Source organism: Mya arenaria, chromosome 15, assembly GCF_026914265.1.
Source record: "Mya arenaria isolate MELC-2E11 chromosome 15, ASM2691426v1".
In the NCBI taxonomy this organism is placed as follows: domain Eukaryota; kingdom Metazoa; phylum Mollusca; class Bivalvia; order Myida; family Myidae; genus Mya; species Mya arenaria.
In genome coordinates, this window is record NC_069136.1 from 17,341,844 (window position 1) to 17,402,791 (window position 60,948).

General features: G+C 36.8%; 1 pseudogene; it reads left to right on the forward strand.

The window, feature by feature from the left end:
- The first annotated feature begins 16,391 nt into the window (after nt 1-16,391).
- Nucleotides 16,392-60,251, forward strand: LOC128219157 (neuroglian-like; annotated as a pseudogene).
- Nucleotides 60,252-60,948: the final 697 nt, after the last annotated feature.

The following is a 60,948-nucleotide window of genomic DNA, read 5'->3' on the forward strand; positions in this document are numbered from 1 at the left end:
TATTTTTTAGAGCTATAGCATTTTAGACAGTTTTGAAAACAATATTTAATGTTGTCTTTTGATGACCTAGATTATGGCCTTTTGACACACATTAAAATTTGAAGCTTCAGCCATGAAATTAAGACCATTGATTCGAAATCAAAAATCAAAATTGTGCTTTGATAACGTTGTCCTTTCGACATACTTTCCTATTTTTAGGCTACTTCAATGAAAGTTTTTAGTACAGTTTTCAAAACAAAAAGCAATGTTGTGCTTTGATGACATAGAATATGATTTTTGACATACATTCTATTTTTGAAGCAACAGCAAAGAAATTTAGACCATGTGTATAACTTTTAAAACAAATATCAATATTGTACTTAGATAACCTTGATAATTACCGTTTGACCATCTTTTCTATTCTAAGGTACTGCAACGAAAGTTCAGTAAGTTTTGCAAAACAATTATCAATGTTGTCCTCAGATCTTCTTTACTGTGACCTTTTGACCCTCTTTCATAAAATGTACTGCTTTAAGAATAATTATAAATGTTGTGTTTGGCTAACCATGATTGTGACATTTTCACTTACTTTTTTATTTTTGTGGCCTCTGCAATAAAATGTTGCTATGTTTGGAAAACAGTTCATCATTGTTGTTCTCGTGTTACTTTAAAGGGACTGTACACCAGATTGGCACCAAATTTTTTTTTCCTGTAACGCAACTCAGGACAATTATTTAATAGAATGTGTTATGCTTTGAATCATAATTATAGAGAAAGGACCAAAATGTAAAAAATAGCAGTCCAGTGTTGTATCCACTGTGCTACAAAGGCTTACTCCAAACCGGTGGTATATTTAAGCTATATACCTTCGTAGATATACTCAGTAATATTTTTAATGGAAAAATACAAAATCACTGCTTAGCTAAAATAAATTGTAAACTATGTGGTACTTCAGTTAGTAAGATTCAATGCATTCTACACATTAATACCAAGTTTATGTCAGTTTTCGACAATTGTTTTTCTTGCAAATTGATCATCTTGTGCACAGTTGCTTCAGCTAAGGCCTTCGTTTTAAATTTTGAGTACAACATTGCACTTTGGACCATGTATACTGTTTTAAAAAACATCTGTTAATGTTATGCTTCAGTTATCTTGATTGTGTCCTTTTGGCGTATTTGTTATGCAAATGGAATGAAATTTTGACTATGAAGTAGTTCTGCAAACAAACATTAACGATGATATTGCCAGGTGACATTTTCATCAACTTTTCAAAGCTACAGCATTAAGATGAATAATTATGTTTGGAAAATAAATATCAAGCTCAGATATTTGGTTTGAAGCATTGTCTAATTGTCCTCACCTAAAAGTGTTCAAATTATGCTTCTTTATTCAAGATTAGGTTCCGATGATTTTCTGTGTTTATAAGAGGAAGGACTTAGTTCTGCAGACCGAACAATGTCACCGTCCATCAGCACTTTCAGTGCATTGATTATACAACTATCCCGAGCCGTGTACCAGCCAACTCCTGCTTGTGTCGAGACATAATAACAGGAAGTTTCGTACGCGTGCCAACCTTCGCCACACGCAGTAACGTCCTGTAACAATGTTGTATTTATGTATTCTTTTGATGATAAAAAGCGAGGGATTTAAAGCCTTCATGCTATTCTAGGGCAACATAAAACAAAATTTAATATACATGTACTATGACGCATAAATCAGTTCTTGAGCTGCAAATTGGAGCCCCAACTCCCAAATCTGCTATAACTGTAAAAAGTGTATTACAGATCGGGCCTCAATCAAATTGCATGTTTTTTCAATGTTTAAAGATTTCCCGTTCTGATATATGTGTCAAGGTATATGAAATACGATTATTTAAAGAGTAAGATTGTGGCTCCAAATCGCTCACCTACCCTCAAACTACTGTGCATTTATCTGAACACATTTCCACATAATATAGTAATATTGCCCTCGGATGCATAATATATTAACGTAAATTAACCCCTGCATTTTTGACAAGTTTATATGGGAATTGAGAAAACAAAAAAGCGATATTTTGGCGCTATTTAAGACAAGGCGAGGCAACGTTGATATAAAATCTCTTTTCATATACTTTACCAGGCAAAATTTGGTACCATAATCGGAACTCATTCTAAATCCGCCATTTTGTTTGCAATGAAACATTTTTCTCACTTTATGTTTGCATGAAACGAAATGATGTCCCCCCCCCCCCCTTGGCTAATTAAAGATTGAAAAAAAAATGAATTCGGTGCCTTTATTATTCACAAAGAGTTACTTTGGTGTATTCACTACATGTATCTTATGTGAGTTTTTCCTCCAAAATATATTGTACTAGTGTCAGAGAAACTTTAAACTGTACGTGTTCATGGTTGTTTAATCCAACAACAGCAAACTAAGAGTCAAGTATGCATTTTATGCGTATAGGTTTTAAAGTTTACACAAGAACTATTGCGTAAAGTTTTAGTTAAATGCAAATTGGTGGTTTAGTGCTACATTTCTCAAGGTACTAGTAAACGAAAATAGCCAAATTTAAACATTATTTAATTGTTAATATTTTGCTTAAAGCACATTTAAAGATTGAAATCAGAAAGTTCGCAACGACTTTGAATACATTCGATTAAAATTCAAACATTATCAAAAAGGACATACCTGGCTAACATAAATTTTCCACTGTCCGTCCATGAGCCATTTCTCCGCCCCCGCTCCACTACGTGACATCAGTTCACAGGCACGTGTTTCACCATTGTAGCGAGTCGCATGGCAACTTTCCCCCTTCTCCCTTTCGTGACTTGAGCACAACGTGCTGCAGAGGACTGCCGAAGGCGCGGACGTCTTTCCTAAGCTGTTCCCGGTAAAAGCAGAACTCCCCGTGTATTTTTTGTAGTCCTGGACTGAGATATCACCTCTGACGCTAGCCAGTAGCTCGAGCAGCAAGAGGCAGACCAGAATCAGCATCAGATTCATTGCGCCGTGTCGCCGCAAACTGTGCAACTAAACGTGGAGTGTCATCTCGAACTTCGCAGCCGAGAGTGTTCATGTGTCAATAACCATAGAAAGGAGCTTGATGTGATTTAAAATCGAACAAATATCATATTTACGTACTTCATTGTACACTTATTGACTCATCTCCCAATTCGAAAGCTTTATTACTTTTATTTCCGGAATTCCTAAAATGTAATCATCAATGCAAACAGAATACCACCGCCGATTTGAAACAATAAATTTAACACAAAGCAAAATAAATTACTGTTTGGTTATTTATGGTGGAACTGTTTGGTTAATGGAGCCGACCTACTATGGAATAAGATTCCTAATATGTAAAATAAGGCGACTATTATTTAGTTGCTATATTTCACCCCCACCCGCTATTGTCCAGAATGGGCGCTTATACAAACCTACGGTGTCGATGTGAAACATTCACACGTAAAAAAGGAGAATTGTTCCGATCGTGTCCGTGATTCGTCGAGAAACGAGTGTATTATGTCCCTTGTGCATTAAAAAGAGGATGGACATGTATTCAACGATAAATCGATGTAAAATGTTAACTAACAGTGACCGCACCCACAACCCGAGTTATTGAGATTATACAGAACGTTTTAGCGCGAGTGTATAATTTCAATTACGACGGTTGATGGCTATGTAACTGTTTTGTAACATGTTGTCAAGGACAATGTTCTATAAATTAGCTCGCGGTGTAAATGAATAACGTTGTAATTTACCCGCTAGGAAGGTATGGTTCGGTCACGTACTTTATACTTGTCACCGTTGTGTAAATTTAATCCAAAGCGTTTCATGTATGACAATTTCAAACGCTTTTTCGTAGTCTATAAAAGCACAATACAACTTAGATTTATTATTAATAACATTCTGAAAAATATTATGTAATATAAAAATTACAATCAGTTGTGCTACGGCTATCTCTAAACCCAAATTGAGATGAGTTTAATATATGTTCTCGTTCACACCACTTATTTATTCTATTCCGTATAAAGGAGTAATTGAAAATATTTGAGCAGTAGTATTTGTTATTGTTATCCCTCTATAGTTAGCAGCACAACGATCACCTTTCTTAAAGATAGGAACTATGACGCCTTTACACCAAAACTCATGATAAATTCCTTTGTCAAAAATAAAAATCTTACAAGATGGGGGGGGGGGAATAAAATGCTTAGAATCAATGAAAAATCAGCAACATTGTGTTGCAAATAAGGACTTTTATGTCTTTTTAAATTTAATATAGTTTTATAAATCCCTGTGATCGTATATATTGAAAGCTGAACTCTCACAGATTGAAAGTTTTGACAGCGTTTTTAAACTATCTGCGCATGCGCGCAGGTAGTCTTAAGACCGCAAACTCTAAAGAACTACTTCTATTCATGTCGTTTTAACCCATTTTTTGTCTCAATGCGCTCCATGTTTAGCAGAATGACGTCGGAACCATATAAAAATAGATTGGTTGTATTGCAGTCCGAGTATGACTTTTGGCTTGTTCGGCTATTTCCGCGCTGTAATTCTGTATCCCGGCGTTTTATATTTAGCAGAATATAACTATTTTTAGATCGCTATATTTATCAGATTAATGTGGGTCAATATAATGGAGGCTCTGGTAGGAAGGTAACATACTGATATTCACTCTGAGTTTAGCCCATGATGTTCCAGAAATTATTACCGACCGCAAGTGTCCCATCGCCTGCAGGATTCGTTATTATAACCTGACGTGACCCTGAAGCACGCTTATTTTTATGGTGCATTATTTATTTTACTTTTATGAGATAAGAAACAAAAATGATTGTCTGAGTGTCAAAATAATTGTATCTCAGGTTCCGCGTTGCTAATGCTTCAAATACTATAATTTACCTGCTACACAATAACAAGATACTATTCAGTCTATGATTTTAGGCGTTTATATTTCTAATGAGAAGTTTTCATTTTTTGCATAAAAGCTTCGTTCCGGTGTATACTTAGTTTTAGACATTAGGCTTTCAATGATTTATATCAGCACACATGCCCTGATACGAAAGTGAGCCATGCATACGTTTGGTGAAGCAAAGTAGTTCGGATTAAACCTGTAAAACATCCAAAGAGTACGAAGCATTCATAACATCACCAGTACTATTTCTACACATGTACTTACATATAACATAAATAACATTAAATTTATCAATAAACCTTAAAAAGCACAATCATATTCTCATTCTTAGAACAGACATGTTCCGATAATATAAAAATAGTTTCAACTACATTAACTGACCGATATTTTCTACATACATTAACTGACCACATGTTTGTCCTCACCACGGGGAAAAAACCATCTGATAAGCTCTGCATTTTAAAGCAATTATTGCTAAAGTTGTTCGTAAAATAAAATAATTTTCCTTAAACAATTAAAACGTGTATGTTCATAAAACTTGCCTAACGTATGATATCTAATCAAAGCATCGAAAAACCTTTAGAAACGATTGAAAGGGGCATGCATTATAACTTCAAATACATGGGGATGGGGGTTACGTCGACTGAAGTGATAAGCTGAAGTGTATGTTCATAAAAGGAAATGGTATATATGATGTATTATACTTTCCTATCGTATAATATCTAATCAAAGCAACGAAAAACCTTAAGAAACGATTGAAAGGAGCATGCATTGTAACATGAAATACATGGGGATGGGGGCTACGACGTTTAACAAGTGAACAAGCGACGTTTACATAATATACAAAATGACACCGGACGCCATAAAATAGATGTATAGATATGTATATGTTTCCTAGCCCAATCCGGGCACAAGCTCTCTTGAACCTCGGCACAGTTTTCACTTTTATCTATGTGCCCTTCACCCACTCCAATTGTTCAAATAAAATTTGCAACTCTCACATATTTGCCTGCAGATAGACTTTCAGCGCATTCGCGCTTTGATTACTTTTTGTCTTGGAACGAGCCGATTTATGCGAAAATGCATGGAAACAAATGGTATAAGACTGCTGACAAAAATCAGATCGCAGAGTTTCATATTTAAGTTCAAAAATTGTCAAAACGCTAAATCTGTGAGAGTGCAGGTTTTAATATATATCAATCATAATTTTAAAAAGTGAAAATAGCCACACGTCCCTTTAACTACTCAGCGATACAATGTTAAGGGAGATCAATACGTATGAGATTATAAAGCATGAGATTTGTTATAAACTAACCATGTACTACAATAGTTACTTCCCTTAGTTCCGGAAATTCATTGATCTTTCACGCTTTTTTATGGGAAGCTGCCATGATACGATCTATCTTGCAATGCCATCAATTTTCCAAGGAATTTGACCGCAGTGTGGTAAGTTTTCACGATTAAATACTGCTTGCAGTTTGTTCCAGCGGCGGGCCCTAGATTTAACCTAAGAAATGGACTGTGCTGATTCTCGATCGGTAGATGCTTGAATCGTGACGTCATCATGAGGACTCTGGGTATTTAGCAAATTGGACGACGGCAGACATGTAAGCCATGACTTGACTGGTGAATATCTACCACCATCCATTATCATTTTTGCCATACACTTGATAAATGCAATGCTGTCCCAGTGTTACCAACACTAATGGTCGTTTAGGGATACCCTTTTGAGAATTTGGACACTTACGTTTCTCTGTATTACAACTACTCAAGTTCCAGGGCTTTTTCTGCCAATGTTGGGAAAAATACCATGGACATTTGGGGAAAATTTGAGTCGGGGGAAAATGCCGAAGCACTGGCCGAAGTTGGGAAATTGTACAGTTAAAATATCAAGCTGACTACAGTGTACGAAATTCGAATTTTATTCCACTAGCCCATTCGGGCTACCAGATAAGAAATTTTACTAGCCCAAAACCAATTTCACTTAGCCCAAACTTAAATACTATGAAGTATCACTTGTTCATAATAGTTTTTGGAAGTTTAATACGATTCCACAACGATTCTGATCATCTAATCAAGCACGCTCATTCAGTTTCAATAAATGTTCCCCAATCTGAACAATGCGTCAATAATAAATTATAGTCATACATATATTAGTGTTGTCATCAAAAGTTCAGTAACTAATAAAGGATTTAAAAAGGTGATAATGAGAGAAAAATATTTTCTGAACATATCATTTATTAAATGGAAAGAATTATGCATGTACTTTAAGTTCCGTTATCCAATGCATCCTTGTCAAATCCGATATCCACAAGCGATTGTGAAATGACATTTTTCTCTTTTCAACTTTCATTTATTTCTGTTTCACTTTCAAGTTTCGGAAGAAACAACAAAAATATATCGATGTTTATATTGCCAATATTCCTATAATTGTTCTTTAAAATAAATGGCAAAGCAATTCAAAGGTATAAAATAGAACCTTACTGTAAGTACTGTACACTGACAACGAGTACTATATCCGACAGTTTTCCTTTCACTTTGATTAAATTTGTCAGGAAATAAACGGGCACCTGTTTTCTGCACATTTAAGACGATGTTTGTAGAATGGTTATTTTCTGTTCGCATTAAAAACTTAAATATCTTTCATTTTATTTTAGCAAATAAATAAAATATATTTAAACGAAATAAATAAAATATCAATGTTGATATTGCTATTTTAGCATTGTTGATTTGCATAGTCATCTAAGTTGTCGAAACTGCCGATGTTATCCGTTAATTTACATAATGGGCGGAGTTATTGACGTCATAGAGTTTGACTGCTGCTATAAATAGACACACTTACTGGTTAGAAACTGATCGATGATAACTTGTCACTTCAGGCATTAATTAATTTTGACATGTGTTGTATTCATTGATTAAATAAACAAATATTCAGCACATGGCTTGAGCCCTGAATCGCAGAGCAATTAGCTTTTTGGTCATCGTAAATTTCGGCGAATCCGACTTCGCTGTTGTCAAGGCAAATTAGTCGCTCCAGTCGCCTTGAAGGACGCATTCTTAAATAATAAGGTTTTGCTTATAAAAAATACTATGTGTTACGCCTTTAATTGGGGCTAGTTTCTGTGGAAATTCGGTAGCCCCAGCTGAAATTTGGTAGCCTCGGGCTATCGGGCTACCGCGAATTTCGAACACTGTGACTAGTTTCCTGCGAATGAGGAAATTATTTAATATTTGTGTCTTTTCCCTTTTAAAAGACCCAAAAATGGCTGAAATATCAATCCTTGGGGTGTACATATCTTGCACCTGTCATTATTTTGCCTGCCCGGGGGGGCAGCGGGCTGACCCAGTGGAATTTGACATCTTGAAATGTTTGAAGTCTAAATCCCCACCCTAGAGACAACCATTTTTGTCTAGATCCCCACCCTTGAGCCTGCTTGGTGCATCAAATGCCCCGGGGGTAGGTAGCTGAAATCACTAAAATCTTGTTGACATTTGAGTATTTTTTTTGCCACATTTCAAAATCTTTCCTATTTGGCGAAATTGCGAATGCCAGGGGAGGCCCTGTGGGGTAGTCCCAAAGAATATCCATAGTTACAAAGTTTCAGTCAAATATTTTTGATAGCATGAAAGTTATTAGACTTTGAAAACAAACTTTAACCATTTGGCAACGCCAATGCAAAAGTGACCATCTAAGCTCTTATTTTCTTTGAAACGTCCAGATAAAAAGATATGGGGTGCTACAAGGGGGGTATTTATTTGAGTATGAAAACCGAAGACAAATTCATCATCTAAAGGGATATAATTGAGGTAAAAATTAAGTCTTTGTCACTTAATGAAATGCATGGATAAACAGCTATTTTATGGAAATGTGCAAAGAAACAACATGAATATCGAAAGCACTTTTAGAAATTTCCTAAAGCCTTTGCTCTAAAAATGGGGAAGGGGCATTTATTACGGGAGGGGTGTTTATTAGGAAATATACGGTATATATGTAGTTAAATGTGATTCAAGAATAAAGCTGATTTATCATGCAACATCCTGGGATCAAATTGGGCTAGCATACTAGCGAAAATGCCCGTAACGTTTTTAAAATCTTAGCTAAAATTCTGCCTTAAAGCTAAATTTTGCTCACGGATTTGAACTCTAATTGAGAAAAGAAAAAAGACTGCAATTAGATGGTAAATAGTAAGACGGCCGATTTTTACTACATTTTGCTAGTCAATTTGTCTGACATTTTGCTAGTTGAAACTATTTTAACTAGCACAATTTTGACAGTGAAAGATTTTGCCAAATTCGAACCCTCACAGTCAGGCTGACAAAAGAGCAGCAGGCCTCAAAGAAACCTAGGTATAATATCTTGTCATTGCTAAAATATGTTCTGGAAAAAAGATACACCTGATTAGTTTTAAGTTTCTGGGGCCATATTCAATAAACATCTAACATTGATCTTAAAGATAAGAGTGAAATCTACCTGTTTTGACAGTGTCAGAAATCTATGAATCAGTTCTGTACCCGTTTAAAATTCAAATTAGGTGAGACAGTACCTTTAATATCGAGGTCATTCTGACAATGTCAGTAAACCATGTAATCGCTAAGAATATATCATACATGTTGGATTGGTTCTCCTATGTGTTTGCGAAATATTTGATTTACGTTTTAACAAAGCTGGAATCAATGAAATAGGATAACTAATTCTACTTTCATTTTTTGATGAATGCTTATTTTTAGAAGTTTTCTGCTGTAATCGTTTATATTCTACAGGTATAGTGAACATTCTTTTGTGGATTTAGTATTATTAATACGACATATCGTGACTTTCATGTGACGCCTCTCAGACTCGCAAAATAAATGGGTCTAATTCGCGAAAACAGATGACAAACATGAAAACCGCTCTGCCCCATTCATGCTATGTCTGGGTATAGGTGAAAATAAATGGAGAATACAATCCCTGTATACCTTTGAGTATTGTTTCTATTTCTGGGGCAATCTTCTCGCCCCATCTCACAATTTTCTTGACAGAAAAATTCGATAGGTCATCCATCATGCATGCACTGTCTGCTACTAGAAAAACACGAATAAAAATATCGCCGTCGTCTTTCGACTTTTCGCGGTTACTCCCCTTTTTTATTTTGTGGCGTCGAAATTCCCGATTCCCGGGATGTAAAAACCGGCCAAAGTCTATTTCCCGGGACCCCGATTCATTAAGTTTGTCAAATTCCTGCCTTTCAGGAATGGTGTTCTGTCCTTAGTTTAAAGTTTCAGTCATTGGAAATGATATTTGTTTTCCTACAGTCGCTTTTATAAATTTATTTTTTTGGCGACTTTTACATACAGGTCAGTGTAAGGTTACAGACACTACAACAGGCATATAACAACAAAGATTTTAATGGAAACAAGTCTGTATTATTCAGGTTAACACAGAAAACTAACAATTAGAATGTTAACAAACAAATGCATAAAATCTCTGCTTGAGATAAGCATAAAAAAAACATATTTCATCCCAGTTGCGATGAACTCTAAAAATTGACAAAAATGATCACACAACTTTAACTGTAACTTTTAAAGTTTGTAGAACCAAGTGCCCCAAGCACATTGTTTTTCTAAAATAAACACTTTTCCTATCAAGTATAGTCAGTTTCTGCTGGTTATATCAATAGAACATATTTTTTGTATGAGATAGAAATAGACTGCACTACGGTTACGGACTCTACACATTGTAAGAACCAACACATGCTCAACATTTTCTATTTGAAATACACATGTTTGTGTATTTTCAACAGATTAACTTTAACTTTGCTGAGTTCCTGTGTATTGAATTTAAAATGACCTCTTTCATTGACAAGTTCAGGAGCTTCTAGCTTTGAAATGATATGTTCTGTTGGCTCCTGAGAAACGTCTGACTTCTCAGGCCACACATATGCGTTTCCAGCTTTCTTCATATATTTAAGCCCATATTCTGTTTCAGATTTACTTGTAATTTCAGCAACGTAAACACTTATGGGTCCTTTTCTCGGTTTGAGCCCAATGGTAACAATATCACCAGGTTGAAAGGCTGTATCTTGTTGGGATGTTGTTGCTGCTGTCTCTTCTATTTTTCTCCTCTTGGCTTTTGGTTGCTTGGTCTCCGATTTTCTTTTCAAAGTTATTTGTTTCTGTCCTTTTGTTTGTTCTTTGCAGGTTGCTTTAGGCTGCTCCTTGTTAGATGGTTGTTTCTTCTTTACATTTAGTTTTTCTTGGACTTTACTTATAACATCAAGGTTTCTTTTCTCCCACTTATTAACTATGTCTACATTCTCACATTTTGATGTTACACCATTCACACAAGCATCACAGTAACAACTAAGTTTCCTTGAGTTCAGCTCATAGTCTTTACCAACAGACTTAACAGAGTGCAGCTTCCGTGTTCCAGTTAATGTTTGTACATTTGTTTCTGGTCGGTTTCTATTCACATTTTCAACAAATACAAATTCTCTTCTCGACAGAGTGCTTTTTACAGTGTCCACTACTTCCATATTCAGAGTTTCTTGACAAAATTGGTAAACGTCTTCAGCATTACCAAGAACTTTCCTGTTACTTATTACAGCACGATAACAAGCATTCTTTACAGTTGCACCCAACCGATCACAGACATTCTTTCCATGAGACGTTTCAAAGTAGTTTCGAGTCATTTTGGGCTGCTTTCTGAGACTGATATCAGCAAACGCCTTTTTCCCCTTGTACTGGGCTGCACACCCATCAGTCCACTCGTGGAGTTCACCAATCTTCACCCCTCTGCTTTCTAGTAATTTAATGGCTTGATTCTCGAAGACAATTGCTAAATCCGCATCATGTTTGGTTTCTTCACTTATTCCAATGATGGCATGTTTTACTGTAACATCTTTGTCATCAAGACTTTCTTTATAGTAGCACATCATTGGATGTACAGTTACCTGGTTTCTATCAAAGAACCCTGACTGCACTTCACTTTGGAAGACACATGCATAGTTCTCACTGAAATCCATTACCATGGCTACAGATCCCTTTGTTAATTTCTCTACACATACACCCATTTGTTTCTGTTGCCAGGATGCTCTAAATGCATGCTCTGGGTTGGGTTCAATGTATACCTTAGAATATTAATATATATGGTATATAAATCTTCATATAAAGACAGGTTTTGTGAAAAGAAAAACCTCAAAAGGTATAAATGTCCCTATATGGTTCAATTGTATTGTTTCTGTTCATAAAAATGTTTTTGAACATACTTACAGTAGACTTAGAAACAAGTGGCCGTATTTTGTAGAGTCTGTAACCTGAGTACAAGTACAAATCAAATATTACTTAAGCTTCAATTCTGTACATTTAACAAGTATCCACTGTGTCTGTGATCTGTATATTATAACACTGATTGTATTCATTGGCATACACGCCAATCTTTATGTAAAAATATTTCATCTCGGCTCCGTAATAGGCTACACAAAATGAAATTGTGTGTCATACTGTCATAGGATTTCCATTAAACAACCTGTTCAGACCATTTTAGTTTGTTATATGTTGGGCATGGCAATTTCAACAAATAAGCATCACAACATGTGCATTTCATGTGGACAATTGCATTCATTCAGGGCATCATGTACAGACATATGGTTTTGGTTACGGACCCTACGTAACATAGCATGGAATGTTTAGATAAGGATAATACATACCTAGAGCATCACTGGAACCAACACCTTTAGTGTTTTCCATTTGAAAGGACTTCTTGCTGGAATCTGACCGACTATTACCCAAAATAAGCCATTTTCTTAGCTGATTCCATCATTACAGCTGGACTGTTGTATTTCTTAGAAAGGCGGTTGTTTTGGATGATGCAATAATTCATCACAAATATTATTGCATCAGCCGTTTTATTGGTATTTTCTAATAGTTAAAAGATGATGCAATATTGCACAATAAAAAAATTGCTTTTACCATGAAAAAATATAAGGAAATATGCTATTGAAAACAATGGAAATTTCAAATCAAAATTTGAAGGCAGATTTTGTAGTGTCCGTAACATTAAATATGTAAAAAAATGCAACTTAAAATCAAAATATTCCAAAAATATTTCAGCCATTAAACATACTCATACAGAGGTTTTTATTTGTGGAATGCCACATTTCTGTCATTAATACATATGTAGATACAAACCCATGGTTACGGACTCTACAGATTTTTTAACCCTGAAAATCTTACAGGTGAACCTCCTTCTTTTTAAGAATGTGAATCATGAATGCCCAAAGCAACAAAAAAATGGAAGTTTGATTAATAATCAGTCTTACAAAACAGTTATCACTTGTAAATGGGTGAATTTTCAATGTTTTTCATGCATATAACAAGGGATACTTATTGTGATTTTGAAAAATTGGCAAAAGCACCACTTTATGTTAATAAGTCATATTTTCTGTAATAATTTGTCTATTTTCTTGATTTATCCACCAAAATTTAGCACTTGAAATTTTCTATAAGCTGAGGTAATGCATTTTTTCCAAATCATCATGCAAAATAGATATATAACAGTTTGAATATATAAAAAAATCAAATGAGACAGCATAACGCTTGAAAATGGCCATTTTTGGGATATGTTTTTTGCTGTTACTCGAATACAAATTGATATTTTCACTTGAAATTTGGAGGCCAGCAGGAGTGGACTAGGTTACATGCTTTGGCTGCAAAGAATTAAGTTTGAAATCACACACTTTCCTTCAATCTATGTATAACAACCCAAAAATATAAAATGGACAAATACCGTGTTTTAGCCGATAGAAAAAGCCCTGAGTTCTGAACTGCAAATAGCATGTCAAAAAATATGAAGTTTTATTTTATTTTAAATTCTATTATAGATTCATTAAAAGTAATGATATTTAAAAATTACATAAACATACTAGTATATATTTAGTGAACAAAGCTGATAATTTTCTATAAAACATGGGTTACAGGCGCGGAGCTTACTAAGGGCCAAGTTGGGGTTACGCAGATAGATGCTTAACCCCTTCAACTGGCGTACCACCCTTTGGTTTTTATGCCCCCACAAAGTGGCGACATATAGGGTTGCCCTTGTCCGTACGTACATATGTCTGTCTGTACGTACGTACGTCCCGAAGATTGTTTCCGATCTAATTCTTGAAAACCGTTTGTCCAATCCTCACCAAACTTTAAACACATGTTTGTGACCATAATATCTTGATCAAGTTCCTTAGCCATGGAAATCGCTTTTGTCATTTAGGAGTTACGGCCCTTTATTTGCAAAAAAAGACTTGAAAAATATGTCCCGAAGATTGTTTCCGATCTAATTCTTGAAAACTGTTTGTCCAATCCTCACCAAACTTTAAACACATGTTTGTGACCATAATATCTTGATCAAGTTCGATAGTCATGGAAATCGCTTTAGTCATTTAGGAGTTACGGCCCTTTTTTGCCAAAAATACTTCAAAAATATATGTTTCCAATCTAATTCTTGAAAAGTATGTGTCCAATCCTCACCAAACTTTACATACATGATTGTGACCATAATATCTTGATCAAGTTCGATAGCCATGGAAATAGCTTTAATCATTTAGGAGTTAGGGCCCTTTATTTCCCAACAATACTTAAAAAATATCATCTCGATGTAAATGAGATGTGGATCCAACAAGTTTTTTCCTGCCTGAATGGCGCCATATAACCTATACAGTCTTGCGATGCCGTAAAACCCAACTCAACTCAACTTATCCTATATGTGCAGATTATCCTGAATAATCATTATGGCTTATTTTCTGTGACAAAAAATCGAAGTGGGGGCATCCGTGTCCTATGGACACATTTCTAGTTATTTCAAATTTAGGTTTTTTGGTATGCCAAAAACTTTGACCTGTCAAAATTTCATTATGCATTTTTTGTACAGTCAGCTTCATGCCTGGGTTCATTGTTTACGCCATTTGTCCATGTAGGTGAAGTTCAGTCTCTAGTCCACCTAAATGGTCGGCAAGCAGGGCATAACACTAATTTTATTATAAGTTGACCCACAGGATCACCTACTCCCAAAAATTGGTGACCGGTAAAAAAAAACAGGGTGTCCTGCAGCAGTTTGCAGGGTTGTCAATAAGAACCAGCCGCCGGCCGAAATGGACGGTTCAAATGGAGTTTGGGCCGGTTCAAATTCGGAAGAAAAAAAAAATTGATCGCGAGTCTTTTTGGTAATAAATGTTCCTTACCGCTTAAAACGGCCCTTTTCGCCTATAACATCTCTTTTCGATATTTAGAGCATCGCCTTGACTGGTTTAAAAATTTTCCGATAATCTGAATCATTATCTTACGATTCAACATATTTGTTGACGCAGTAGACGATTTTTTGTTTATCAACATTGCCGACATTTTGACCCGATTCTGAACCATGACCTGTAATGTCAGGCCTGTGATCAATAAAATAAAGTTGTATTATTGGACTTTTGGTAGTTAATTATAACTTGCAGCATTGTGTAAATTCGAGGAAAACGAGACAGGAATCCCCACAAACCTGCGCAGTCAACGTTTTACGCATCTTTGATACCAATGACCTTATTTCGTGATTTTCCAAAATTCTTAAAATAGTAGCATAGTATTGTTTTTTTAGTGCATTGTATTTATCGATGTTTATACTTCATGGAAATGAATTTATAGCAAATAAACAAGCAACAAACTACATGAAAAAGTATCCATGAACTCTCATTATTGTAGTGTAACATACTGCTGAAGACAGAAGTACGTCCATAGTACTTTGATGTATTTGGTTGATTACATGTATATACAAATTAGCATAGTCTGGTCTCCATGTGGATGCATGGAGAATGTACTATATAATATATAACAGTCTTCCCGAAATTGTAAAAATTCTGCCTGTACGCCGGACAGGCACTTTGCAAGTTCTTGCCTGTCCGAAAAAAAATTTGCCTGTCTGAACAAATATGTTATAGTATACATAAAGAGTAAAAAAAATGAATGTCAACTGTTTTTAATGCTTTCCTGATTTAGTTCACAAAAAAACAACATATAAACACAACACTGACATGTCGTTTAGTAAACATAAACACACTTGGACTCGCAAAAAAATATTTAAACACCGCCGCCATTAAGGTGCTTTCTGGTTTTTCAGTCCTCCGGTCATTCCACCAACCGCCGCCATTTTGACTGCAGACATTTTAGTAAATTGAGTGCCGATGATTTTGATTGTACTTTGTTGCAAACGAAGAACCTATCAAAACTGATGTAATAAAATGCCTTTACTGATGAATCGTATTTACTCGCTTATCCCCGGGAATCAACATCATGATAGCATATCGGAAATCCGAAATGGCCGACTTTTGGCGATGTTATGTGAAGTCAATATCAGTATGGGATCGACTAACTACCGCAAAGGCAAATAATCAGCGGAAGTTTTTATAGACATTTCGCTTTCAAATACCTTTTCGTTATTTAGTCGTCTCAAAATATGTCGGTTATCCGGACCGTCATTTTCGGAAGACCTGCTGGACCCATACAAAATTTGCCGAACATGTCTGGCGGACTGGCACATTTGGGGAAGACTGATATAAGACCAGTCGATCCCTTCAGGGTTGAGCATGCTTTTCCCTGAAGGGATCTGTTGGCCTTGTTGGGCAAACATGTTTCAGTAGCTTAAAAGAAATTATTTTAAATTTCAATGGTATTTCATGAAAAAAACATTAGCAAAAGGGTATAAGAAACAAAACTTGAATAGCTTTAAATTTATTAAAAACCTGTACAAGTTCCCAAGGGCGACACCAAAAATTGACATTAGGAGGAGCCTAACATAGGGGCATTTCAGGCATTGCGAATGTTCAGAAAAAGTGTCGGTCATTCCTACCGACCAATTTGCCGGTCCAACAATTTTGTTTCAAAACTTGCTTTTTCAAATTAAGCCTTGTTGCTAATTTTACATTGACAAGGATTAAAAAGGGACAGTCGAAACTTGTTGGCAAGAGAAAAGTATTAATTGGACAAAGTCATGGTACATGAGCTTAGTGATCGGTCTTATATATAATGTCCGGCTTCTGTCTTCCATCGTCCAGCGTCAACAATTGCTTATAAATGTCATCTTCTCCTAAACAACTGGACAATCTTATTGAAACTTTACCGGTGTGATCCTTGGTTGGTGCTCTTTCAAAATTGTTCAAAGAAATGAATTCCATATAGAACTCTGGTTGCCATGGCAACATTAAGGAAAAACTACAATTTTTTTTTGACAAAAACCATGAGGCCTAGAGCCTTCTTATTATAATTGATAATATATAATTTTCTTATGATAAGAAAATTTTATATTATTAATTATTATTATGTAATATTAGATTTTCAAATGTCATACTCAAACACTAATATTCTATGGTTAAGCACTGTCAACTGGCCAAATTTCAACCAGATATCTGCATAAATTTTATATATTTTTGACATATTAAAAAAAAAACTACTTTCACTTTCAAATTAATGTTTGGAAATAGTTCCAAAGGCTGGTACCTAATGAAAGAAAGCCTCATTTTGAATTCCAAAGTATAAATGGAGGGATTTTTAAAATATCAAAAACATAAATTAGCTCAATGAAAAAGCACGGCCAAACGCTTAAAGGCAAATGGCCGCTGCATATGGTTAGGTACTCTTACGCGCTGTCCCTGTCTATGGGGTTGTCAATTCCAGGTTTTCTGATGGCAAGTGACATAACTAACATGTTCACAGGTTGCAATGCTGGGTTCATCTCCAAGTGTTGGCTTTATCATACCTGTCTTGAGCCTCTTTGTGTTGCGGTGGCCACTTAAATGTTGAACCCATCAATTTAAACTGATATGCCAGAGATGTGTTAATTGAGCCTGTTATATAGGCTAAAAGGGCTTCAATGATTGTATGTTTGGGTAGGTGTTGTGCATTTATTTATTTTTCTTTCTTATTATTTTAACAGGCCCAGGAGGAAATGATAAAGAACCAGCCAGCTGCCACCAGTCGAGCTGTACGTGGTGTACGCCAACATGAGGTAATTTGTTCGTTACATACTTCAAGATCATAATTATATTGGAAAATTGTATCCAAATGGATGCATAATATGAGTAAGTTTGGTCATACACGCTCATTGATACTGTCTGTTTCATTCCTAAATGAATTTCTTTCATGCTGTTTGTCAATCATTTCTGGACGCGGCTTTGAGATAATATCATTTTCTAATGAATCTGCTGACTTGTACTGTTCTTTGGTCTGTATTGTGCATATATTCGCACATTTTCGGCTCATTTAAGCAAACATTACATTAATTGCAAATTCTATAAGCATTAAAACAAAACTTACTACACATATATGAAGAATCAGTGCTGGTCAAAACGTGGCCTTGTATGGAATTTCATACCAGCTTTATTGCAAGGAATTCCAAGGCAGGAAGACCATCTCCAAGTTCGCAGAAATTCTAAGTATGTCTGGTTTCAACGCTTTCAAAATACATCTGGGTATTCAGTTGAGATTAACCTAAAAGTTGACTTTATATTTCAGGAATTTTGTCCTAAAAATCTTTGAATTCATGAACTACTGGTTAGGCCTAAAAAAAATAATTGTTTGGTTAGGGTTACATCCTTTTCAAAAATAGGTAGGGTAGGTAGGCTTTTTATTTTTCATATCTTTTTTTTTATTAGGCTTTATATTTAGAATATCATTTTCAAAATTGGAGAATGGTGTTAAAGTTATCTTCTGTATAAGCATTTAAGGTTTAAACTACATATTGAAAAGCAATTAAAAAAAAACTATTTTTTTATTTGTTTTATTTTTTTTTCATTTTTTTTTTCAAACTGACTATAAAAACGTTAGGGTCGGCACCTATTCCGTAGGTAGGGTTGGGTAACCTGAACCAAATGTATTTTTTTTTTTGGCCTTAGTGTCTATAAAATACAGAGTAAAAATAACTGTGGTCGCTAATTGATAAAGCCCGAAATCTACTAGTTTAGGTCTTGCTTGCTTGTGCTAATTTTGAGAAATGCATCATTAGAAGGATAAGATTTGTATTATTTCTTTAAACAGGTTGGGCTGGAGGTATGTCTTTGTGTGTGTCTTGTGAGTGAGTCTAGCAACCAGTCAGTGACGTTGTAGGACTCAGAAATATCATGCTGTATTGAGGACTTGGACGCTCCATGCACTTTGATGAGTATCATTTTGCCTTAATATTTCCATGTTGTTTTTTTTGTAAAATCTGGTAGCCTGATATTATGGTCATGCCTTCATCTGTCTGTCCATCTGTCTTGTCCTATATTTTATGGGCTATTTGACAGGTTCAGTACAACAGAACAATACATTTTTGCAAGATCATGCTTGATTAGCAAGCGATACACTCTTGCCAGTGACAACCATACAGGTCTTACATAGTTACATATTGTCAGCATGATCAGGTCAGGCTTATTATTATTTTTAATAGAGTTGTGGTTCCTGAGTTTTCTTATATTATAAGAATACATGTACTTTAAAGCAACTTTCTTAGCTGTAGGCTACAATCTTAGCAACTTCTGCCTTGCATAAACCATGTTGGTGGAATCTCCTTGAGTGAAGGTCAAGGTCGCAATACCAGGTCATGGTGATGAGCCTCAATATCTGATCCCCTCCATGTTCCTTTCCACCATAGAAGGATTTTTATGAAGCTTTGAATTTTATTCTTCTAATTTAGGTGACATGTATGCATAAATTATGTTGGTACCTTGCCTTCTCAAGGTCACAATACTAGATCATGGTTTTGAGCTTTGATTTGTTGTCTGCTGTTTCTCATACACTTGTTGGATAGATTTTCATGACTATGGAACTTGGGTTAAAGTTTTAGGGAAAGTTGGAATATTTATTAATAACTTCCATATCCTTTGTTCAATTGACTTAATACTTCACACAGTTGTTCAGGACCATCCAACAATGAGATTACATAACTCCATATCCTTAATACAAGTTATGGCCCCTGATTGACTAAGGTTAAAGTTTTAGGCAAGTAAAAGTTAAGGGCAAGTTTGGATTTTAATAAAAAAAACTTCTATACTGTTCATTAAATGCACTTAATAAAATTCAAAATTATTTACGACCATCTTACAACAAGAAACATAACTCTGTTTTAAGCCTAAATACAAGTTATGGCCCTTGATTTTTTTTGTTTTTGTATATTCTTAAACACATTTTCATAATGGGAAATCCAAGTTATTTGAATGACTTGTGTCATTGTTTGGGCGGGCTGGTGGGAGGGCAGCATCAAAGTCACCTTAATATGTATCAAATAATTTTAGTTAGGTTTGACATTATAAAAGAGACCAAACTTGGTATTATTACATCGTTATTGTATTCTAAGTCAAAGCGGCGTAGTCGAGCGCGCTGTCTTACGACGGCTCTTGTTTGCTGTTGCCCTAAGGGCAAAACCCTGTTTTTTCCCCATAATAGCCTATGAAATTCCACAATTTCATTTTTTTTTCTTTATAGAATGAGAATCTCAGGATTCTTTATATGATGTTTCTAATATATATTTTAAAAATTACTGCTTTATTGTTGTTTAACTCCATTTATCAAACTAAACTGTACTAATTGCTTGAAAAGATGCTTTGAGAATTTCCCCCCAAACTGAAAAAAAAACATGCTTTATTTCCCCAAAAAGAGCAAGGGTGTCTCCAATATCTAATAAAAAGGCCCTGTCCAAGGATCATAAGTTTAACCTTTCAAGATGATGCTTAAATTTTATTTTATTTTCATGTCTTCTAATGTATGTGGCTGTAAAATGAAGCAGTTAATTGTGTTGACTGCCTTGTTGAATTACATATAGGCTGTTTTAAGCCAGTCTTATAATAATTTGCTTGTAGTGTCAAAAAAGAAAACTTCATTCCTTAAAATATAAGTCAGGGCTTCCATTAAGTTTTTGAACTTTCAAAAGTTGAAATTTGGAAGTATGTCATACTTCGGGCGAAGTTGAACATAGCTCTCTGGTTTGTTTCATGCCCATTGTATTGAGAAGATTACACTTTACAGAACACCTTTATTTAGGCTTTACTCTGTATTCGTGATAAATAGGGCTTTCAACAACCCATATCAGTGGTTCTTAAATCAGATAACTTTGCAACAACCACTTTAACTACCCAGTATTTTATTTAAAGCTATACAGAATTTGGTTTACCGTGAGATATAATTGTTACACTGTTATTTGCTGGGGGGTTATGGGAAACCTCAGTGGTTTCATACCATGCCAGATTGAAGCTACATGTAGATACTTGATTTTCAAAGCTACATGTAGATACCTGTTTTTGGCACATAATTGTTAACTGCACTGCTTGTAAAACTACTTGAATCAAAAATGATTCTCCTGTTGTAACTGTTTGGGAACTGTATTTAATGGAGAAATTAATAAGTTGGAACTAAAAGGGTTACTTTTAAAAGTGCCCATAACTGCAAAACATTCTTATTCTTTTCAGAAATTAAAAATTCAACGAAAACTTTCTCAGCCCCTTTATAATTTTTATAATTCTAAGTATCTTTCGTCATTATACTGTCCTCATCCCCCTGTAAATACTATTTGGACTTAATTGACAAATTTGCATGAGTTAAAATGCATGATTTGAAATCAAAGTGTTTGTCTTTTTATTTTCATCACTTATGCTTTGACATTGTGTCTGATCTATCTTAGACCCCTCTGTTGTTTTGATATTGATAGATTTATTTTATGGAAACCGAAATAAGGTAAAAAAAATATCTGTCAATTTTTTCTCAAACTGAAATCCTGACTATTGACTCCACCATCAGACAGATCCTGAGTGATCTGGACAACGCGATGAGCACTCTGGATGCTCCAACTTCTTTTTATCCTATTTCCAACAGACTGCCTGATAATGGTCTTGTGCAGTTCTCGATTTCCCCTTGAAAACTAAGGTCAATGAGTACTTTTATGTAACGAGACAATCCTCATGCAAGTCCTTTTCTTCCTCTTGAAGAGTAAGTACAGGGGACATCACTCTCATGAACTTTTTCTGGCTGGAGGCTTGCCCTTTTCATCTGAAATGCTCGCCATAGTTGTTCCGTCAGAGTTCAGTATTCTATTTCATAGTTTTCCAGAATCCTCTTCCTCAAAGGCATTATTCACAGAATAATGGATTTAAACAACAAAACAACACTCACAAGTTTATAACAGCAAAACCACAGAAACATCAAAAGTGCTGGAAGAACCACTTTCATCAGAGTGGAAACACTGGTTATACTGTTCTATTTATCACCCTGTTTTGTCAACTTCAGTTGTTGCAAAATATATGTTGAATACGAGCGGGTGAATAGTGCCCAAATGTCGAACAGAAACTTTCAAACGCAAAATTTTCCAAAAATGTTTGAAGAAAACTGCATAAGAGTTACCCCCCCCCCCCATCCCCCACCCCAAGGGAACAGCCAATCAGATAAAAGTTAAAAGGCAATGATCCTTAACATTACTATCAAGCAGCACATTTTAAGAGAAAGTGAAGGAAATAATTTATTTTTTTAGGCACTAGTGACCTTTCAGTATCTAAGAGCCAAGCTGACTCTTGAGAAATGTGGTCACAGCATTTTCTATGGCCAGACAGCGAATGTTGATTACATCCTTCAGCTTGAGTTTCATGTCTTCATCTTTATGCATGCTCTTTTGGATGCCTGAAATGTTCAAGTGGTGTTGCCTTGTTGGAAGAATAGATCACTTGGTGTAGAGTCCATGATTGCATCTTGCCCATGAATGGTCCTGCATAATTAGGATGAAGTGGACTGGGCCATTCACATGGATGATATGAAGTATGATATAGATCACTGTTAATCTGACAGGTTAGCCACCTTTTAACACATTGTTCAATCTCTTGATCCATCTTTGGCCACCATGTGTATGATCTAGCAACTTTTATCTTGATCAGGTCATAGCGTCACCTTAGTGCAAGAACTCAATATCTGCTTCTATTTCTATATGCAGTTATTGAGTTATTGCACTAGGGTGACAAATTAGTGTCTTTCATGAGTCTCTCTCAATAGCATTTCTCTTCACTTGGTTGGCATTACCCCTCTAGATCCCCACAGTAAATACATAACCACTACTGACAATTGTTCCATCTGGTTTGTGTATATTAACTATCCCTGGCTTTAAGTTTATCAATTTTGTTTTTCAGTCTCTTGCACTCTGTCTTGATGAGACTTCTCTGATTGCAATTTATTGATTGCAGTGTCCTGTGTAAGATGTGGAGGAGGATAATCAAATCCTTGAATAAAGTGTCAGAGGCGGTGTTCCTGGTCTTAAGGCTGCCTCTTGAGTAGACAGTGGCATCTGTGATCCATTGCAGGCATGTCTGCAGGTCTTGGGAATAAGATTCATGAAGTATAAGTGTCATGATATGAAAGTGATCAATTTTGGCTTTATAATAAACTTTTAAGTCATAAATTGTAACAATATGTTTTGCAGGTAGTCAAGGCAATATTTTGATTGTTTGTCTTTTTTATTGGCTTTTTTATTCTAATAGGAGTCGGTGATTGGTTGACTATTGTAGGTGTTGGTCCTGGTCCTTGATCACCAGTCTTAAAACTTTTTTATGCTAAATTTTGATGCTCTATCAAGAGCTTGCTCTGAAAAGAGCATACTCATTTAAGAGCATCAAAATTTAGCAGCTTAAGTTAACCATGTTAATTTTATTGAAAAATTTAGTCACTGGCAATGTGAAAAGGAGCAGGATTGATATTTTAAGTGGTTGTCCAATCTATGGCTCTCTTTTGATTTCTACCTTGGCCCATAACTGAACACAACAAGGAGATACTGCCATGGCAGTGCCTGCAATTCATAATGATACAATTCAAGATTTATTTTTTTAAGCCCGAAATTGATTACATAGTGTTTTGGGTTATTCTTGTGCTTGCAACCTGCAGACTTGTTTGTGATGAATGATGGAAAGGATTGTGTTCATAAGAGGTGGCTTCAAAAACTGGAATGGTGTCCCTGTTCTTGTCTTCCAGGGTTAATTGTGCATCTACTCCATGTCTTCAGATCTCAATCATGCATATCCAGATGTAGACATCATGGTGGGCTCTAATGGCACTAGAGAGTGCTTCAGGATCATAAGAAATTTTCCCATGAGGAGCTGGAGGGGTTCTGGGGTGAGAGAGGTTGTACACTTAACTTTGATGTTGTTCTGTAGACTGAAGCCTTTCTCACACACCACACTGCTCACAGGAGCTGCTGGAGGAAATCTGGATTGAGGGAGGCTGCACTCTTCACTTTGATGTTGTTCGGTAGTCTGAAGCCTTTCTCACAGGCCACACTTCTCATAGAAGTGCACAAGGAGATGTTCAACAGTTTACATTTCTCAGGCTAGTCCTTACTGAAACCTGGCAGCAGCATTTTGCATAAAGACCTTTATGACAGACTTTGTAAGTTGTTTAACAGAACTGCTTTCCTTCCTCACTCACTGGAAATCATCAGCAGCATTTTACACATAGCCCCATATGATAGACTTTGAACAATCCTGACAACAGTTTTTCAACCCCCGAGTTCTCCTTTCTCACTCAATGAAAATAGGCAGCAGTACAAGTCATTATACACATAGCCCCATATGATAGACTTTGTATGATCCTGAGTTGTTAAACATTAGCTTTCTCCTTTCACACTCACTAAAAGTGGGCAGAAGCATTAAATACATATCCCCATGTGTCCCCAGTGCACTTTCAAACAGAGGACCTAGCTGTCACAAACAGTTTGCTTCAAATTTGAAGCTAGGAGATTTCTCATAAGACCTTCTAAAAAGCCAGTTTTGCTTCTGGACAAAAAGCCTAAGGCTGCCCCCATACCATCAATGATATGTTTTCAGCCCTTGAGCTTTTTGGTCAATCAATTCCCTGACCATGTGTATGATGGAGCCAAACTTTTTTATCCTTATCATACCAGAGTGTCCTTCAAGAAGTATTAATTAAATTATATTTATGTACACTGAACAGCCTATGGGACACTTTCTTCCCTCATCTTATTAAATGTATGCCTGGTCACAGTCGCTTAAGCAAGAGTTACTAGTTTGTCCTTCATCTATAGACTGTTTTAGGTATTTTTGCTTTTGTTCTTTCTTATACCACCGCTGTGTTTTCTAACTTTCCCTGGTCTTAAGTTTCTCAATTGTGTTCGCGCAGTCTCTTGCACTCTATCTTGATATGACTTCTCTGATTGCAATTATTACATTCAGTGTCCTTATGTAAGGCGTGGAGGAAGTTAATCATATCCAGTAAGATAAGAATCAGTGGCTGTGTTCCTGGTCTTACGGCTGCCTCTTGAGTAGACAGTTTTATCTGTGATCCATCGCTGGCACTTCTGCAGGTCTTGGGGTAAAAGATCCTTTGAGAATAAGTATCATGATATGAAAGTGATCAATTTTGGGTTTATTATAAACTTTTAAGTCATAAATTGTTACAATATGTTTTGGAGGTAGTCAAGGCAATATTTTGATTGTTTGTCTTCTTTTATTGGCTTTTTTAATCTTATCGGAGTCAGTGATTGGTTGACTATTGTAGGTGTTGGTCCTGGTCCTTGATCACCAGTCTTAAAACTTTTTTATGCCCCCTTTTGAAAAAAGTGGGGTATATTGTTTTGCACATGTCGGTCGGTCGGTCGGTCGGTCTGTCTGTCTGTCGGTCGGTCGGTCGGAATACCAAATGGTTTCCGATCAATAACTTGAGAACGCTTTGACCGAGGGACCTCATACTTGGTATGTGTATTGGTCATCACCAGCAGATGAACCCTATTGATTTTGAGGTCAGTGGGTCAAAGGTCAAGGTCAGTGTGACCTTTACATGAAAAACGGTTTCCGATCAATAACTTGAGAACGCTTTGACCCAGGAACCTCATACTTGGTAGGTGTATTGGTCATGACCAGCAGATGAACCCTATTGATTTTGAGGTCAGTGGGTCAAAGGTCAAGGTCAGTGTGACCTTAACATGAAAAACGGTTTCCGATCAATAACTTGAGAACGCTTTGACCCAGGGACCTCATACTAGGTAGGCTTATTGGTCATGACCAGCAGATGAACCCTATTGATTTTGAGGTCAGTGGGTCAAAGGTCAAGGTCAGTGTGACCTTTACATGAAAAACGGTTTCCGATCAATAACTTGAGAACGCTTTGACCCAGGAACCTCATACTTGGTAGGTGTATTGGTCATGACCAGCAGATGAACCCTATTGATTTTGAGGTCAAAGGTCAAGGTCAGTGTGACCTTAACATGAAAAACGGTTTCCGATCAATAACTTGAGAACGCTTTGACCCAGGGACCTCATACTAGGTAGGCTTATTGGTCATGACCAGCAGATGAACCCTATTGATTTTGAGGTCAGTGGGTCAAAGGTCAAGGTCAGTGTGACTGTAAGCTGAAAAAAGGTTTTCTGATTGTCCATATTTTATTTTCTTATATAGTAGACAGTAGAAATTTATATGTCACTAAATGCATGAGTTGAAGTATCAGTTTTCAGTGAACATCTAGTTTAATTATGCCCCCCTTCGAAGCAGAGGGGTTATATAATTGCTTTGCACATGTCGGTCGGTCTGTTGGAAGACCAAAGCTTGTCCGAGTGATAACTCAACAATTCCCGGACCTATGGTCATCAAACTTGACATGAAGATTAGGTATGACCAGTAGATGACCTGCCTCATATGCATCCAATGACAAATCAGCTGTCATTTCAGTCCATGCATATTTCATTCAATTGTCCAAATATTTCTGGCAACTTGGCGCTCAGGGGGCATAATGTTTGACAAACATCTCTTGTTTTTATGTATTTTTAGAATTTACCAACAAGGTTGTCACCAATGACAGGCCAAGGTGTACCATTGGGGGGGGGGGGCGGCCTTTACAATGGACACCTTGTCCACGTTATGGTGTTACCAAAGGCAGGTCAGGTGTTAGATATCGCGCCGACCTAGACAGGGACACCTAACTGGATTGAGGGCAAAAAAATACCATGCCCTGTTTTTTCTTGCTCTTTTCAGAGCATGCTCTTTTAAGAGCATCAAAATTTAGCAGCTTATGTTTACCATGTAAATCTTATTGAACGTTTTAGTCACTGGCAATGTGGCAAGGAGCAGGATTGATATTTTAAGTGGTTCTCCAATCTATGACTCTCTCTTGATTTCTACCTTGGCCAATAACTGAAAACAACAAGGAGATACTGCCATGGCAGTGCCTGCAATTCATAATGTTACAATTCAAGATTTATTTTTTTTAAGCCCGAAATTGATTACATAGTATTTTGGGTTATTCTTGTGCTTGCAACCTGCAGACTTGTTTGTGATGAATGATGGAAAGGACTGTGTTCATAAGAGGTGGCTTCAAGAACAGGAATGGTGTCCCTGTTCTTGTCTTCCAGGGTTTATGGTGGATCTACTCCATGTTTTCAGTCTCTATCGGGCATATCCAGATGTAGACATAATAGTGGGCTCTAATGGCACTAGAGAGTGCTTCAGGGTCATTGGAAATGGTCATAAAAAAATGACAAGAATAAGAATTGCAACATCATTGTCTGGCATATTGGTAGCGGACACCAATGTCTTAATTTGAACAGAGGTCTAAATACATGTTGTATTAAGAAGTGGACACAACTACAATGGTGTTTCAAACTGTATTACATACTGATGACAATAGCATAACTCCAGTTATTGGTGGATGTAATAACAATACTCATCAACAAATTATAAAAAAAAATGTTTAGTCAATATTCTGTATTAATGTAAACAGTCAGTCAAGAGCATTGAGAAGTACTTTCTAATACTTGAAACTCCAAATGCATGTGCCAGATGTCAAAAACACACAATAAAAACAATAGATTTTATACACTTATATTAATGTATTTTAAAAATAAATGCAACATAACAGTCTTAGTATTAAACACAGCAATCTAATAATGGTATACAAAGAAGAATAAAACAAAGCATTTCATATTACACTTAAAATATCGCATGTGATATAAGAGAACACAAAACACAAAGACAGGTATACACTGAACTGAAAAAATTGATGAACATATCCTACCTCACTGCTCATTGAACTTGATTTGCCTTAGCAGCAACTGATAGACTGGGAAGTTAACACTTCTTGACTGCTTTCCAGTGTGCCACAGCTTTGTTGAAGGGAAATGCCTCAATACTTTGTCATTTGGTTTTTCACATGAGGAGCTGGAGAGGTTCAGGGGTGAGAGAGGTTGTACTCTTCACTTAGATGTTGTTCTGTAGACTGAAGCCTTTCTCTCACTGGAAATCGTCAGCAGCATTTCACACCTAGCCCCATATGAAATACTTTGTACAATCCTGACAACAGTTTTTCAACTCCAGAGTTCTCCTTTCTCACTCACTGAAAAAGGCAGCAGTACAAGTCATAATACACATAGCCCCATATGATAGACTTTGTATGATCCTGAGTTGTTAAACATTAGCTTTCTCCTTTCACACTCACTGAAAGTGGGCAGCAGCATTAAATACATATCCCCATGTGACTCTAGTGCACTTTCAACCTGAGGACCTAGCTGACACAAACAGTTTGCTTCAAATTTGAAACCAGGAGATTCCTCAGAAGACCTAAAAAGCCAGTTTTGCTTCTGGGCAAAAAGCCTAAGGCTGCCCCTATACCATCAATGATATGTTTTCAGCCCTTGAGCTTTTTGGTCGATCACATCCCTGACCATGTGTATGATGGAGCCAAACTTTTTTATCCTTATCATACCAGAGTGTCCTTCCAGAAGAAATAATTAAAATATATTTATGTAAACTGAACAGCCTATGGGACACTTTCTTCCCCCATCTTATTAAATGTATGCCTGGTCACAGTCACTATTGCAAGAGTTACTAGTTTGTCCTTCATCTACAGACTGTTCGAGGTATATCTGCTTCTGCTCTTTCTTATTCCACCGCTTTGTTGTCTAGCTTCCTCTGGCCTTAAGTTTCTCAATTGTGTTTGCAGTCTCTTGCACTCTGTCTTGATGAGACATCCCTGTTTGCAATTATTACATTCAGTGTCCTTATGTAAGGCGTGGAGGAAGTTAATCATATCTAGTAAGATAAGAGTCAGTGGCTGTGTTCCTGGTCTTACGGCTGCCTCTTGAGTAGACAGTTTTATCTGTGATCCATCGCTGGCACTTCTGCAGGTCTTGGGGAAAAAGATTCTCTGAGAATAAGTATCATGATATGAAAGTGATCAATTTTGGGTTTATTATAAACTTCTAAGTCATAAATTGTTACAATATGTTTTGCAGGTAGTCAAGGCATTCTTTTGATTGTTTGTCTTCTTCTATTGGCTTTTTTAATCTAATAGGAGTCAGTGATTGGTTGACTATTGTAGGTGTTGGTCCTGGTCCTTGATCACCAGCCTTAAAACTTTTTTTTATGTATTTTTAGAATTTACCCACAAGGTTGTCACCAATGACAGGCCAAGGCGTACCATTGGGGGGCCGGCCTTTACAAGGGACACCTTGTCCACGTTATGATGTTACCAAAGGCAGGTCAGGTGTTAGATATCACGCCGACCTAGACAGGGACACCTAACTTGATTGAGGGCAAAAAAAGACCATGCTCTGTTTTTTCTTGCTCTTTTCAGAGCATGCTCTTTTAAGAGCATCAAAATTTAGCAGCTTATGTTAACCATGTAAATCTTATTGAACGTTTTAGTCACTGGCAATGTGGCAAGGAGCAGGATTGATATTTAAAGTGGGCCTCCAATCAATGACTCGCTCTTGATTTCTACCTTGGCCCATAACTGAAAACAACAAGGAGATACTGCCATGGCAGTGCCTGCAATTCATAATGCAGGGCTGTAGAAATTAATTCAAGTAGCAGGGAATATCCTAAAAGTAGGTGGGGGTCTGGGTGTCCTCCCCCTGTTAGGGTCAAGAGGGCAACGCCCCTTGTGGGATGAATTTAAACCTTTTTAACCAAACATTCTAGTTGCTTATCTCATGCTTATTTTGTAACAGGGAACCTTAACATAAATGTACTATAATATGATACTGAAACTGAGTACTATCCCCCAACCCACCAGTGAGGGCTAACTAATGAACCAAATTACTGTCAAATTCAGATTCAGGATAATATTATAACATTCCAGACCACATGCCTTGTCATTTGCTAGCTATTCCCTCCTAATAATATATGTAATTTCTTCTCTACCAATTATATACTTTCAGCCACTGAATCACCATTTACCTCTGAAAATTAAACATCTAACTTCATTTTCTGTGGTTCTAGATATTTCACCTGCAGCTAACTTATTCCATTTTAATAACCAAAAGAAATGTCTGGACACTTTGTGACATTTAAAGCGTACTAAATTTCACCCAACGTACATGTAAAATTCATCAAAATAATGGATTAGTTTTAGCAGTGACATCACTGCAAGCTTGTTTATTTTGTTTACACCTGGTTAACACGCGTTTATAAAATTTACTGTTGCGTAAATGGTAATAGGACAAACAGAAGGCCAGACACGCTCATGTTGCATACTTACTACGCTTTTTGTGTATGGAAAAAAATATTTATTTCACCCTTCATTGCTTCGCAAATCATTAATTTCAAAACATCCGCAGAGGGGATGCGACTAATAAGGTCATGTATCGAGCTAATGTTATTGTAGTCGGAACACTGGGAAACCCAAACTTAATACTTGAAAAACATCCCAGAGGGGGATGTGACTAATGACGTCACGTATCGAGCTAATGCTGTATTGTAGTCGAAACGCGCGGAAAGCAAAATAAACAATACCAACAGTCAAGGTTTTAAACGGATGTAAACAGAACAGACATGACAAGAAATAACAGATTTTATTTTTGTTGATGCGGGGAAATTAGCTGGGTGGAGATGCTAAAGTAGCCGGGTTATTTTACCAGCTCCCGGCCCATTTCTACACCCCTGATAATGTTACAATTCAAGATTTATTTTTTTTAAGCCCGAAATTGATTACATAGTATTTTGGGTTATTCTTGTGCTTGCAACCTGCAGACTTGTTTGTGATGAATGATGGAAAGGATTGTGTTCATAAGAGTTGGCATCAAGAACAGGAATGGTGTCCCTGTTCTTGTCTTCCAGGGTTTTTGATGGATCTACTCCATGTTTTCCAGTCTCTATCGGGCATATCCAGATGTAGACATAATAGTGGACTCTAATGGCACTAGAGAGTGCTTCAGGGTCATTGGAAATGGTCATAAAAAAATGACAAGAATAAGAATTGCAACATCATTGTCTGGCATATTGGTAGCGGGCACCAATGTCTTGATTTGAACAGAGGTCTAAATACATGTTGTATTAAGAAGTGGACACAACTGCAATGGTCTTTCAAACTATATTACATACTGATGACAACAGCGTAACTCCAGTTTTTGGTGGATGTAATAAAAATACTCATCAACAAATTATAAAAAAAATGTTTAGTCAATATTTTGTATTTATGTAAACAGTCAGACAAGAGCATGGAGAAGTACTTTCTAATACTTAAAACACTAATTGCATGTGCCAAATGTCAAAAACACAAAATAAAAACAATATATTTTAAACACTTATATTAAAGGGGCTGTACTCTGTATGATGAAATAGCAAAAAAAACTAAATGAAAATTGTTAAAACTGACATAAACTGGGTATCGATGTGTACAATGAATTGAAACTTACTTACTGAAGGACCTAGTTTACAATTAATTTATTTTTCACAGTTTTTTCATATTTTTCCATTAAAAAAGATTACTAGGTATGTCTACCTAGTAGAATTCATTCCTTATGCGTGATTGGCAAATCCATGTTATCACGTGATATTGCCAAGTTAGGTATATAGCTTAAATATTCCAACTGTTTAGGGTTAGCCTTCATGGCACAGTGTATACAACACTGGACTGCAATTTTGGCGACACCGGTTCGAACCCGGTCTACAGCTCAATTTTTTTTTTACATTTTTTTTTTTTTTTACAATTATGATATCAAAGATTTAAACATTTGATTAAATAATTGTCCTGAGATTCATTACAAAAAAAAACTTTTTTTTGGTGCCAATCTGGTGTACCTACCCTTTAATGTATTTTAAAAATGAAGCCAACATAACAGTCTTAGTATTAAACACAGCAATCTAATTATACTTAAGAGAATAAAACAAAGCATTTCATATTACACTTAAAATATCGCATGTGATATGAGAGAACACAAATCATAAAGTCAGGTATACACTGAACTGAAACAATTAATGAACATATCCTACCTCACTGCTCATTGAACTTGATTTGCCTTAGCAGCAACTGATAGACTGGGAAGTTAACACTTCTTGACTGCTTTCCAGTGTGTCACAGCTTTGTTGAAGGGAAATGCTTCAACACTTTGTCATTTGGTTTTTCCCATGAGCTGGAGGGGTTCTGGGGTGAGAGAGGTTGTACTCTTCACTTTGATGTTGTTCTGAAGACTGAAGCCTTTCTCACATGCCACACTTCTCATAGAAGTGTGCAATGAGATGTTCAACAGTTTACATTTCTCAGGCTAGTCCTCACTGAAACCTGGCAGCAGCATTTTGCAAATAGCCCTGAATGACAGACTTGGTAAGTTGTTTAACACAAGTGCTTTCCTTCCCCACTCACTGGAAATCGTCAGCAGCATTTTACATGTAACCCCATATGAATTATTTAGAACAGTTTTACAACCCCAGAGTTCTCCTTTTACACTTACTGAAAAGGGGCAGCAGTTACAAGTCATTATACACATAGCCCCATATGATAGACTTTGTATGATCCTGAGTTGTTAAACATTAGCAAGCCTAAGGCTGCCCCACATACCATCAATGATATGTGTTCAGCCCTTGAGCTTTTTGGTCAATCAAATCCCTGACCATGTGTATGATGGAGCCAAACTTTTTTATCCTTATCATACCAGAGTGTCCTTCCAGAAGTAATAATTAAAATATATTTATGTACACTGAACAGCCTATGGGACACTTTCTTCCCCCATCTTATTAAATGTATGCCTGGTCACAGTCACTTAAGCAAGAGTTACTAGTTTGTCCTTCATCTATAGACTGTTCAAGGTATATCTGCTTTTGTTCTTTCTTATTCCACCGCTTTGTGTTCTAGCTTTCCCTGGCCTTAAGTTTCTCAATTGTGTTTGCAGTCTCTTGCACTCTGTCTTGATGTGACTCTGGTTGCAATTAATACATTCAGTGTCCTTATGTAAGGCATGGAGGAGGTTAATCAAATCCAGTAAAATAGGGTCTGTTGCTGTGTTCCTGGTCTTATGGCTGCCTCTTGAGTAGACAAATGAATAATGATAGTAACCAATTTTGGGTTTATTATAAATTTTTAAGACATAAATTTTTACAATGTTTTGCAGGTAGTCAAGGCAATATTTTGATTGTTTGTCTTCTTTTATTGGCTTATATTAATCTAACAGGAGTCAGTGATTGGTTGACTACTGTAGGTGTTGGTCCTGGTCCTTGATCACCAGCTCTTTTTAGATCATCAAAATTTAGCAGCTTAAGTTTACCATGTAAATCTTATTGAAAAATCTAGTCACTGGCAATGTGGCAAGGAGAAGGATTGATATTTTAAGTTGTTCTCCAATCTATGACTCTCTTGATTTCTACCTTGGCTCATGACTGAAAACGACAAGGAGATATTGTCGTGGCTGTTCCTGCAATTCATAATTTTACAACTGAAGAATATTTTTTTGAAGCCTGCCATTGATTACAGATTGTAATTTGTATCATGGTAGTCTTTTTGGGTTATTCTTGTGCTTGCAACCTGTAGACTTGTTTGTGATGATTGATGGCTGTGACTGTGTTCACAAATCGGGGTTTTTAGAACAGGAACGTTGCCCCTGGAATTGTCTTCCAAGGTATGGTGGATTTTCTCCGTGTTTACCAATCTCCATCAGGCATATCAAGATTATACACTTCTCTACATCATTGTGTGATCCGATGACACTAGAGAGTGCTTCAGGCCAGCTTGCAATGGTCTTGTAAAAGCCTTCAGGAAGTTGTTCTGGTTTTGGAACTGTTTTACAGGAGATAATCAGGGCATGGCTGCGTAGGGTCCTAAACTCCTAGTAAAACCTTTTGTGTGAGGCAATCACATTACCTTTTAGAAAGTGTGGCACAAAAGGTTTTTAAACAGCCTGTTCAACAAACTTTCTATGCCTGTCGTACAAGTGTCCCAGGAAGAAAGTCACTAATACCTGTGCTCTGAGAACATCCATTGTGACAAGAATACCCTTTGTCCTGCACTGTATCCTGTGGAAGTGTACTGCTCTACTCGACAGTATCTTCCAGTAATTCCTATATTGTATGTAATAATGTTTCAAAAAAGATCAAAACTGACCTTTCCATACTCATTCACGCACTACCAGGGTTTATTTTTGCATTTGGAAGCTACTTTAGCTCTTTTAATGGTTTTTTTTTAATTCTCCAGTTTTGGGGGGAAAACTTGATTGAAAACTGGCTGTTACGTACAGCCATTGAAATTTGCTTTCATATATGAACAAATTGAATTTCCATGCATCTGTTGGAAGAACTGGTGAGCTTTATTTTTTTTGCAATATACAAATCACTTTCATTGTCAGATGTTTGAGAAGTGTCTGATACAGTATAGTAATTACACTGTGAAAAAGGCAACTTGCCCCTTGAGGACAGTGAGTCATAGAACTTACCTATTTATGTTTAAAATAGTATATGGTTTCCTGCAATTTTGGCAAGAACTGATTTTGAAAAATGCAATAAAAACTAATAGCTACTCAAACACTTTGAACAACTCAAAAGTTTGTTTTATTTTAACCAAAGCATGTTTGGTGTTAAAAATATTTAAACTACGTGCATGGTGTGTTGCTTAATTTTATTTGTAATCATTGCAAATACAATTATGCATGTGTAATTTGCATATAAAAGTCCCCAAACTTACATAGAATTATTGGGCCTACAAGTTTTTTAGGCCCTAGCTACGCCCCTGCTAACAATTATGAAAACAACACTGGCAAGAACATGCAATTCAGTACTTATTTGATAAAAATAACATTTTTATCTCAATTTTATCTCACTGAAATAAATAATAATCTTCTTTATGATTTATAAACATTCCATCCTTGCATTCCAGACAGTGCCCAGGGTGTTGAAGGTACAAGGGATCCGCATATCCATAACCACCCTCTCTTCTTCAAGCCCACCCAGTACAACATCAAATTGATTGACCTCACACTTGAAGACCATATGAACATCCAGTGTAACGCCGGTAACAAGCAGGGATACGTCTACTCCAATGTCTACCTTAATGTTCTAGGTAGGTTAAACTGTTGCCAGAGTTTTTATCTTTTCTGCCTTTTATTCAGTACTGTGATTTAACATCATCAATTAATCATTAATGTTCCTTGTTCCTTGTTCCATTAAACACTAAAGATGACTTTGAAATTGACATAAAAATACAAAATCCATTTATCAAAAAAGAAGTTGTGTTTAAGTATTAAATTATATCAATGCATTATCATATAGATGTTACAGAGGAAGCCCCCACTATCCTTGTCCCACCCCCTCCGAGCATTTCTGTTTAAAGTCTTGCATGTAAGTTCACATAAGTTAATATCTCAGCAACTCCTTGATGTATTCCATTACAACTTTATACAATGGTTCTGACAACCACCCAACCTACTTAATTTATTAAGTTAGGTAACTCTATTTTACATATAATGCAAGCTGTATGTAAACTTCGACTTTGTAAACTTTGACTTTGTAATTCTGGTTTAAGTAGTGCAATAGACTGGTGCGCTGGCTCTATGACAGCTCTTGTTTATTCTATATCTCTATCATGGAAAGAGAATGTCAATTCTAGGGACAGTATCAAATGCAATGGAAATCGAGAACAATAATTTTCAGGTATAAATATAAAGTTTTGTATTTCAGGTAAGACTCGAATAGAGCAGTTCCCAGAGGACCTGGAGGTGATAGCCGGTGCTCTGGATCCACCGACTTTGACGAGGCTCACAACATGATGGTCACATGGGAGAAAGATGGGAAAGCAATCTCCACCAATGCAAACAGGATGACCCAGAACTTTTAGGACAACTCGCTGACAATATCAGTCACCATTATGAGGGATTCCGTGGTCTACACTTGTGTTATCAGCAATTATAGTTAAGACAAAGACAAGTCATATGTATTCCTCACAGTAAAAGGTGAGCTTATCACAGGCTCTAATGTTTGGAACATTTCCAATTCACACCCTGGATAGTATGGAATTTAATAGTGGATGTTTATTCTGAAAATACATGTATACTCATTGTCATGGTTCAGTAGTTAATATAATTTACCTTTCTTACTTCTATCTTATAGCAAATACCAAGATATTTTATGATAACCATCACAATGATATAATGTGGAAAACAAGATGTGCCGTATGTGTATGTACATGTATAATATTTTGACCTCATGCATTCTGTGTGAAACAGATTGCCCAGACCCACCAAACAGTGTAGAGATTGAGCGATGTCGGAAAGACAGCACGGAGCTAAAATGGATCAAAGGCATTGAGAACAACACCCTGGTAAACTACTTCATAGTCCGGTACAACACATCCTTCAATGCTGATCAGTGGTTCGGCACAGACTCTGGACTACACACCAAACACTGCCATCATCAACTTGAACCCCTGGGTGAACTTCACTTTCAGTGTTGTTGCTACAATGAAGATCGGCATCAGTCTGCCGAGTTTCCACACAAAAACGGTGTGCAGAACAAACCCTGCCCTACCTGACAAGAACACAGAGAATGTAAAGTCCATCGGTGACAGAAGAGACAAACTGAAGATTGAATGGATTGTAAGTCTCTTTTGATATTTGTTATTCAAATGTATCATAATCAGACATTTGTTATTATTCATTTAACTAGTAAATTCATTAACTATCATGTTAAATAAGCATAAAGAACACTGTAAGGGGAGAAAGTGTAACATGTTAGCTATATATGAGGAATTAGACTATTGTCTATGAGTATGATTCAAATATTAAGGTGTAATATTTTATATCATTTGGGCTGAATTTCTATTTTGATAAGAGTTCAAATGACATGTATTGAAATAATTTAAGTTTTACATTGTTTACATAATTTGTCAATGTTATGCCATAGTAATAGAATAATCTCAGGAAATGTTTGTTTCTTGCGATTTTTTTAAGTCACAACCGGCTCTAATATTATAGCTTTGCTCGATTTCCTTGTTGGCTCTACCTAGTTTTAACGGACTGATTTTGTTTTACTCTGTGTAAGTATTTCCTCTTGGCTTGATATTTGAGAGGCTCAAATTATTTAACAGGTTTCGACTGTATATCCTTGCTAAATATACATAAATATTATTACTTATATATTCTTGAACTAACCTTATTTTGTCTGGTTCCCAGCCCATTGAGTAACTGGAACACAACGGGCCCGGCTTCAAGTACCAGGTAAACTACCAGGAGGGGTTTGAGATGGAGACCATGCTTATAGACAATTGGCGGAATAACATGCTACAAATTGATGTCAACAAGCCATATTTCCCATACCAGGTCAAGATCCGTGACTCAAAGGCTAATGTGTAGAACTACACGCTTTATTCGTATGAAGACAGTAAGTGTACAGTTTCTCTGTATAATTAATAGTGATGATTGAGTAATCAATAGTATACAATTTTACATGATTGTTCAATAGGAATTTTGCTAAATTTGTTGAGTCATGCCAGATTTTATGTGTACCAGCAGGGCTCTCGCGAGGGGGCGACTTGGGCGAAGTGGTCGCCTAAATTCCCAGACTTTGCCTATTTGTATCATCAAAGCGACATTGATTATAATGTGATCTGTCAATCAGCGAGTATTTGACCACTGTCACATTAGTCAAAACACCGCAATTAGCCATTCATAAAATTAGGTAATCTCCTAATCCGATAATTGGGCTATGCGGAGCTATTGCTGGTCAACCAATCAGAATGTACATTGAGAAGTCCCTGATCAAATGATATAAGTTCGTCTTAATCAGATTGAAAAGGCGACATAATTATGAAAAATCTTGTCAAGCATTAAAGAAGTTAAAAAGTAATTGATATATGTATTGAACAAACAATGCAAGACATTTTAAACATTGTTGTTTTTGAAGCAGACGTTTATAGCCATTGCCATCTCGGGCCATCGGCAAGGTGGCGCTAAGAAAATCAATAACATGACATATCAACAAATATTTGATTGGTTTTAGTGAAATGTTCATGATAAAATGAAATGATAAAAAATTATTTGTAAACACAAAAATATCTTCTTTTTTTGCTTTATGTAGTGTTTACTTGTATAACAGCATAGCTGAATGTGACATTCGTACCCATCCCGAACGTACCAAAACAAGATTCGTCCCCCTACTATATTGACAGTTCATTTATAAGGTCATTTTGATTGTTTCAAATCCTTAGCTGTCTTGGTTTTTGATTCATTTTAGATGCTATTTGCAGATAAACTATGTAACATTGACAAATACACTTTTGCTGAGCAAAAAATGATACATTATTTGTGAACATTTTATATAGTTATAGCAATTAATTTGAATGTGAATATAAACTTAGGTGTGTTGTATGGCCTAGTTTTTGTATCAGGTGTTGTGAAAAGTATCACTTCTCCCTAAAGTCTCCCAACTTCTCCCTAAATTGACTGAAGGGAGAAGTCACTTCTCCCAAAAATTTCAGCCTTAAGTGAGTGCTATGATTTATTATGCGACAACACGTTCAAATATAGATATTTGAAAAAGAATATTTATCAGTCCCATGTGTTATACATTTATTTAACAGTAAACTCTTACCGTAACTCTTACATGTTACAAAGGTGAAAGATTATTCATTGATCATTCCTAGCATCAAATTTACGTCTAATTTCAAGATTTTACCATGGTTGTGGGGTTATTTTGAGACGAGATTTTATTTTACATATATTTTATCATGTAATTATTAAATTGACTCTTCAAATATTTCTGGGAAAATCGAATTTGTTTGGCAGTTATGAAAAAATATATTTGAAAGTAGTATTTATAACTGTTTGAGATACTTGAAATTTAGAAGATATTTTTATGATACATTTAATAAACTATGTGACAAATATTAGCAATTTATGTTAGTGAATTATTTGTTTATTTGAAAAAATGTACAAGCAGTCTGTAGTAGCAGACAGTGCTTTGAGGTCAAGTAAAATGGCCATTTTTCTGACTGTCTGCCTTTTATACTATTACCCCAGCCTTTAATATGTTAATAACGCTTAAAATGTGGATATCACAATAAATGCATGTACAAATTCATATTAGTACTAAGTTTTAAGTGAAGAATTTTTTTAACGATGCATAATGGAAAACATTCCATAAATCATTGTGTAAAGGACGCTATATGAAGACTTTACTCGTTTCTTACAGTACCAAGTGGCGTGGCGAGTAACCTTGAAGTGTCTGTGATATTAGTGCTACAGCAGCCAAGCTGACCTTCACCTTTGATGACCTCTGGCTCAAGAAGAAAGGAGAGATATCCTCCATACATGGAGAGTTCCAGGGATTCAAGGTCTCAATAATGAAAATAGGCCTCTCTAGATTAAAATTTAAGAAACATGTTTTCAAATGAAAAATAGTTTTGAGTTGAACAAGGTTTTAGAAGCGTAATTTTTTAAAAATGTACCTTAGGATTGTCATGCTTGCCACACTACAAATACATTTTGTTTAAAGACAATATGTACATTGTACAGGATAAAGCGTCACTGAACAAATATTGAACAACTGTATCACTGAACAAACATTGAACAACTGTATCAAAGTAGATGAAAGTATTTTGGTGTATGACGGTGAATATTAATGGTGAATTCATGCTCTTCTGCATCTGAATTCCCCAGGTTCAGTTCTGGTGAAGCAACGAGAAATTGAGCACATTCCGTGAATAGGTGATGCCACGTTCGTCTCTTGTTCCCATGGATTTTGTGGCAGACAGCCAGTCACAGCAGGTGCGCGCTACATACCAGCTCCAGTACCTCCCTCCATACTCCATCAACAACTACTATGTTGGGCGGCCCAGTGATGCAGTCAGCTTCACCACTGCTGAAGGAGGTCAGTAGGATATAAAACAAGAGACGGTTTTCAAACATTATTCCTCCTGAGCACGGTTTCGTCAGAATCTTATGGGAGATTGAATAAAGATGTTAAAGAAGAAATGCATTGATTGTTAATAGTTGCTTTAAGATTTCAGAAAATGAAGACAAACATTTCATCCTGCGGACTATAAGTATCTTCCATGGCCGAGAGTGTTAGATAGGTTAATCTGATCCGAGCGTAGGGTGTTTTGGGGAAACAAGGTTTACCGAGTTTTCACAAAACACCCTGCGCGAGGGTCGGGATGAACCTATCTTACACGAGCGGCTATGGTAGATGCTTTTTCTCCCACCTCAGTTAAACAAAATTAAGTGAAATGTATTTTTTTACTGGAACTCTTTTGTACTTAGTGAAAATAATTGTGTATGGATATGCAATAATTCGTGGTTGTCATGGATATGCGCGCAGTGATTCAGATAATGTTAATAGTCAAACCGGTCTTTAAATAGTTCTAAGGAGAGTGAAGCATTATTTCTTGAAAGGTGCGTGAAAACTGTTTTATGGTGACATTTGAAGCGAGAAATAATTTATTAGCGTTCTGAATATTGCCACAAGACGATGTTACCATGATGCTACAGACGACACTTCAACAAGGGAGGTAATTACAATGTGGTGACAATAAAAAAGGAGTTCCATACGGGCATTTTATCTTTGTCGGTGGGCAAGATAAGAATTTCTAGCAAGGTTAAATTATTGGATCTACTTATCTGAGGATGGAGAAAAAGTTTTCATAAGACTGTTGATTGTGACCTTGACCATTGACTTTCTGACCTGAAAACCAGGGTCAAGGGCAACCTACATCTTAAATTTCATCTTTATAGGTCAACTTGCTCTTGTATTATTGTTTAAACTAATACAAATGTACATTGTTGTTGTTCTATGTTTTAATAGAACCTGGTCCGATCCCGTACTTGGAGGCAAGTGTTCGTAGCAGTTACTCATTTTCTCTGATCTGGAAGGCCCCAGAGCAGGAGGATCGCAACATGATCATTGTTGGATACGATCTCGCATACCAGACAGGTAGGGGGAGTCCTTCATAGTCGGATCATTTGGACATGCCTAAAGTACATGTACTGTCATTAACTTGTGGAATACAGAGATTGTCTATGCTGCAATGAGGGTACACACTTTTATATTGAAAGGCAAATAAGATCTTAAAATTAATCCTTTCCGAAAAAAATGCATAAAGTAGACTTCTTCATGCTTTTCATTGAAAACTTGATGATAATACTCCAGAAGTAGTTGAATATATAACTATATAGAAGTTGTGTCCGTCATGACACAATAATGTGTCGTAAACACTTCCCAAAGTATTGCACCTACACACTAGAAACTTCTTTATTTTGTCAGCATGGGCTGTTGTGCATCTGCCGTTTTGGTTACATTTCACTCCATGTTACAATAGTGATGGTTCTTAATTTGGATAAAAATGGTCTGAAAAAGCTTATGTCGCATTGAGCAGTTAAAGTATTGCAGCCACAGTCATCAGTGTGTGTATACCAAGTGATAAATTACGTCATAAATGCTATGTCGGAAGGCAATATTAACTAGTTTAATTTAAACAAAGATAGCTTTCTTTTTCTTCACCATTTTAAATGAAACATAGCGCAGTCTACACCAGTAACGGAGCCTCAACTTCAATCTTTTATTAGAATTTGATTTAGAGTTTAGTTTCTTAAAACACTTCGACAAACCTTTCCTAAATACGTCCGTCTGATGGAGCACTGTCAAAACATTATGTTGGAAACAGGTATGTTGAAGTGTTTGATGAAACTAATCACCTTATCAAACTTCGGTAAGAACATGAAGGCGGGGCTCTTTAAGCAGCAAGGACTGCCCTTTGTTTCATTTAAAATGGTGTAGTAAAAGAAAAGTTATTATTGATTTAAGATTCATTTCGTGGTATACACACACATGAAAATTCGTAGGAACGTTGGTCAGCATGGGCTGTTGTGCACATGCCAATTTTTCATGCAACATTTCAAACATCTTATGAAGAATGTAGCACTAAAAGTATTGCAATGACCTCATGAAACTTCATGGAAATATGTATCAAAATAGGCTTTGATGCACTTGCCATTTCACTCCTTAAACCAATTTTGTGTTCACGGTGGCATCTAGGGGTATTCATTACAACTAAATTAATGGTCTCTGGTAATAACTTTTCCCTCTACCTTTCCCTGTCGTCACACAGTTGATGGGCTAGAGCTGAGATCCCTGCATGACCGTGATGAACAGATCATCAACCCATATGCCCTACAGGCCATTCTCAGTGGACTGCTTCCGAATGTGAAATACCGCGTACACATATTCGCTAGAACATGGTTTGGTCGTGGAGAAAGAACATACATTGAGGCTTTGACTACTGAAAAATCAGGTACAGGCTTGAAATCAGGTACAGGCTTGAAATGTACTTCATTGATTGCCTTTCTTTCTTTTCTCTTTTTTTCTTGACAATTTGAATTTATTATACAATATATATGCATTTTACAAAGCATAGTATGACATAACACAATACAAATTTACAAGCATGCTAATTTTATAAGAATAAAGTTATTTTATGTACCAGTAATAACTGAAATACTATGCATGTAATAAGCAATCTAAACCAAAATGAATGAAAAAAAGGGGGAAAAATAATAAACATGCATGTTAACGATATAATTGTGTATTTGATGCATTGTTTTATTTTTTTGTACAAAAACTGAAAAGTGATTGCCTTCCTTAATCATGATTCTTTGCTTTACAATTTTATATGACACAATGACCATGAAATAATAACAATATGTATACAAAGTTGATAAAAAAATATAAACATAAAGCTAATTAATTTTAAAAGTTAAATTTGGACCTGATGTTTATTTGGCATTAGTAACATGAAATATCTTGTAATCTGAAAGCCGCATACATCCATGTAACATTGTATTGTCATAGCAATTATTTATGTTTCAGCATTTGGTACCCCAGAATTTGACATTGTCAACATACAGGAGAACTCATTCAACATCACTTGGCAGGCTAGTTACTTTGCTGGTGTCCAAGTTGTGCATTATGTTGAATTCAAGAAAGAAGGTAAGGAAAACTAGTAAGACAAACAGTTAGAGGCCATAACGAGTAGTTGCTTAATTGATTATCTCATTGGACTAGACCTAAATTGAATGTATGAAAATGAATCAGTTATATATCTAGTTTCTGTCTTTAAAATATTGTTTGACTTCTACAAGGCGATTTTGAATACTTTGACATACATGACTGTATATGTTAATATAGAGTGATTGTGATCCATTTGAAAAAAGAGTTACCTCTGAACCGTTTCACTGTAAGTTTTCTTGGATGTGTTAGTCTTGATTTTGCATATCTTTGTTGAATAAAAACGAGGAATTAAAGTACTTCAATTGAATTTAAGTGAATAGCTCACAGCAATCTCTTTTTCTTCCTTAGGTGCTGCTACATGGCAGCTTGCCACAGATCTGGTTCTCAATAACTACAAGGAAATAACAAGCCTGGAGAAAGGTACGTACTATGAAGTGAGGGTAGTTGCCGTAGATGGAATCACCAGGGCCTACAGCAAAAGTGAGGTCTGAATTGTTGGATTTGGTGAGTTGTTTTGTTTTAAAGGATTTCATAAAGGAATTGTAATATAAATGTTTTTTTGACATAGAAGTATTCGCTTCATGTCTGGATATAAAGTTTTTAGTTATGTATAAAAAAAATCTCATATTTTCATATGTTCATGAATAAGTATTTTCTTACATACATATTTTTATGATTTTGTTTCCTCATTATGGGATTAAAGGTGGCTTATAGCCTGTCAGTTGAACTATTCTACCAACATGCTCTGACAAGTGTTTAACGACCATGTCTATAATATTTTTTCCAGCTGCTGCGCGTGCCATAGCGGCGAACTATGGCTGGTTTATCGGGATGTTGTTGTCAGGGCTGTTCTTCATCTTCATCTTGTGTTCATTTACTGGGTGCACAGGAAGAGAAAGGACGTGGAACAGAAGCCCAAGTCCAGACCAGGTAGGCATTTGTTGTGTGATGGGTGATGTTTTGAAGGTTTTGGGATTTGCGGCAAAAGAAATGGTGTTATGGCCAAAATTAGTGTGGGAAATCCTGTTATTGTGCAAAATTAGTGCTAGAAATGTTGTTATTGAAGCAAATAGTCTGAGAATACTGTTATGTGGTAAAAGTGATGCGAAGAATCCTGTTATGTAGCAAAACTTGCAAGAAATCCTGTTTTGGGGCAAAACTAGTCAGGGAAGGAATACTGTTATGGGGCAAAACAAGGCGAGCAATCTTGTTATGGGGCCAAACTAGGGCGAGGAATCCGGTTATGGGGCAGAACAAGGGTTAGGAATCCTGTTATGGGGCCAAACTAGGGCGAGGAATCCGGTTATGGGGCAGAACAAGGGTGAGGAATCCTGTTATGGGGCCAAACTAGGGCGAGGAATCCGGTTATGGGGCAGAACAAGGACGAGGAATCCTGTTATGGGGCCAAATTAGGGCAAGGAATCCTGTTATGGGGCAAAACAAGGGCGAGGAATCCTGTTATGGGACAAAACTAGGGCGAGGAATCCTGTTATGGGTCAAAACTAGGGCGGGAAATCCTGTTATGGGGCAAAACTAGGGCGAGGAGTCCTGTAATGGGGCAAAGCTAAGGTGAGGAATCCTTTTATGAGGCAAAACTAGGGCAAGGAATCCTGTGTTGGGGCAAAACAAGGGCGAGGAATCCTGTTATGGGGCAAAACTAGGACAGGGATCCTGGAATGGGGCAAAACTAGGGCGAGGAATCCTGTTACTGGGCAAAACTAGTTTGGGGAAGGAATCCTGTTATAGGGCAAAACTAGGGCGAGGAATCCTGGAATTGGGCCAAACTAGGGTGAGGAATCCTATTATGGGGCAAAACTAGGGCAAGGAATCCTGTTATGGGGCAAAAGTAGGGCGAGGAATCCTGTTATGGGACAAATCCTTTTGTAGGGCAATACTAGGGAGAATAATCCTGTTATGGGCTTCACAGTTAATAAACAAGTTGAGGATTGAGGTTTAAATCTCATGTTGACACCTACACCCTTTTACTGCTACAGGCACAGTCAGAACATACACTTCCTGACGTACAACTCCATTCACTTATTTCATTGACCTCATGACCTTGACACACACACCTTAAGACTTATGACTGACCACTATATTTGTGGTGAATACTAGTTTTTTCTAACAAAAAACGAACAACATTTTGAGAAATACAAATACTGTATTTGAATAAGCATCTGGGCAGTCAACTGAATTAAAAGAACGGGCACTGAAAAAATAATAATCTGATGGACCTTATAAACTCTATACGTATGGTTAAAACAAACATTCATAACAAGTTTACATCAAACAGCAATCGTTACAGTCCCAAACTCAAAGACACTGATAACCGATCATGTATATCATCTTTGATATAACCAACCTTTGCACTTTCACTAACCCACCGACCATGTCTTTTAAAGAGTCTGTCTTTAATACCATTGTTTGCAGCAACAGTAGCACCACCCGATCTTAAAGAATGAAGGCAATATTTACTCACGTCGTTTACATGCGGCTTTAAAGCCTCTAGAAAAACTTCTCTAAGATTGGTGTAAGACATTTTCTTATTTGCACTTCTAGTTTTGTAACCGTCTTTCGTTAAACATATATTGCAAAACAAATAATCGTTATCTGACAATTTGCTCCAAAATATTAACTTTCTAACATTCTCGACTGGACACAACTTTGTATTTGTTTTGGCAATCATTACCCAAGCACCATCACGATATCTATCAGTCTTGCTCCCCTCCATAAATATAGCCATATATGAACATTGAAATACAATATCACACACATGAATGCTTAATAACTCAGAACTTCTCAAAAAACCTGCGAAAGCTACCAAAAAACCGCAAATAATACGCTGGCTTTTAATGTTTTCTTGTGTATACAATCTGTCGTATATACCATTTAAAATATTAATATATATCGGTTCTTTCTTCTTTTTAGGCTTAGATAATATGCGTTTTGCAGACTCAAAATGTTTACTACTAATTTAGAATTTGTAGGAGATTCTAAACCCATTATGTCATGAAACCATTTTATTGCGTAAAAAGCAGCAATCACAGGACTAGGTGTGTTTGCGGTTTGAATTAAAGATGCTAAATAAATAGCAACTGCAAGACTCCTAGCAGGTAAAATGTCCCTACTCCCCAACCCGTTACACAACGCCCATTTATGAAAACTCATGAAAGCACCATGGTATTTTGTGTCCGTACTGTGTGCGCGTGACTGGCGTAGCAGGTCCGGGAGCAGGTTCACTCTATCCGCCAGGACGTCAGGTAGGCTATTAATATCTTCCTCATGAACCTGGAAAAATAAATGTATAAAACAAAAATCAAAATAAGCATTTGTCTTGTTTCTTTAAATGGAACTTGCCTAGTTACAACGTAACATGAACAAAGACAATCGTCCTCTTCTTATAAGCATTGTAATAATCTCACAAACAATCATCGGCATGCGCCTTATTTTTATGCATTGTGGCAATTTCTTAATCATACAATCGACCAAGCAATAAAAAGCAATTCTGCTAAGTCATCTATACGATACCGCAATGACAAATGTTATTGTTTCGGCGATACCGCCTCTCAGCAAAGCTGCAATATTACAAAACTTGTTTATTTACCCAACCAGGGTAGGTTATTCACTGTTATACTACATATTTACAAAATCACAGTTAATTCCCCTTCCTGAAATCAAACTGTAGTGCCAACATTCTAAATTTCAAATCAGTATTTCCGAACATCCCCTTTCCATTTTTACATTTTACATAATAATGCTTCTCGATCGGTAAATCAAACCAATCGACAACTTCATCGATAAATACACCGTTTTTACACAAAAATGTCCAAAACAAAGACGATTTCCAACACGGACACACTAAAATACCTCTCGCGTTATCGTTAGCCATTTTCATGATGACTCTGTGAATGACAACAATTGGAGGCACAAACAATCCTATATGACCATTCCAGTTTTCTGCGAATGCATCTATACCTGAACAATTTGGATTCCAAAATCGGGAAGAAACTTTCGGTAACTTTGCATTATAATATGATGCAAACCAATCTACCTGTAATTGACCAAATCTCTCAAAAATCATTTGCAAAACGACATCAGATATTCCCCAATCATCAAACTCTGATAACCTCGACAGATAATCAGCTTTTTCATTTTCCGACCTTGGAACCCACTCCATTTCAAGTGAAATAGAGTTAACCATACAACACTGGAAAATACTATACGCAACATCTTGCAATTCCCTTTTCATAGAACCCTCGACAGCAATTGATCTGACACCTTGATTATCTGTATACCATTTAACCTTTTGGTGTCTTACGAAATGTACCAAAGACAACAATACTCTGTACACTGCGACTAACTCTCTCCACGTAGACGATTTTATGCTCTCTTCCTGTGACCAAACACCTTGAGAAACACCATTTACAGTATTTACTTCATACCCTCCATAACCAATGTCACTAGCATCTGATTATACCACCTTTGTACATGTTTTTGACTGCTCAAACATTTTGTTATTTACTAACACTAAATTTTGTTGCCAAAACAACAACTGTTGTTGGCTTTCATCACTCAGAAAAATGTACGAATTTCAATGACTAGCATTCAAAATATCTGCACTCAAATACCTAGTCATAATTTGTCCTACTGTACTGGCAACTTTCCTCACAGAAACATGAACCTTTTTGTTTGCAGAAACAATTAGCTCTTTGATAGCTGAATTTGCTTTGCTCAGTCTACGTTTTGGTACAGAAATGGTACCTTCTAAAGTATCAAGATCACAGCCCAAAAATTCCATATTTTGAACTGGGGTCCAAATACATTTTTTCGCGTTAGGAATAAAACCAGATCTCAATAAATCAGACTTAATATGACTACTCAATCTCAACGCACTTTCATATGTGCTCGAACAACCTAGGCCATCAGCTAGAAACATGGTAACAAGCAAACCTTCACCACGCCATTTCTTAATCAATGGGCGGCATAACTTGGTCCATAAATAACAAGCTGATGATAATCCAAATGTCATTACTACGAATCTATAATATACAGGATTACCTCTCTTGTCATTCCATGAAAACCCTAAAAACTTTGTATGAGGCTCGTAAATCTGTACAAAATGATAAGCACTAGTAAGATCAAATTTTATCATGAAACATCCTTTCTGAATTAAAGCCAATGCAGTATAATATCTTTATATTTAACAGATTGCTTCCATAAATGTTTGTTAACCTCTCTTAGATCTAATATCAAACGTTTTTTACCAGAACTCTGAACTGAAACAGTTAAAGGATTAACTACATTTCTCTATTAAGCATCTATCTAATAAATCTTCTATGGCCTCAGTTACAAATTCTGGCTCTAAAATAGCAGACTTATTGTTTTTACAGAAAATTTGTTCTGGCTCCAAATACAAAGGTATCATGTAACCGTTTTTAATAATGTCTAATATATAATCATTAGTACCTATGCTTTGCCAAAATTCTAAGTGATCTTTTAATCTGCCCTTAACAATCATATGTTTCTGACCCTGTTCATACTCGTAAAAATCATGAGTAAAGCGTCTATAATCATACTCATCTTTTAATGTCACATCAGAATTCTCGTTTTCTGGAACCGGAAGGCTGGTCGCCTTGGGCACCTGCCCGAACGTGGGGGCAGTTCCGCCGGAAGTGGGTGGTCTCTCCACAAGCGAAGCATGGGCCGGGCGCGGGTGGTCTGCCGAAGCCTGGGACTGCGTTGTAGCCGAAAACGGAAGTGGATCCTGGACCGTAACCGGAAGCGTTGCTGAAGGACCCGTATGGACGAAAACGACCTCGCCCACCTCCCGTAAGAAAGGGCGACGGCACAGGCTGACGAGTGTTAGCAAAATCACGCCCCTTACCCCTTGAAGAGCGTTTCTTCTTGAGAGCTCTGCTCTCAGCTTGGTGAATCTTGGTCTCATCTTCGCTATCACTCGCTACCGGATTCGACTCGTACTGTCGTACCGTCTCCCATCCGCCCTCGGAACTATCAGCAATCCTAATTAACTTATTCCTCTTTTGCAATTTGTCCGAAAACTCGCTTAATTGTTCAATACAATATTCCCTCTTTCCATGTTCTAACATCCAAGTTGCTTGTTTTACAGCATCCAACAATTCATTGTTAAAGTTAAACTGAACTTTGTTTCCTTCAAAACGCCACTTTATGTCTTGCTCAGTTTTTAACTTTTTCACTTCTGATGACACTGAATAACTGTTACCATGTACTTCTTGTTTCAAGCTGCTTAACTCCGCTAAAATAGTACTTAATTGCAACTGGATAGGGTTTGAATCTCAACAACTCGTATCCTCAGTACTTAGAATGGACTCCGAAGTCATAATCTACAATGTGGTCGCCCACAGTGTAATCAAAACCGGTTTTCAAAAATTAACAAAGAAAGTTAAGTCTTGTCCGTTTGACTGTCCGAAACTGAATGACCAATTCACTGACCATACCTCGTTTTCTTACTTACAACGCCACCTAGCGTTCATTTCATTTAACTAAGGAAATTAATTTACTTCTAATTCGTAAACTCAAACTAAGTAAATTACATTTATAAACAGATTATCGAGCATAGTATGCATTACTTAATTTAGATAATTATAATACACCTAGCATACATTTAAAATATATGATATATTTATAGTACTATTTTCTGTCATTTGTAGAGCCCGCATTCAAGGAAACCAGCAGCGATGGGCGTGATTCCTATGGAGAATATAACGATGGACCCTACAGGCCGGATGGGTCAGGGCAATATTCAGACCACTTTTGTGCATATTCTGAGCATTTTAGACCTTTTGTGTCAAGAAATAGTTTTAAGCTTTGTGTGAAGACTCATAACTCTGGCTTCAATTATGCCCCCATTTGAAGAAGAGGGGGTATATTGCTTTGCACATGTCGGTCGGTTGGTTGGTCCATCCGTCCGTTGGTAGACCAAAGCTTGTCCGAGTGATAACTCAACAATTTCTGGACCTATTGTCATCAAACTTGACATGAAGGTTGGGCCTGACAAGTAGATGACCCCTATTGATTTAAGGAGTCATCGGGTCAAAGGTCAAGGTCAACAGTGACCTTGAATGCTAAAAGGTTGTCCGAGTGATAACTCAACAATGCCTAACCCATGACCCTCAAACTTCACTTGGAGGTTAGGCCTGACCAGTAGATGACGTCTAATGATTTTAAGGGTCTTTGGTTTAAAGATCAATGTCACAGTGACCTTCAACACAAAATAGACAATTCCTGGACATATGGTCATTAAACTTGACATGAAGGTTGGGCCTGACCAGTTTATGTCCCCTATTGGTTTAAGGGGTCATCAGGTCAAAGGTCAAAGTCACAGTAACCTTTAACGCGAACAAATTGATCATTAAACATGACATGGAGGCTGAGCCTGACCAGAAGATGACCTCTATTGATTTAAAGGGTATCACGTCAAAGGTCAAGGTGACAGTGACCTTGAAAGGAAAAGCTTGTCTGTGTTGCGACTCGACAATTCCTGCACCCATGGCCCTCAAACATTACATTTAGGTTGGTGGTGAAGATGACCCTTATGGATAATGATGTCAAAGGTCAAGGTCACAACTCATACTAGTCATTTAGATTACGTGATATTTACTCATTCCCTGCTGCTAAGAGGATACATGTTTATCTGCAAATATCAGTCATCATCTGAACATGATTAAAAATTGTACCCACTATCCTCATACTTTTAATTTTCATAATCTTAAAACTGCCTCAAAGGCATCCAATGACAATAAAAAAAAAATCGGCTGTCATTTCATTCAATTGTCCAGATATTCTTTACAACATGGCCCTCATGGGGTTGTAATGTTTGACAAACATCTCTTGTTATTTTTGAGTTATTCCCCTTTTTCAATTGCAAAATGAATAACAGATTGTCAAAGCTATCTGCTTGCAGTGTTGTTATCATGTGCTTTAGACTTAGCTGTTAATTGGTAACATATGATTGGTACATAAAACTGACAGACTGCAAGACCCACATCCCTACCTCCTTCATCTTTTCCCCATACTTGAGGTTATGGTCTGGCCTATGCTTATAGTTTCTGTTTGCTCTTACTGAATGTAGATGTATTTGTAATTGTGTAATCCATTGAAGCTTCTGAGTTCCCACTGTATAGAGCTCTGGAATCAATAAATATGATGTATTCTTTTTTTTGTTAACAAAGTTGGTCACTAGCTTGCAAGGTCAGATGCTTAAAGAATCTTTTAACACTCCAGTAGAGGTGACATTTTTATATGCCCACTTCAAAAGTGAAGTATAGGAATCATGCGTGTTGTCACATTCGTCATCCCCCCCCCTTTTGTCCGAACCATATCTTTCTCAGTCATGGTCTGTTTTTTAGAATTATTTGGTAGAAATTAACATTATAGCGTCAGGATGTATTGTGCTGAAAACCCTGTGACCCTATTAAGGTCAGGGACACAGCAACCTTCTGAACTTAGTATGCTTCATCAGTTTGCCTGTTTTTGTGTGTCCTCATCTTTCTGGTTCATGATCAGATTTTAAAATTATTTGGCTGAAGTGACCACCATAGCATGAGGATGCTTGACCAATGTACCTACCTTTATGATCAAGGTGATAGCATCCTTCTGTTTTGCTATATAAGACTTACTGATAAATTTATTTCATATCATTAACATTCATGGTAACTTTTTTAGCTCACCTGTCACATAGTGACAAGGTGAGCTTTTGTGATCACAATTTGTCCGGCGTCCGTCCGTAAACTTTTACTTTAAACGACATCTCCTCATAAACCGCTTAGCCAATTTCATCCAAACTTCACAGGAATGTTCCTTGGGTGGTCCCCTTTGAAAATTGTTCAAAGAATTGAATTCCATGCAGAACTCTGGTTGCCATGGCAATGGAAAGGAAAAACTTTAAAAATCTTCTTCTCCCAAACCACAAGGCTTAGGCCGTTGATATATGGTAGGTAGGATCACCAAATGGTCCTCTACCAAGATTGTTCAAATTAGGGCCCTTGGGTCAAAATTGGCCCCGCCCCGGGGGGTCATGGGTTTTCTCTATATGTTTATAGTGAAAACTTAAAAAATCTTCTCCTCTGAACTTACTTGGCCTAGAGCTTAGATATTTGTCATGATTCATCGTCTAGTGGACCTCTAAAAAGTTTGTTCAAATTATGGCCCTGGGGTCAAAATTGGCCCCGCCCCGGGGGGTCATGGGTATGCTCTATATGTTTATAGTTAAAACTTCAAAAATCTTCTCCTCTGAACTTACTTGGACTAGAGCTTAGATATTTGGCATGATTCATCGTCTAGTGGACCTTTACAAAGATTGTTCAAATTATGGCCTTGGGGTCAAAATTGGCTCCGCCCCGGGGTGTCATGGGTTTTCTCTATATGTTTGTAGTGAAAACTTAAAAAATCTTCTCCTTTGAACTTACTTGGACTAGAGCTTAGATATTTGGCATGATTCATCGTCTAGTGGACCTCTACAAAGATTGTTCAAATTATGGCCTTGGGGTCAAAATTGGCTTCGCCCCGGGGGTCATGGGTATACTTGATAAGTTTATAGTTAAAACTTCAAAAATCTTCTCCTCTTAACTTACTTGGACTTAGGAGCTTAGATATTTGGCATGATTCATCGTCTAGTGGACCTCTACAAAGATTGTTCAAATTATGGCCTTGGGGTCAAAATTGGCCCCGCCCCGGGGGGTTAGGGTATTCTCTATATGTTTATAGTGAAAACTTCAAAAATCTTCTCCTTTGAACTTACTTGGACTAGAGCTTAGATATTTGGCATGATTCATCGTCAAGTGGACCTCTACAAAGATTGTTCAAATTATGGCCTTGGGGTCAAAATTGGCCCCGCCCCGGGGGGTCATGGGTATACTTGATATGTTTATAGTTAAAACTTCAAAAATCTTCTCCTCTTAACTTACTTGGACTAGAGCTTAGATATTTGGCATGATTCATCGTCTAGAGGACCTCTACAAAGATTGTTCAAATTATGGCCCTGTGGTCAAAATTGGCCCCGCCCCTGGGTGGTCATGGGTTTTCTCTATATGTTTATATTAAAAAAAATCAAAAATCTCCTCTGAACTTACGTTGCTTAGAGCTTAGATATTTGGCTTGATTCATCGTCTAGTGGACCTCTACAAAGATTGTTCAAATTATGGCCTTGGGGTCAAAATTGGCCCCGCCCAGGGGGGTTAGGGTATTCTCTATATGTTTATAGTTAAAACTTCAAAAATCTTCTCCTCTGAACTTACTTGGACTAGAGCTTAGATATTTGGCATGATTCATCGTCTAGTGGACCTCTACAAAGATTGTTCAAATTATGGCCTTGGGGTCAAAATTGGCCCCACCCCCTTCGGGGGTCATGGGTTTTTTCTATATGTTTACAGTGAAAACTTCAAAAATCATCTCCTCTGAACTTACGTGGCTTAGAGCTTAGATATTTGGCATGATTCATCGTCTAGTGGACCTCTACAAAGTTTGTTCAAATTATGGCCCTGGGGTCAAAATTGGCCACACCCCGGGGCTGATAGGTTTTCTCTATGTTTGTTATAGTGAAAACTTAAAAAATCTTCTCCGAACTCACAAAGACAAGTAACGTCTTAATTTAAACTGGATAACATATTTAGTACACATACCAATTTTCAATATGGGCCACATACAACAATTAATAACAAATATACATATATAGATACACACGTAAAATCAAGTAGTGACAAGAGCTTAGATATTTGGCATGATATATCATCTAGTTGACTTGTACCAATATTGTTCAATCTTTGGCCCTGGGGTCAAAAAATGGCCCCACCCGGGCGGTCATGGGTTTCCTTATATATGTATATGATGAAAACTTATAAAATCTTCTTCTCCGAAACCAAAAGGCGAAGGCCTTAGATATTTGGTATGAAGCATCGTTTATCGGACCACTATTAAGATTGTTCAAACTTTAGCCCTTGGGTCAAAATTGGCCACGCCCCGTGTTCATAGGCTTAGGTTTTCAATATTTTTATATAGTCTTATATAATATAACTTTAAAAATTCTCTTCTCCAAAATATAAGACCTAGAGCTTTCATATTTGGTATATAGTGTTACCTAGTGGACCTACACCAAAGGTATTCAAATTATTGTCCCGGGGTCAAATTGGCCTTGCTCAGGGGTCATTTGTTTTTACATTGTCTTGTCACTTAAACATCTTTTCCTCTGAAAGTAAAGGTCAGAATGACTCCATACTTGATATGTAGCATCCTTACATGGTCCTCTCTCAACTTTGTTCAAATGGTTTTGTTTGGCCCCTTTTAGGGGTCACCAGAGCAAAAAATAGAAAAACCTTTAAACAACATGATCTTATTAACTGCTTGATGGATCTTCAAGTCTGAAGCATCCTAGCATGGGCCTCTGTCAGGTCTTTTCAAATAATTTTGTTTGGCCCCTTTTAAGGGCCACCAGAGCTAAAATTTGTAAAAAAACTTAACATTTTCTTCGCATGAACCCCTTGATAGATCTTCAGCAAATTTGGTTTGAAGTGTCCTTGCATGGACCTCTCTTAAATTTGTTCACATAATTTTGTTTGGCCCGGTTGCCATGGCAACCTAAAGGAAAATGTCAACAATTGGTTATAATCATCTTCTTCTCCTTAACCGCTTTGACAATTTTGATGAAACTTCATAGGAATGATCCTTGGTTGGTGCTTTTTCAAAATTGTTCAAAGAAATTAATTCCATTTAGAACTCTGGTTGACATGGCAACCTAAAGGAAAAGTGTCAACAATTGGTTACAATCATCTTCTTCTCCTAAACCGCTTGGACAATTTTGATGAAACTTCATAGGAATGATCCTTGGTTGGTGCTTTTTCAAAATTGTTCAAAAAAAATAATTCCATGCAAAACTCTGGTTGCCATGGCATCCTGAAGGAAAATATAGGCTGTTGTGTCCGCGCTGTGACTTACTTATATGGACAGATTTTAAAATGACTTGCCATATGTTTTCGACATACCAAGACAACGTGTCGTGTGCAAGACCCATGTCCCTACCTCTAAGGTGAAAGATACACTTAGTGTTTATTCACAATGGAATGCTGAATATGAGGACATAAAGAGTGTTGGCTGTCATTTAGTATGATTGGGTTTTTTTTCTATGCTCAGAGGCAATTTAATATAACTTGCAATATGTATTTGACACATAAAGGCAAAGTCAACTTTTTATGTACTTGTTCATAGATCAATGTCACATTGGGGGGCATTTGTCACATACTTTGACAGCTCTTGTTCAATATTCTTTGAGAAACAAGCTATATTAATAACAAAGGTTAAACTTTTTTACTCAGGTGAGCGATTTAGGGCCATCATGGCCCTCTTGTTTCTATTTTCCAGTTATTACCAAAATCTTCCTCATTATTGACAGGGTTTTGGCTCTTTTACATTCAGTGAAACACTTGATTCACTTGGGCATAATGGTAAAATTTGACCATAAAGTGCAAAACAAATGAAGTGTGAACCAAATTCCTTCCAAACAATTGAGCAAATCATGTCCAGCCATTTTGATTAAATTTTGTTTGCATCTTACTAAAAAAATAGTTAAGGTAGATTATTAGTCAAATCCAGTGGTAAAGTAGGTCACTTGGTCAAATATTGCAAAAATTGATTGGCAACAATTTTATCCAATTTTCATCATGCTTGATTTGAATGTGTGTCTTCATGATATCTCTGTCAAATTGTCTTGTCAAGTTTGTAACCCAATTTTATGGTACTAAACTAGGTCATAATATCTGTAAACTCAAGGTCAGGGTCATTTATGGGTAATGTGTCAAAAAATGACATGAAATCAAATAATGGAAAAGGTTCCCCCAATCTTCTTGAAACTTGTTCATTTGAAATCTACGACAAATTCTATTAATACGGTGTTATTAAAAAGTTGGTAACTTGGCGAAATTTCTCAAAACCCTAAAGATTCCATGTTTTCTTCTCAGTCAAATACAACATGGCTATGTTTGTCTTAAAAGTGCAATGCAAAAGTTTAGATATTGAATTAATAAAGGCAAACAGTATTCATGGTAGGTTTGGTACATGCTGTACTTTTATGTCCATTTAAAAAAGAGTACATATTACATCCAGTAAGTTTTCCAGTATGTATAGCTCTATGTGGTGGGAATATGTACTGGCATAATATCTTGGATAAATTCGATTATCAGCCATATCCCTCGTCACTCGAGAGTTATCCTCCAAATATAAAAATTAACAAAAATTGGTCTGGTCCGCTTAATTTCTTAAGAAGCCTTTGTCCAATCATCACTGGCATATTATCTCAGTTTAGTTTGTTAACCAGCCATATAACTGTAGTCACTCGGAAGTTATCACCCTTTACTGTAGAAATTACCTACAATTGATCTTGTCCGATCAATAACTTTATTCACCACATTTGGTCAGAATGTAAATGGGCATTATATCTCGATCAAATCTATAATCAGCAATATTGCTTAGGTCACTCGATAGAAACGGCCCAGTGACTTTAGAAATGACCTAAAATTGGTCTTGTACGACCAATCATTTTATAATCTGTTGTCCATTCATCTCCAAATTTAGTCAGAATGTGTATGGGCATATCTCCAACAAGTTTGATAACCAATCGCATAGCTTGAATCATTCAAGAGTTATTGGCTTTAGTTGTTGTAGCAGGCGGGCGGGTGGATGGCCTTGGGCTGTGTCAAACTAACCTATGGTATCAAATCATTTTAGTTAAATTCGACATAATGTGACTTAACTTGGTATATAGACAGAGTTTATAGATACCCTAATGGGATTTTGTTGGGACCCCTAGGGTTTAAGTCAATGTTACAGAAAACAGAAAAAAAGTGTATGAAGACCTTTCATGGGATTGTGTTTGGGCCCCCTAGGGTCACAGTCAAAGTCACTGTTGCTAAAATAGAAAGAATGGTTGGTACTGAATAATTTGAGTAAGGGTTGACAAATTGTGATATCACATGGTATATAGGAAGAGTTTATGGAGAACTTTCATGGGATTGCGTTTGTGGCCCATAGGGCAAAGATCAAGGTCACTGATGTAAAAAAATAAAAAGGTTGAAAATGAATAACATGTAAGGGTTGAGGTAACTAGGTATATAGGAAGCGTTTATGGAGGGCCTTCATGGGATTACATATGGGGCCCGTAGGGTTAAGGTCAAGGTCATTAACTATTGAAAACCTAATTGTCATCGCATTGTGATGTGTTTTTATGCCCCCGAAGGTGGGCATATTAAAATCGCACCGTCCGTCCGTCCGTCCATCCGTCCGACTCAATAACTCAGAATATTATGGACAGATTTTTAAATAACTTGCCACATGTGTTCGGCATACCAAGACGACGTGTCGCGTGCAAAAACCGTGTCCCTACCTCTAAAGTCAAGGTCACACTGAGGTGTTTATTCTCAATGGAATGCTGCATATAAGGACATAGAGTATAGGTTGTTGTGTCCGGGCTGTAACTTTCCCTTGTATGGACAGATTTTAAAATAACTTGCCACATGTGTTCGGCATACCAAGACGACGTGTCGCGTGCAAAAACCGTGTCCCTACCTCTAAGGTCAAGGTCACACTTAGTGTTTATTCCCAATGGAATGCTGCATATAACGACATAGAGTATAGGTTGTCATGTCCGGGCTGTAACTTTCCCTTGTATGGACAGATTTTAAAATAACTTGCCACATGTGTTCTGCATACCAAGACGACGTGTCGCGTGCAAGACTCGTGTCCCTACCTCTTAGGTCAAGGTCACACTTAGGTGTTTATTCACAATGGCAGGCTGCATATAAGGACATAGAGTATAGGTTGTCGTGTCCGGGCTGTTACTTTCCCTTGTATGGACAGATTTTAAAATAACTTGCCACATGTGTTCGGCATATCAAGAAAACGTATCGTGTGCAAAACTTGTGTCCCTACCTCTTAGGTCAAGGTCACACTTGGGTGTTTATTCCCAATGGAATGCTGCATATAAGGACATAGAGTATAGGTTGTCGTGTCCGGGCTGTAACTTTCCCTTGTATGGACAAATTTTAAAATAACTTGCCACATGTGTTCGACATACCAAGACGACGTGTTGCGTGCAAGAACCGTGTCCCTACCTCTAAGGTCAAGGTCACACTTAGGTGTTTATTCACAATGGAATGCTGCATATAATGACATAGAGTATAGATTGTCGTGTCCGGGCTGTAACTTTTCCTTGTATGGACAGATTTTAAAATAACTTGCCACATGTGTTTGGCATACCAAAACGACGTGTCGCGTGCAAGATCCGGGTCCCTATTTCTTAGGTCAAGGTCACACTTAGTGTTTATTCACAATGGAATGCTGCATATAACGACATAGAGTATAGGTTGTCGTGTCGGGGCTGTAACTTTCCCTTGTATGGACAGATTATAAAATTACTTGGCACATGTGTTTGAATTACCAAGACGATGTGTTGGGTGCAAGACCCGTGTCCCTACCTCTTAGGTCAAGGTCACACTTAGTGTTTATTCACAATGGAATGCTGCATATAAGGACATAGAGTATAGGTTGTCGTGTCCGGGGCTGTAACATTCCCTTGTATGGACAGATTTTAAAATAACTTACCAGATGTGTTCAACATACCAAGACGACGTGTCGCGTGCAAGAACCGTGTCCCTACCTCTAAGGTCAAGGTCACACTTAGGTGTTTATTCACAATGAAATGCTGCATATAATGACATAGAGTATAGATTGTCGTGTCCGGGCTGTAACTTTTCCTTGTATGGACATATTTTAAAATAACTTGCCACATGTGTTCTGCATACCAAGACGACGTGTCGCGTGCAAGACCCGTGTCCCTACCTCTAAGGTCAAGGTCACACTTAGGTGTTTATTCCCAATGGAATGCTGCATATAACGACATAGAGTATAGGTTGTCGTGTCCGGGCTTTCCCTTGTATGGACAGATTTTAAAATAACTTGGCACATGTGTTTGAATTACCAAGACGATGTGTCGGGTGCAAGACCCGTGTTCCTACCTCTTAGGTCAAGGTCACACTTAGTGCTTATTCACAATGGAATGCTGCATATAAGGACATAGAGTATAGGTTGTCGTGTCCGGGGCTGTTACTTTCCCTTGTATGGACAGATTTTAAAATAACTTGCCACATGTGTTTGGCATACCAAGACGACGTGTCGCGTGCAAGATCCTTGTCCCTATTTCTTAGGTCAAGGTCACACTTAGGTGTTTATTCCTAATGGAATGCTGCATATAACGACATAGAGTATAGGTTGTCGTGTCCGGGCTGTAAATTTCCCTTGTATTGACAGATTATAAAATAACTTGGCACATGTGTTTGAATTACCAAGACGATGTGTCGGGTGCAAGACCCGTGTCCCTACCTCTAAAGTCAAGGTCACACTTAGTGTTTATTCACAATGGAATGCTGCATATAAGGACATAGAATATAGGTTGTCGTGTCCGGGCTGTAACTTTCCCTTGTATGGACAGAATTTAAAATAACTTGCCACATGTGTTCGACATACCAAGACAACGTGTCGCGTGCAAGAACCGTGTCCCTACCTCTAAGGTCAAGGTCACACTTAGGTGTTTATTCACAATGGAATGCTGCATATAAGGACATAGAGTATAGGTTGTTGTGTCCGGGCTGTAACTTTCCCTTGTATGGACAGATTTTAAAATTACTTGCCACATGTGTTCGACATACCAAGACGACGTGTCACGTGCAAGACCCATGTCCCTACCTCTAAGGTGAAAGATACACTTTGTGTTTATTCACAATGGAATGCTGAATATAAGGACATAAGAATGTAGGTTGTCAAGTATGGGTGGTATTTTTTATGTTTAGAGGCAATTTAAAATAACTTGCCTTATGTATTTGTTTGATCTTTAACTTTTCATGTACTGACCTTGTTCATAGGTCAATGTCACATTCGGGGTCATTCGTCACATACTGTGACAGCTATTGTCTTTTATTGATATTGCTATTGCAAATAAAATCACTGGTTGTCAACATTTTGTGTTAACTGTTCTTATATGTTATGAATTGTAACATAAAAATAAACATATTTTTTTCAGATTGGACGTCGGAGGTCTCCATGGCTTGGATAATTCTTGAACTGGCTTTGATCATACCATGGATAATTTCTTTCATGTGTAAAATGTATTTTGTATTGATTATTATGTTGAATAAAACGGAAGTAATTTGTCTCCCGCTAAAAAGCGGACAGGTGATGGGTAGGGTCTTTGAGCCTACTATCGAATTTTTGAATCGAAAAATGGTTGTCAAAATCTTAGAACCAAAAGTGAAAGGGCCCAAAAGGTTATTTGATGTTGAAGATGAAGATGATTGGTGGATATATGTTTTAATATTTACATTGACTTGTTGAATTAGGCTAAAATTTATTAAGTTCAATGATCATAGATCAAACAAGATCTTGATGATGATTTTCCATTGAACAAACGTCCAACTGACCAACATAAAACCAAAAGTCAGTGTCCATAAAGGATATTTGGTGATGATGATGGTGATGATGATGATGATTTACGGTTGTGTTATTGTACAATATTGACATTGACTTGTTGACTTGGGCAAAGCTATAGTTTAAGTTCCATGATCATAGATCAAACAAGATCTTCATTATGACAAATCTTTCCAACCCACCAACATAAATCAAAGTCAACAGCGTCCACAAAGGTTATTTGATGGTGATGGTGGCCTAATTAAAACTTGTTATGAGAGAAATCAGTGACCAGTAAAAATAAATTTTGAAAACAATTGACTATATACCTTGCTGCACTATTTTCAGGTAAAATCTTGTATGTTTTGGCTACACCATTTTCAAGT